Genomic DNA, 72089 nt, shown 5'->3' on the forward strand with positions numbered 1-72089 from the left:
AGTAGAGGAGGAGATCATTTGGGGCAGAAAAGAACGAGATCATTGAGCAAGAGGTGGCAAAACTTCTGAAGGCTGGGTACACTTTCGAAATTCAATATACCGAATGGCTTTCTAATGTTGTACTTGTTCCGAAGGCATCGGGAAAATGGAGAATGTGCATGGATTTTATTGACTTGAACAAAGCATGCCCCAAGGATCCATGCCCCCTGTCCAGAATTGATGTCATGGTCGACTCAACAGCAGGCTTTGAGATGTTTTCTATAATGGATGCCTATCAGGGATACCATCAGATTTATATGGCTAAGGAGGATCGTGAAAGGACATCTTTCATTACGAATGGCAGTATTTAATGTTATAACGTTATGCCTTTTGGTTTAAAGAATGCAGGGTCAACTTATCAACGATTGGTGAATAAGATGTTTCACAAGCTTATTGGTAAGACCATGGAGGTGTACATGGATGATATGCTGGTTAAGAGCAGAAGGTCGCGAGATCACCTTGAACATCTTGAGCAGGCATTTGATATTATGAGGTCGTATGGGATGAAGTTGAACCCAGATAAATGCACGTTTGGAGTAGGAGGCGGCAAATTTTTTGGGATGCATGGTCAGCGAGCGGGGAATTGAAGCTAACCCAGAGAAGATTCAAGCCATTATGAGCCTGCGATCACCGACCTCGATCAAAGAAGTGCAGAAACTGACAGGTAAGATCGCTTCTTTAAACAGATTTATTTCTCGGTCAGTGGATAAAAGTCTTACCTTCTTTAAAGTTTTGCGAAAATCAAAAATTTTGAGTGGAATGAAGAATGTGAAAAAGCCTTGCGAGATCTCAAGGATTCTTTAATGAAACCTCCATTGCTTGCAAATCCTAAAGAAGGCGAGACACTATTTCTGTACTTAGCCGTGTCAGAATACGCGGTGAGTTCTGTGCTAGCGAGGGAAGAAGGAAGAAGTTAGAATCCCATTTACTACGTTAGTAAAATGCTGCAAGGGGCGGAAACAAGATATTCAGAGATGGGGAAACTATCCTTGGCATTAGTTGTTACAGCTCGAAAATTGCGACTGTATTTTTAATTGCATCCGTACTCACCAACCATCCTTTGAAGCATGTAATGTCTCGACCAGAAGCCTCTGGAAGATTAATTAAGGGGACAGTCGAACTAGGGCAGTACGATACTGATTATCAGCCTAGAACGGCACAGAAGGCACAGGTGTTAGCAGATTTCAGAATAGAGTTGTCCAATGATCCTGAAGAACAGGGTTGCAAATGGATGCTACATGTGGATGGGTCATCGATTGCCAATAATGGAGGAGCTGGTATACTGATCTAAGGGCCTAAGGGGGTAGAGATCGAGGCCGCAACACGTCTGTCATTCCCTGTCACAAACAATGAGGCTGAATACGATGTGTTAATTCTGGGGTTAGAGCTTGCAATGAAGCCGGAGCTAGGGGTTTAGAGATTTTTACAGACTCGCAGTTGGTCGTGTTATAGATCAAGGGAACGTATGAAACACGAGAAAAAATGATGACTTCATATAGAGAGATCGTTAAAAGATGGATGGATAAGTTTGATAATTGCTCTATCTTGCAACTACCCAGAGTGGAAAATGATAGGGCAGATCCATTGTCTAAGTTTGGAGCAGCAATGTCAGGGATCAGGGATCGAAAAATAACGGCTCTGGTGCGAGAGAAATCAGCGATCGCAGAGAAGACAGAGGTACAAGTTGTAGCAAGGGCGGAATCTTGGAAAGATGAGATAGTGAGGTATTTGAAAGATGGCACCTTACCTAACGACCCTATTAAAGCAAAGAGAGTGTGATTTCGAGCTGCACGCTTCACCTTATTATCTGGTCAGTTATATTAGCGAACAGTTGATGGGCCTTTATTGAAGTGTCTAGATGAAGAAAGATCTGAATACGTAATGCGCGAGATTCATGAAGGGAGTTGTGGGAACCATTCTGGTACTAGGTCGCTAGAGCAAAAGATTGTACGTCATGGATATTTTTGACCCACAATGGTCAAAGACACGAGAGATCTAGTGAAGAAATGCGAGAGCTGGGAGAGATATGCATCACTGATACATCAACCGGCGACCCCCGTCGAGCCAATCAAGATAGCTTGCCCTTTCGACCAATGGAGAATAGATATTGTGGGACCCTTCCCTCCTGCCCAAGCTTAAAAGAAATTCATCATTGTAGCAGTGGAGTACTTCTCTAACTGGGTTGAAGCGGAGGCCGTAGCCAAGATATCAGAGAGAGAGGTCGTCAATTTCATCTGGAAAAACATCATCTACAGGTTTAGAGTGCCTAGAATCTTAATTTCTAACAACGCACTCAGTTCCAGGGAAGAAAGATTACTGAATGGTGTAAGGAACTCAAGATCGCACAACACTTCATAATGGTCACCAATCCCTGAGCTAACGGGCAAACCGAGGTGACGAACAGAACGATCTTACAGCATTTGAAGACACGAACAAGGGGTCTTGGGTCGAAGACTTTCCAGGAGTTCTATGGGCTTATCGCACTACACCACGAACGGCAACAGGTGAGACCACCTTTTGTTTAGTTTGTGGAACTTAAGCCATAATCCCTGCATAAATAGGAGAAAAATCCCAGTGGGTAGCAGCGTACGACCCAGAATCAAATAAGAGCAAACGAAACTTCGACCAGACGGTGATAAAAGAAAAGAGGGATGCCGCATATACAAGAATTCTACATCACAAGGGCCTGATGATGAAAAACCATGATCGAAGAATACGACCAAGGAAACTACAAGTTGGAGATCTCATACTGAAGAAGGTAGAAGCATCTAAGCATGTGGGTAAGCTGGACCCCTCTTGGGAAGCCCCTTATAAGGTAATAGAAATCAAAAGGAAAGGGACGTAAAATCTGCAAGATATGCAAGGTCAAAACCTCCCTCGACCATGGAATATTCAGAACTTGAAGAAGTTTTATGCGTGAAGGCTTGAACTCTTACTCTAGTGCCTGTGAAAGACCATCAACCTCGCCCATGATGACGGAACTCCTACTCTGGTGCCTGTGAAAGGCCATCAACCACATACAAGACGACGGGTTACTTATCTTGGTGCCTGTGAAAGGCCAATTAGCTCGAAGTGGAAGATCGCATCGAATATCATGTGCCTGTCAAAGGCCATCAACCACATACAAGAAGACAAATTACTTATTTTGGTGCCTGGAAAAGGCCAATTAGCTCGAAGTGGAAGTTCACATCGAATATCATGTGCCTGCAAAAGGTTGATAATTTTCGTTCTGGTGCATGAAAAAGGCCATCAATTTGTAAGGGAGATCAAAAACTCTTTATAGGAGCCTGAAAAAAGCCGTATTCCCATATATAATATATCAATTCGAAAATTGTGTTCAGTTTTACTTTCTGTCACTACTATTATTCAGGTTTACAACTCATAAATACCAACTAAGAAAGAGGCAGCAAATAGTGCGATCTGAAAAAGATGCACTCGTCCCTGCCAACTGAAAAAGAGGCAGCAGATAGTGCAATCTGAAAAAGATGCACTCGTCCCTGTCAACTGAAAAAGAGGCAGCAAATAGTGCGATCTAAATAAGATGCATTCATCCCTGCCCACTGAAAAAGAGGCAGCAAATAGTGGGATCTGAAAAAGATGCACTCGTCCCCGCCAACTGAAAAAGAGGCAGTAAATAGTGCGATTTGAAAAAGATGCACTCATCCTTGCCAACTGAAAAATAGGCAGCAAATAGTGCGATCTGAAAAAGATGCACTTGTCCCTGCCAACTGAAAAAGAGGCAGCAAATAGTGAGATCAAAAAAATATGCACTCATCACCGCCATCTGGGAAAGAGGCAGCAACAAAATATGCGGTCTGAAAAAGATGCGCTCATAATACCAGAGTGGAAAAGAGAAGACATCTAGGTAAGCGAACCAAAAAAGTCGATCTCAAAAGTGTTTTCCACATATTGACAAATTTGAATGGTTACATCCAAAGTCATCTCAATCTCTACGTCAGTAAAACAGTTAAAACGTTCAATCTTTGACCCCACATTACAAAAATTCAAAAATATAAAACAAACAACTAAGCATCTGGCTCGATCTCGTTAAGAAGAACGGAGAACTCATCATCTTCAGGAGCAGGTTCCTCGGGGTATGGCTGCAGCTTCCCGTCCAAGGTAATGTCCATTCGACTTCGATCAAAGGACTCAGCGAAACCACCCAAGGTTTCGAGCTGCATCTCGCAAGTCCTATAGCCTTTATTGAAGACGTCTGCAGATTTGATCTCAACGGCCATTTTGAAGGAACCTGACTTCAGGAATTCGCGAGCAATGGACACGCGCGAGTTAGAGAGGGCATGTTCATGATCTTCGAGGGTAATCCGACCGGCCTTGCCTTCATTAAGTCCTTGCTCATGGCCGGCCCGAAAACCCTCTTTTTGGCCTTCGACGAGTCCGACCTCTCTACCAGCTTCAAACCCCTCTTTCTTCCCTTCGGACAATGCGATCTCTCGGGGCTTGGATGTTTCTTCAGTTGCTGTCGTAAACTGGTTTTTCAAACTCTGTACTTCTTCAATCAGGGATTGCATCTCAGCAACGTGAGTCTGGTCCATCTTCTCCTTCTCCGTCAGCTGAGCCAAGAGATCCTTCACCTTTTTCTCAGCGGATATTTGGTTCCTGCGATAGCTAGCACATTTCATGGATAGACCTCAGAAGAAGGTGGCCATCTGTAGAAGTGAACAGAAAATAGGGGTTAAAACGCAGGCACATGAGTACCGAATCAAATACTCGCAAATTTTATTAGCTGCATCAAGGTGTGAGCTCCATGTTCTTCTATTCGGGTTGGAGCATTCATTAGCACGGAAGCCTGGTCGCGAGGAAGGATGCAGGAGTCGAACAGGTCCCAGGAGTCTTGCCTAGGCTTAGTGAAAAGAACCGTATTATTGGTAGATATGTTCCATTTCGGAATAAGGCAATCTCCCTTCAGTTCGGACACAAGATGCCGTTCTCCTCTTAACTCCTCTGTGGTCTCTTCCCAGCAGGAAGATATTCGCTCCAGTTGGAGATAACGATCACGTTCGTCTTGTTGTTCTACTCTATCAGCAGCTTCTTTAGCCATCCTACTTTGCGACTTCACCCACCGATTTAGACTAGGTTGGGAAGACTTTGAAGACATAGATCCTGAAGGTTCTGCAGGCCCCTTACCCTTGCTCCTATGCTTGTGTTGATTCCGTTTCCTTTTCTTCAAACTTGTATCTTCACCGTCTTGATCACGGTTTTCATCCCTATCGACAGCTTGGCCTTAACTTAGGGTGTCGTCAAGATTTAGCTCCAAGTCTTCTGAGTTATATCTAGTCTGAGGAAGAGGGGGAGTCTCCTCATTATCGATCTGTATGGGGTTGTTCGGAATAAGACTCTTGTCCACACCTGGACTAGCTGGTATTAGCGAGCGAATAGGGGAAGGAGTCGCAGTTGGGTCGTAGAAGTATCAGCAGGAGGAGCGACCAGTTGCTCTCCAGTCTTATTCTGTATAGCCTTTAGTCGTAGGGCAAGGCGTTAATTGATGACTATCTCGTCTGCAAAACAAGAGAGTTGAGTAAGCGATCCAAGCACAGTATTAAAACATATCAACATCAGATTAGAGACATTACCTAAAGTTTCTTGAATGTGGAGGGGTGCTGGAGATAGACGAGCGAGCCGCAATACCTTCTCATTTAAGAGCTTCTTTGGGTCGTACCTATAAGCCGTAAGGGTATTTATTTGGTCGCCTTCCAGCCCCCCTCCACTTGTTTTGGGTATGGGCTTATATTTATTCCATTCCAATCGAAAGGGCCACACAGTACTAGAGGGAGGTCGAATAAAAATATACTTATCACGCCAAGGTCCAACATTAGACTTCAGAGTTTCTAGATTCCTACAGTCGGTCTTGGCGGATAGATAGAAGAAACCCCTATTCCTTGATCGTCGAAGTGGTGAAGGAGTACAAAGACAAAAAATTATGAAAACTGGGTTTCAGACGCAAGTATTTCATTATTATTATGAAAAGAATGATATGGCTAATGGAATTGGGGGACAATTTCATAGGGCTAATCCCTAGTTTATGAAGAATGGCAGCCAAACAGGGCGCTAACGGAAGTCTCAGACCAGCGTCGAAGTGCTTAAGGGAAAATGCACAAAACCCGACGGAGGTCGATGCATACGGTCGAAAGATCTAGGTATCATGATTTCATAGTCGTGAGGTATGTAATAGGGATCCCTAATCTTATGAACAGGCGTTTTGATTGGACTAACCACGGCTTCCCAAGGATTTATAACCATCTTATCTTGAAATTTCTCGAGAGTAGAAGGGCCAGCATGCTCATCTAGAGTTTTCTTGGTTTTCTGGGATTTCATAGAAGCTACAAACTTCTTATTTCCTCTAGGAGATTTGTGAATAGAAGGTGCAGGAGCATCAGTTGAATTTGGTGAGGTCGCGGACGACCCCGAACCAGAATCAGAACCAAAATTAGAATTTAAACTAAAGCTAGAAGACATCATACCTTAAAGCAGGATGGCTGAAGAAGCTGCAGAACGAAATCGAATTCGAATTCTTGGTATGGATCGTAGAAGCTTGAAAGTGGGGCAAGCAAAATGATTTAAATGAGCATGGTATTTATAGGAGTGCTGCTCGGGGAAATGCGCCTCTGACAGAGGAACAGGATGGCGACACGTGGACACACCTTTAGCAGGATCAACGGACGCGACCATTCTACTTCTTCACTGAGTAATTAATTGCACTTTGAATAAGTGAGGGAGTAATGATGGGCATCTAATGAAAAATACTTGAAATACCTACAATACCCTTAATGAAGGGCATTTTAGTCTTTCTACGCACATGATCCGCGTCCTATTGATCGCATGGGTTGGAGCCCTGTTATCCAGAACCGAATACCCATTTAAGACCCAGGCAATGTGCACCGTCCGATATTCGACGTAAGCTTGCTGGATAAGGCTACATGGTCCATTCAACAGTATCTACTTAAACCCTATAAATACCCCAAGATGCCATGATTTGAGGTAACTGATTCCAAGTTCTTTTCGATCTAAATCTATGATCGCAATATTTTACCTCGATCTACCTAACTTGAGCGTCGGAGGATCATTTTTGGGGACATGTTCGACGAGCTCACTGTTCTTGTCTTATTCTCAGAAATCCAAAACTTGATCTTAAAGAAGTTAGTCATCTGTGAGGAGGTCCCTTAATTCGTGCAACATCAATACTTCTGAGTGAATCTGATCTGAACTGCTTTGTGGTTTTTCTAAGTGCTTGAAATATTTCTGCTTTGTTCTTCTTTTCCAAACCCAAGACTAAACCCTTTCTAATCGCACACCTGGCCTAACTCCCATGAGGTTGTCCAATATTTGGTTGAGATTTAGCTAAGGTTTCCTCTCAAATCTGTGAGTTTTTTGTCCTCTTTTGAAATTATCCTATACCTGATATTACTGTGTATCTGATGATATTTATCCTTGTTTATATCTTTTTGTAGTCCAAGAACTTACAAGAACAAAGTCTTTCATGACAAAATAAGTTTGAGAAAGAAGTCATTCATAGACCACCAAGTTCTCCTAAATCCACACCATCACTGGATGCAATACATAGAAGAATTAGATTTAAAGTGTCCAACTCATTTAAGTTGAGACACAAGAACGTCTAGCCAAACATGTTAAAGAAAAGCGCTTCTTGAGAGGCAACCCATGTCCTTTTCTTTTTCTCAATTGTTTCTTCTCTCATCTACTTCTTATGAGTGTTGTGATACTACTAAAATTAATTTTTGCAAGTCAAGGTGAACATGCATCAACCCTACAGTTAGGCGTACCCACACCTAACTCGGCCGACTAATCTGTTAAAAGGTATGAGCATCCACAATGGACTCGCCCTCTCATTCTCGGTCTCACAATTCTAGAGCTCCCACAGTTCCACCACTTACCCCCAGATCACTAAGGGACGTTCTCTTTCTCCTTTTCTTTTATTTTTTCGTTCTAGATATGAATGCTTGCCACATTAGGGACAATGTGGAATTAAGTGGGCGGAGGGTGTTACGATGATTGCTTTGATAGAAAAATAAGTCTTAGTGGATTAATTGTTTTGATTGATGCTTGCTACCCCTTTCATATTTGTTGAGTGATTATGAGAATCCAATTTTTTTTTCATATCCTCATGCTAGCTTTTTTTTTCATATCCTTATTTTCTGAAAAATAAGAAATAATATATATACGATCAATATTTGATCAAAAAAGATCCAACGACCATACAAATCCATAGCCCTGTGTTTGGGTGGTTCTAATAAGGACTTGATGGATAACTCTGACTCTGTTCAGGAAGATAGCCTCATAGCTCAGTTGTTGAGTGGTCTATAGACTTGATGAAGCTATCTGGATGAGTGTGGAGGTGGGCCGCCTTCTATGAAAGAATTCTTTCTAGAGCACTCATTTGAACCCAAGGTATAAGCGCATGGCCATTAATAGCGCTCGGAATTTTATCGCGGAACAACAAACACTAAGGAATTCATACGTGATCGTGGGGGTCTCAATTTGAGCTATCGAAAGTTCAAGAGTCATATCACTCTCGTTAGCCAAATTGATTACCTCACAGCTTTTTTTTTCATATCCTTATTTTCTGAAAAATAAGAAATAATATATATACGATCAATATTTGATCAAAAAAGATCCAACGACCATACAAATCCATAGCCCTGTGTTTGGGTGGTTCTAATAAGGACTTGATGGATAACTCTGACTCTGTTCAGGAAGATAGCCTCATAGCTCAGTTGTTGAGTGGTCTATAGACTTGATGAAGCTATCTGTGTTGAGTGTGGAGGTGGGCCGCCTTCTATGAAAGAATTCTTTCTAGAGCACTCATTTGAACCCAAGGTATAAGCGCATGGCCATTAATAGCGCTCGGAATTTTATCGCGGAACAACAAACACTAAGGAATTCATACGTGATCGTGGGGGTCTCAATTTGAGCTATCGAAAGTTCAAGAGTCATATCACTCTCGTTAGCCAAATTGATTACCTCACTTCACTACGCATTAATTCAATCGAAAGATATTAATGCTTAAGTATATCTATTCCTTCACTCAGAGATCATATTCTTCTTCTATATTAGTCATTTGTGGGGGGTTGTTAGGAATGACTAATAAGAAAGACCAAGTCACTTGCCTTACTTTTAGCTAATTAACCAACAAATCCTCTTTTATTCTATTATACCCGTTGGATTAAGGATTGGATAGAGTCCAATTTATTTCACCTACTTAGTGATGGCTCTATAAATAGACAGGAGTTCTCCTTCATTTTGACACCAAAAACTTGAGAGCTCTCCTCTTCTAGCTCATTTCTCTTCTTTCACTTCTGAATTTTATATTTTGTTCGTTGTTCCAAGCTTTCTTCCACGAGTGTGCGTGTAAGAAAGTAATAGCTGTGTTAACCTTGGGGAGTGATCGGTTTATACTATCTGCACCACGGTAGTACCGAAATTTCGCTTTCAAGGCAGTGGTTTTCCACGGCATAGTCTTTCATTTTTTCCAACATCTCTTTTAATTTGTAGCAATGCCGAAAGATGAGGCGCTTAAGCGAATCAAAGCTGCCGGAAACATACCATTCCTCCGAATCAGTGTCTTCAATCAGAAAATTATGTCATCATCCATCTTCCACACTCGGCCTTGAAAGGCATAGCATTACAGTTTGAGCACTTTAAGATTGCGCAATTCAGCAGTAATAATCATCATTTCCCATGGAAAACTAAGTCCACTCAGAGTTAACTTTTTAAGCCTAGGTGGAAAATCCGAAAAGAGAGTGGGAGGACAAACACCTGCATATTAGGATTCACTATGGCCTATTTGACTGATTCAAGTTTCTGGAGGGAGGCTAGATGGTGGAAGCAACACAAGGGTTCATCAACATCTAGTGCTAATTCCATTTCAACTCCTAATTTGTTTAGATTTGGTATTCTTTCAAGAATTTCTTTGGTACAACTACCAACACTAATACCAGAAAGTGAAGAAAGTGTTAAACGGAGTGGTAAGAGAGCGCCCTCATAACTAGGATTTGGTAGGTCGCTTCCCATGACTTGGAGATGTCGTAATCCTTGCATAACCCGTATCTCCTTGGGCAGATACGGCTCGAGTGCCGCAGAAGATAAGACGCTTAGATATTGCCAGACAATCAAGTACTCAAGATTGCACAGTTTGGATATGGAAGCAGGGAGCTTTCCATTATAAGTGAAGGCGAGGTACCTTAACTGATCTAGTTTTACTACTTCACTTGGAGATCCATAGAAGCTGACTGTATGTACATCCAATACCCTCAGCAAACTAAAATCCAAACTGATCGAGTAAGAATTCTTAGCGATGGATCAGTGGCCGCGATCCCAGCGATTCGTCCTCGATCGCGTACAATCTGAGGATCAAAAAACACGTCAGGCTAGTTGGGTCGGGGCCCGACGTAGACGCTCCAACGCTCAAGTTAGAAAATTAGTTATGAAGATATGATTGCGAATATTAAGGTGGAACTAGAATGTTAAGATTACCTTCCTCCAGTTTGAGTTCCTCATGTTTATGCCACTGGAACTTATCTTAATAAGCTGCCACCTGTCATTAATCGAACCGTCTGACACTGATTAAGCGCTAGGATCGCTCTTGGATTTCTCTCTTGCCACGATCTCCTCTATAAATCACGCTCATGGATTTCTCTCTTGCCACATCTGCTGCTAAGTTGACTTAAGAGGAGTGCAATTCCGCTTTTACCCTTACTGAGGGGTACGTTAGTCATTTGATATTTTCTCCCTCATCATTACTCCCCCAGTTCTGAAGTGTAATTGGTTACAGTGAAGAAGTCGAAAAGTCCTTTCCCACTGTCAGTACAGTCACCTCGGTCTTTGGGATAACACATGTCTACCGATAGTTGGCACATCGATCCGCGAGCTTCCACGCGTTATCCCTGGTGTGGCTATCTTTGTGAACCACCTATGCGCCTCTTATATATATAGTTACCTCATCTAAAAAATCTTGCCAACTTTGTCATTTGCCTGTGATCGTCGCTTCTACTCATTCGACCCAGTTTCTGATCTCTGGTTTCGACTTCATGAAATTTAAGGTATCATGTCTTCTAACTCTGATTCCAATTCTGCTTCTGTTTCTTCTTCCTCTAATATGGATATTCCCTTAGCTCGCCTTGAGGGTCCTACTAGGGTTAGGTTGCACCATGGTCACCCAGTAGAAGAGTCCGATCATGATGAGGCACATACTTATGAAAATTTTTAATCTATGATAGAACATAGTCCTTGGACCGGTATTGTTAGTACGGTCAAGTTGAAGGTTCAAAACATAAAGGATAAATTCTTCATTCCCAATAGCTATGAGGTCATAATACCTAGATCATTCGATCGCATGCATCGTCCTCCTCCTGGTTTTTGTGCCTTTTCCATCCATCACTTTGAGGCTGAATTACGTTTTCCTTTAGCTCCCTATGTAGCCCAATGTGTCCTATGCAGTTGTCACCCAATTCCATTCGTCATATTATTCTTTTCATTATCATCATGAGAGTCCATTTTTTTTAGCCAAATTTTGATCACTTCTGGTCGTTATACTCTTTTACGACCTCTAAAAGATCTCGGGATAGGGGTTTCTTTTACTTGTCTGCTCAGAACGACTTTAGATATCTCGACCCCCTAACATCTAATGTTGGCCCTTGGAAGAAGAAGTATATTTTTGTTCGACCTCCTCCGGGTCGTGAATGGCCCTTTTCGTTAAATTGGAGTGTAGACAAGCCAAAGCCAGTAATTGAGAGAGGGGGGTTGGAAGGAGATCAAATTAGTAGCCTTAGCTCCTACTGGTATGACCCGAAGAGGATTCTGGTAGAGGAGATTCTTTTCCTTGTCCATCTAACTCCAGCACCCCTCCAAGTTGAGGGTTCCTTAGGTGAATTCTTTTTTTTGCTTTTCGTTGTATTTTCTTTCTATCTAAAAAATTCTGACTTGGATTCCTTATGTACACGATATGGTTATTCAGGCTCGAATCCCTCAGCGAATAAGGGCTGCTCAAGCCAGAGATGCAGTTGTAGCCCAAGCAGTTCCCGTCGCTCAACCTCCACCTCAACCTTCGATAGGCTCCATCCACCCTGAACCAGTTACTTCAGCGACTCCTGAGGCATATCCTCTATGGGCTCTTGTGACGATCGAGGTAGGAAGCGAGGATACAAGGTCTCAAAGATTTTTGGGCGCTGAGGGTGAGAGGTCACGAGAACGATGTCCTGTCAACGAGGGAAGTCCTAGTGAAGCATTGAGGAGACGGAGGCAACGGGGCAAGTCTCCTGTGAAGTATGATAGACAGGTTCGGCTGGTCTTGATCAACAGTCTGAAGAGGTCAGGGTCGAAGAGGAGAAGAATATGGAGCTGCTTCGCTGTGTGTCAGAGTGTTGGAGGTCGACTCGCGAAGACCTCCGTAATCCTCATCATCAGGCGCCTCAATTAGAGGTGAAAAGTTGATTCCAGACTGGAAAATATCTCCGAACAACACTGTTTTTATGACTCAGTCTAGTCAAGATTCCTGGGAACTATATGATGCAAGTTCCTGCCCCGCGATCAAGCTACTCTTCTGCAGATGTCTTTTACCCGGATCGAGTAACATTGTGCTCATTCCCTTATACAAGTAATTCTATGGCTTTTTAGCTTATTTCGATCTCTTTCAACTTCTAACTTGGATCCTTTCAAGCGGCCAACTTTGTCCGTGGTCTATCTCTTAAGTGCTCAGGCTTCCGACAGAATCAGATCATGGTGGAGTGTAGGAATCGGGAGCTGAGGAATAGGATTTCAGAATTTTCGGGTCGAGAGGAAGACTAGGAGAGGCAACAATTAACATTGGAGTTTCGCATCCGAGATTTAGAGGAAATGAAGGCCTCTGAGGTGGATAAGGGCACGACAGCTGGAAAGGAGGTTATTTCCAGGCCGGTCATGCCGCAAGAAAGATCGCTGGGGCGATCAAGGGACACGAAGATTTTCTCAATTCCAAAGAGTTTTTGAATCGCATTCGCGAGGTGCATCTCCAAGGTGCTCGTGATTTCTTAAAATCTCCCGCGTTCGAGTCAGCAGTAGAGATGAAGGTGGCGGATTATTTGATGCAAGACTTTGATAGATGCAAAGCTCAGGTCGCTACCCTCAATGGGTTCACGCCTGATTTTGTCGCCTCCCGATTAGACCCTAGCCTTAATGGGATTCTCTGATCTTTCCCCGAGGTAGAAATCCCACCAGAAGTTGAGGATGAGTTCGCTGTACTTTCGGATGACCTCGAAGACCATTGAGTTTGGTCATTTCGTTTGTCTTTCTATTCAGTATGTCTTGAACATTTTGTTGGTCAAATGGTCGATCTTTTTCAGATATTTCTTTGTAGATTTTTATAGATCTAACATTTAGTTGATCGTATGTGAACTGTTAAGATCTCTCAGATCTTTCCCAGATCTAAGATATATTGATCGCGCTTAATATCCCGAGATCTTTCTCAAATTTCGAACATTTAACCTTAAATCTTTCTCAGATCTAAGGTTTAATGATTGTGCATGAAATCTTAGGATCTTTCTCAGATTCCAAGAAGATAAAACAGAATATAACTTGATGAGATGGAATTTTGAACGATCTTTCTCAGACCTTTATTCATGGTCGAAACGAATACATGGGATTTTAGTGGATCTTTCACAGATCGTTTTCTATTCATAGTATAATACCAACGTGGTTCTCTCACGCTTAGCCTTTTTTCAGGTGTCTATTTTAAGCGTAGAATTTTTTGAGGTTCTAGATGTTCCAGGATCGGGGCAGATTTCATCCGTGCATATCTTGAAGCTTGTATGTCCCTTGCCGCACGATCTCAACCACCTTATATGGCCCTTCCCATCCGGGCTCAAGCTTTCCTACATGTTTTGAGACCTGAACTTTTTTCAAGAACAAATCACCTACTTGAAGAGGTCAGGGTTTTAGTCTTTTGTTGTAGTTGCGTAGCAGCATGCCTTTGTGATGTATCATTTTTGCGTAGGCCACATCTCTCCTTTCTTCCACTACTTCGAGGTCGAGGATCCTTTGTTCCACATTGATTGCTAGGTCGTACGCTATAAGACCTCTTGATTCAAGTATGTGCATATTTATAAGTGGTGGAGATTTTGGTGTATAATCAAGCCTATGGTGAAGCATTTTCATATCAAGCATTTGAGCGAAACACTCAATAATCAAAAACACTTGAGTGATTGGGAGATATGAGAGCATAGTCCACTTGTTTTCTATGCTTAGTTTTTCTTAAAAAATTATCTTGTGAAAACTTGTTTGAAACTTGCTGAGTTGTCTTTTATTATATGATGTACCATTCTTTGAACACTTAACTAGATTCTTGCTTGTTACTTTCATCTGCGATTCATAAAGTTTGGAATGAACTTCTTCAACTATTTTATCTCTATTTCTTTGCATCGAGGAGGAGCAAAGAGTTAAGTGGGGGGATATTTGATAGGATCACATTTTGTGCTTATTTCATGTGATATTTTGGCCTATTTTGTGATCAAATGCTCCTAATTAAATATTATTTTGCAGCATTAGGACAAAAAAAAATGGGAAATAAAGAAAAGCACCAAAATGGAAATTCAAACAAAACTCAAACTCAATTTTTGGCAAGAGTTTGGAGCTGCTTGGACTACCTCTGATGATGAAAGAGTTTAACTAGGATTATAATTTTATCTCTATAAGTCTTTTAGTTCAACTGAAATCTATTTCTAATCCTAGTAGCACTAGGTATCTAGCTATTATAAATAGGTGATGTAATTCACTTTAAGAGACAACTTTTGAACTATTCCATTTCTCTATGTTTTTATATATTTTCTTACTTTGCTTTCCATGCATTCTTCCATTAACATGTCTAGCTAGTTCTCTTATTCTGGTTGAAGATTTGGTGATTGCTTAAATCCAACGAGTAGTGAGATCTAATTTATGCTTTCTACTTTTATTCATGTTGGTATTTGTGTTGTTCTCTGTGCTTTTATTACAAATAATCTGATTTAATGTCAAGAATATTTGCCTAGCCAATTGAACTTACAAATCCGTAATTGTTTGTTTAGTTCAATAAGTAGTGGTGACATAGCATAATCTTATGTAGAAGTTTTTGATTATGTTGTGGGGAATTCACAATCTAACTTAAATAAATCCTCGTAGGAATTTATTGGTTAGAATTAGGCCTTTCTAGCTCTCAATGTTGTCGGTAAATTAAATTTTGAGGATGTTCCCAAGGTTGTTTACTGATTAGGGATTTAGTCAACGAACGTTCCTTAACTATCCAAAAGGTAAGAAAATGTGAGGTCGTTAGGTCATACCAATGGCCATAACCAATTTATCAATCATGAATAATTGTTATCTTTGCATCTATGATCGACCGTGGAATTAAGTATGATCCTATCTTTAACTGGAATACTTTTATCATATATTTATCTCTTCTTATTTTAGTTTTTTTATTTTTATTCTTCACAATCATAAATCCCCCCAATTATTTTTATTTTTATTTTTTTAAAGGAATTAATTTAAAACCAATCTCTGTGAATTCGACTCTACTCACAATTCTACAAAAGTGTTCGTAGGAATTATTTTTTGTAGAATCGACACCCATCGAACATTGTTGTCAATCCACTTTTCTCAATTTGGTCTCTTTAATTATCTTTAGGTCCTGGATTTTGACTTTCTGGAGGTAAAATTCGTCAAGTTAGGTTTGTTTTCGCCACTTTAGTCCCTTAAATTTGTAAAATTATCAAATTAGTTCTTTTTAGATAGAAAAAATATTTTTTATAGTTTTTTCATGCTGAACATGATCTAACTATCTTATGTGAATAATAAAAACTTTGAACTTTTTGTGAATATAGTAGTAACATATTGTCTAACTTCAAATAGTAACTTATGTTTCAGATGGCGTAATCTTTTCTGATTTAGATCATGAACATTTCATATTAAAATCAATGATTAGATTTACACAAGTTATATAAATAAGTTTAAAAATTATTAATTATACATACACTGATAAATATACATATATTATTAATTGAAAAGAAATAGTAGAGGCATGGGGAAGGCGACCATCGCTCTAAAAGGGGAGGGAGAGAAGATGAGGTGGCAATGAGGGGGGCGAAGGAGGTGGCACTGAGATGGGAAGGCGGGTGTGCCCTGACAACAATGGGAAACAAGGTGGGCATCGACGACAGGAGATTGGGGAAGGGGGCTAATGATGATAGGAGGATGAGGGAGGGGAAGGGGCGCCTGTGCTGGCAGAGCGGGTGGGGTAGGTAAGGAAAACTTGTACAATATCCCCTATGTTATGTTAAAATTGCACAAAATTTACCTGTGTCAAATAAATAGCTACAAAAGACCTTGTGAATTTTGAAATCCTGCAAAAAAGACCCCCTGTTCAAAACTGATGGAAGGTGCTATACACGCGATGGAAATGAGAGTAGGGACCTTGTTTTTTATCCTATTTTAACTTTTTTGTAGTGCAATGGTCTAAAATACCTTTCTCTTCCACTACATATACAACGTAACATCCTCCCACAAACATACTATATAGAAATAGGTTTTTAAGTGGGCAAATCTCCAATTTGCCCTTTTATTTGAATATAAATAAAAATCACTTATTATATTATATATTATTAATTAAATTAAATTGTTTAAATATATATTTCAATTAAACGTTTAATATGTTTTACTATTTTTAAATTTTGTTAAATTAAATAATTTAATTTGAATATAAATAAAAACCACCTACAATATTATATATTATTAATTAAATTAAATTATTATTTAATTTAAATATATTTTAATATTTATTTATAAAATATACTAAATAAATAGAAAAATACCTAAAAATTATATCAATTTTATAAACTTATACAAAATATTATATTGAAACTATTAATATATATTTAAATTAAACATTTAATATTTTTTTATTATTTTAAATTTTATTAAATTAAATACTTTTACTAAATTGTTATTAAATTTAAATATATTTTAATATTTATTTATAAAACATACTAAATAAATATAAAAGTACCTAAAAATTATATCAATTATTTTAACTTATATAAAATATTATATTTAGATTATTAATATATTTAAATTTAATATTTAACATTGTTTAAAAAAATTATTAACTTAAATAATTTTACTTAATTCATTTTTATCTCTCTTCTTCTCTGTCGCCGGCAGTGAAGAAAATGGACAAGCTTGGTCTTATTGGAATCGTTTGGATGAGAGGATTTGAATGGTGGTAGTTTCAATCCGTGATTCGTCCTAACGATGGCGAATCGACGACAAGAAACTTCACGACAGAAATGAATTTAAAATTTTTGAATTTTAGCAAAAACTTGATGAAAATGAGCAAGGTTTGTCTCATTCGAATCTTCAGGTCGAGGGAGACTAGTGGTGGTGGTCCTCGAGAATTCATCCGGACAGCAACGAATCGAAGCCATGAAGCTTTGATGATTGTGCTCAGAGCCCACTCTCTTCCCGGTTAATGAAAATTTAAATTGATGGTATGGATATGTTCGTCTTAAGAAGAGAATTTGAATGGTATAAGACATGACTGAAAATTTATTCAAACGATATAGAGAAGATTTTTGAGAAATAGTATATTACGTTATATATAATGTATATATAAATATAAAATACATTTAAATTATTAACATCTGGACCATTTATCTTTTACATTCGAAACTCAATAGTTGTTATAAGAAGGGTATAATGGTGAATATAGCAAAAATTTAACGCCCTTAGGGTTTATCGAAATAAAGGGAAGAGTATGCAACATTTTGGAAAACACAGGGGTTTTTCGCCTATTCTTTTAGCACATGAGGTTTTTAACTAACGTTTAAAAATACAGGGGGATTTTATGCAATTTGCCCTTTATATAAATATATTATACATATATCTTATAATTTTTGTATATAAATTATATAAACAATTGAATTTGGAGAAAAAAAGAATCTACTTTAGATTTAAGCAAGATTTAATTTGAATCGTACAATGGATAAGATTAAATAGTTGTAAAATAAAGACAGAAATTAAAAATAAAAAGAATTGATCGTGACGGAGGCATCTTTCTCTTATTTAAAAAATTCAAGGGGATAAATTGAGAAAAAAAAATTCACATCGGGCGTTTTATCATTCTCAACTTACATTAAAGGGGCGTTTTACCATTTTGCACTTCTAATTTGTATTTCTAAGTTATATATATATTCTTAAAACTCAATTGTCCCAAAATTTGACTATTTTTTTATAGAAAAAATTTTAGCTCGGACTCTATTCTTCTTTCTCAAAGTTTATAGTATTGTATTCTATAATATTACTATCCCATCGTGCCCAATTAACCATCCAGTCCAGAGTCCAATGGTTGCATTGTATTGAAAACCAATAATCTTATCACATAAGAGAGTAGATAATTAGGTCATGATATTCGTTACTTAAATACAAACTTTACTTGCAAAGTAACATAGAAACACCATGAAAATGAATAAAAATGACCCAACGGGTCATTGAACCATATAAAGCAAAATGCGACTTTTCTGTAGAGTCATATTTCATTTATACTCCTCCAGTTTCCGCAAACACTAGTATATTTGGTTAGCGGTACTCACTGTAGGGTCCAATTGCTAGTTAGCTCTGATCCAAGATTGCTCTTATGTGAAAATATCATCTGTCCGGACATTATTAAATATTCAAAAAATTAAGTCTTAATTAAAAATAAAATAATTAGATCTAAGTTCTTAATTAAATATTATCATGAAAACCAATTACTTGTATTCTTCTAGCTAGATAATTGCTACTAATTCTGTTAACTTTTAAAGGACTAAACAATTAGACCTTTAAAATCTTAGTATTAATTTCATATTATTCCCTCTACAATTACATAAATATCCGGATAGATTTATTAAGTTATTTAACTAATAGTGATAGTTTTTTTTATTTATTTAGGCAATTCAATAGCACAATTACTGAAATATTGATTATAATTGATTAAAAATTAATATTAAAAGTTACAGTTAATAATATTTCCCTCTATATACATATGTTTATGTGTGGAATAATTACAGTTTTGGTCCTCATATATTGCCATTAATTTGTTTTTAGTTTCTAAACATAATGAAGTTCTATTTTAGTCCTTCAACTTTAAAAAATATTAACAATTTTGGTCATTCTGTCAATTAATGATCATTTTGCACTTTTAATTGTATATTTTAGAGTATGGGTATAATAAAGAATCCTTCAAGGGAATTACAATTTTAATTCTCAAACTATACTATTAATTATTTCATTTTTTATTTTCAAACAATTAATAATAATAATTTAGTCCTCATAAATTGCATTTTTTATGAAATTAGTCCTTTCTGTCATCTGCCATCAAATATAAAAGATCATGGGCCAAACTACAATTTCCCGCTTGAAGAGTGGCTCTCTTCAAGGTTTAGGAAGAGCACTCGTTTTCGCTCATTTTCAAACGTTACAGAGGCAAAAATGGAGAGCATTGACCAATAAAGACCTCAAAATATGAGCTAAAATGAGTTTTGTTTTTTTAAAACTTCAAGTTTTTTTTAGGGAGGAAATGATTGTTTTCTTTTCCCACCCTCAAAGCAGCCTCACGTAATTGGCATCATATGGCAAACACGTGTTTGTCTGTTTTTACACTTTGACATCTAAATTTTTTTTTTGTCAATTTACTATTTCAATTTTGTCGAAAACACATCATATATTGTGCATATGTCAAAAATATCACATTATATAACCCATAAGTATCATATATGTACTGAATGTGATGTGTTTTTGACAAAAAACTTGTGAAAAATAATTATAAACGGCAAAGTGCAAAATTTCGCAAAATTGAAACGGTAAGTAGACACAATATAAAGTTTAGATACCAAAATATAAAAACGATAATAGTCTGAATGGCAAAATGTAATTAATCCAAAACTAAAAATATAATTATCTCTTAATCCTTCAATAAGATGTTTCTTTTATTTATTATCTTATTTTCCCCCTTGTTCACATATTTGGCAAAAAGCCCTTATATAAAATAAAAGCTTCGTTTGAGTCCTTATATTTTTTTTCAATGGTGTAACATAACGTCTTCATGCGATGGGTGGACTACATGCTTAATTTAAGCATCTTTTTTATTTTTTTTATTTTTTTGAGTATCTTTATTTCATAATTATTGGATCGTATTTAAGTCAAATCAACTATTCAAATTTTATAAATAATCTACACTTGGCATATTATCTTTTTTAAATCAATGACTTACATATAAAAATAAATGTATTTATTAAAATTATATTTATCTATCTTTTTATCTTAATAATATATATAATATTGTTAATAAAAGAATAATTGCGGAAATTTTAAAATATAATTATTTTTCAATTCTTTGAAATGTTATTAATTAAAATCGTATTCATAATTGTATATATTACATTGTCTTCATTATCAAATACTTTACAATAAGTTTATATTTGAATAATTACATTAATCAAGATACATGTGTATTCACCATTTCGTACTATATAAAACTAATATAACAACATTGAAAAAATTATTAAAATAAAAAATAACTGGATATAAGTATAGAATAAGGAACAATATCCTTCACATTAATTAATTTATTTGCACGACATCTTATGAAGCGTTAATACATGACACAAAAGTGATGAAACATTTACACCATTACTATAGCACAAATTTTTCATCCCACTTCAGATGTCCCAAATTTAAGCAAACACAAAGCTTGCGTGTCATTGATAAACACACTAAACAGAAAATCATATAAGCACAGCAAGACGACCCTCATACGACTTCTTTATTTTAATCGTATTACAAGCCAATTATATGACAAGTGAAGTAGCGAAGAATCATATCCATCCGCTTAATTTAACCGATCATAAGCATCATTCTAACAATGTTTTTCTCATCCACGACAACGAGTACTCGGTTGCAAATGAAAATAAGAGGGCTATGGGTTTGGGATAGTGGAACAATGACGGTGTTGAATTTCCAGTTCAATAGAACAACAAGAGTGTAAAAAGAATTCAGACATGTATAGCAGCTCTATTGTCGCAGAAAAGCGAGGTAGGCAAATTGACTGTGACTCCAAAATCTGCAAGCAAAAAAGACAGCCAACGTAACTCACACACCGTGGCAGCTAAGCTTCGATATTCAGCCTCGGCGCTTGATCCAGAAACAGTTGACTGCTTCTTGATTTTCCAAAAAACAAGAGCACGCCTAATGAAGACACAAAAACCGGTTAAAGAGCGTCTAGAGTCGGGGCATGATGCCCAATCTGCGTCACAGTAGGCTTGAAGGTCCAAAGTGTTTGCTGCAGGTAGAAAAAGGCCAAGTGAGGGGCAGCCCTTTCAATATCTCACCACATGGAGGGCAGCCTTCCAGTGAGCTTCACACGGGGCATTGACATACTGGATCAATTGCTGCATAGGGTAGGAAATGTCGGGCCTAGTGAAGCTGAGGTAGAGTAGACGACCAATCAACCTTCTGTAGGAATCAGACGAAGGGAGAGGAGAACATGCTTCAGAACCGAGTTTCAGACCAGGGGGTAAAGGTATGGATGCAGCCTTAGCGTTCTGTAAACCAGTGTCTGCAAGAATATCTGATATGTACTTGGTCTGAGCTAGGTAGATGCCATCAGGACTACGAGCAATTTCTAAACTCAAGAAGTAACGAGCTTGTCCAATGTCTTTGATAGTGAATAACCTGTTCATGTAATCCTTTACTTTCTGTAGTTCGTCAATGTCTTCACCTGCAAGAAGTATGTCATCGACATATACCAAAAGAGAGATTAGACCGTGTGCAGAATGTAGTAGGAAAAGACAATGATCATGTGCACACTCTGTGAAACCAAACTCCTGCAACTTCAGCGTCAATTCGACATTCCATTGCCGCGATGCTTGTTTCAAGCCATATAGAGACCTTTCGAGCTTGCAAATAAGTCCAAAATCCACTTTGTAACCGGCTGGGGGCACCATCTATATATCTTCTTCCAAATACTCGTGAAGAAAGGCGTTGTTAACGTCTAATTGATGAACTATCCAACCCTTAGCAGCTGCCAATGTAAAGAAAAGACGGACCGTTACTGCCTTCGCTACCGGCGAAAAACTCTCATTGTAGTCTATGCCTTCATCTTGGTTAAAACCTTTAGCAACAAGGTGAGCCTTGTATCTCTCAATAGTGCCATCAGCTCGTAACTTGATTTTGTATACCCACTTACAACCAATGGCGCGTTTGCCAGCGGGAAGTTGCGTAAGTTTTCAGGTATGATAATTCTCCAAAGCTTTAAGCTCTTCATTCATAGCTTCTTGCCAGTTTGGGCAATTTGCAGCTTCAGCAAAAGTCCGAGGTTTCTGTAGGGAGGTTAAAGAAACCACAAAAGATTTAAAATCAGCAGAAAATGGCTGCAGAAATTGAGTACCATGATGGCATACGAAGTCCTCCAACCAAACTGGTCTGTGAGAGATTCTGGATGATCTTCGTGGGATCATCTGAGAATGTGACTGAGGCAAGGCAGTGACATCATCCTGCAAGTTTTCATCATTCAACATAGAATCTGAATCAAGTGGCACTGAGATCACGTTTGGTGCTGAATCAAGAGAAACAGAGTCCCTATCCTTAGTTCCAGCAGTCACTGTAGGAAGGGGACAGTCTGCACGATCCAAAATCTGTTCCTTAGCAAATGGAAACGTCAATTCGTGAAATATCACATCTCTAGAAGTAAAGAGTGTATGGTCCTCCAAATCATAAACTTTGTATCCCTTTTGTGTCAAAGAGTATCCAAGGAATACACACTTGTGAGCTCTCTTATGAAAGTTCAACTTGTGTGGGTTATTATTCGTTGCAAAATAGAGGCATCCGAACACCTTAAGATGAGTGTATGTAGGAGATCGTCCCAGAAAAAGTTTGAAAGGAGTACACCAATTCAGAGTGTGCGTGGGTGTTCTATTACTAATGTATGTTGCAGCAAGTATGGATTCCCCCCAAAACCGAAGTGGCAGTGAAGCTTGGAAAAGTAGTGCACGAGCCACATTTTTAAAAGTTGCCTATGTTTTCTTTCAATTCTCGCGTTTTGCTAAGGAGTGTACACGCATGATGTTTGATGCAAAATCCCCAATCTTTTACATAAGTTTTGACACTGTATGTTCAAGAATTCAGACCCGTTGTCCGAACGAATAACTTTGATCTTAGTTTCATATTGAGTTTCAACCAATGCTACAAACGTTTGTAGGGTGGATGCCACTTGATCTTTGTGTTTAAGAAGATACGTCCATAACGATCTACTATAATCATCTAGAATCGTTAGGACATAATTGAAACCCGTTAAACTTGGCGTTTTGTATGGACCCCAAACATCTAAATGCACCAAATCAAAAATAGCAGCAGAACGTGAATCACTATTCTTAAACGGAATTCGTGACTGCTTTGCCTGAGGACAAATGTCACATTTTATTTCCTGTGATTCTCTAGAAATGTTACAAGCTGGGATGCATTTAATAACCGCAATAGATGCATGTCCCATTCGAGCATGCCATAGAACATCACTACATTCAACTGCTGCAGTACATATTCCAAGAAGAATCGATGAGGTTGAAGCATTCAGACTTCCACACACATTCGACCTTAAGATGTACAGTCTCTTGTGTAACTTCCCTTTTGCTAGCACATGCTTACTCCCCAGGTCCTGCAGCAGACATCCAAAACGATTGAAAGTACAAGTGTAATTGCCCCTATTACACAACTGACTTATAGAGAGAAGATTGACAGAAAAATCTGAGAGATAAAGTACTGAATCAAGGGTGATTTCATCTGTCAATCTTACAGTACAAATATATGCAACTGATCTTTTTGTTCCATCAGGCAGATTAATAAAATGTGCGTATGTAGGAGTAGAATAAGATTCAAACAAAGACAAATCCGCACACACATGATTTGTGGCGCCGGTGTCTACTATCTAATTATTAATGTTTAATTGACTGAAGATAGAGGCTTTACCTGCGAATTCCTCCTCATTGCGAACATAATTCACGAAGTTAGAAATCGGATCTGAGGATACCTCTTTACTTTCATGATTTTCAAAAATTCCGCCGTCATACTTGCAATATCGGTTTGTGATTCAACCTTCACCAAAGTGGTATCTGACTTATTTAGCCCTTGAGCATCCACATTTCCTGCAAAATTGAAGGTGCCTCGTGACTGTTTCTTCTTTTCATTTAACGCCTTGTACCACTCAGGCGTTCCATGAATTTGGAAGGACGTTTCCTTCAGGTGCCCCTGCTTATGACAATGGGCGCATACTAAATTCCGTTTATCCTTATCAAAGAAAACTCTGCGTTTCTGCATTTGTCTTGGAGGTCCTCTGCCATCTCTCATAGAAACTTGATATGCTGAATTGGTGTTGCTATCTCCTATTTGCGTCTGCAAACTGCGTTGTTGTTGGACTGCAAAGATTATGGAAAATGCCTTCTTCAACTCCGGCAACGGATCCATCATAAATTCCTCTGCCATCTCTCATAAGGAGTTGCTATCTCCTATTTGCGTCTGCACAATGCGTTGTTTTCTTTGTCAAAACTCTCATGGAGTCCCATGAGAAATTGCAAAAATTGAGTAGCAGCATATATTTCTGTAATATTTTTGTTTATTCCACAAGTGCATCCCCCACAAGTGCACTTGGGTGGTGGCGCTAAACAAAAGAGTTCGTTCCACAATTTTTTTTACTTTCGTTAAGTAGCTCGTTAAGGACATATCTCCTTGTGAAATTGAGGAAATCTCCAACTGTATTTGATATATCATTGGACCACTACTTCGTTCGTATCTAGCCTGTATTTCCAACCACAATTCTCGAGAGGAACTTACATACATGAAGGCTTTGACAATGTCTCTAGAAGTTGAGTTCCAAAGCCAGGAAGTGACCATGAGGTCGACCCTTCTCCACTGCTCAAACAGAGCCGATCCAGCTGCAGGCCGTAGAAATGTTCTGTCGATGAAGGCCAACTTCAGTTTACATCCTAGAGCAACGTATACGGCTGTACTCCACGTCAAGTAGTTCAAACCATTCAGAGATTAAGAGGCCAACACAAAGCTGGAATTATCCAAGCGATGAAGGTACAACACTTCTTTCTCATACTGTTCCGCTTCTACTACTGGTAAATCTGCCATGATACAACGTTTATGGCTGTAATGCTCCTCACGAAAAAATTAAACAAAAAACGTATCAAGAGTCCTTCAAGATGAAGGCTCTGATACCATGTTGAATTTCCAGTTCAATTGAACAACAAGAGTGCAAAAGGAATTCAGAGAGAATGCACAATCGGGCTATGGCTTTCATTCTGTTACAGAGTAGAGAAAGAAGACTAATGCTGTTTAAAAATCAAATTCCACCGCCAAACTGCCTAACAAATTAATAACCGCCAATTCAAATTACATGGCCCAATCAGATGCAGAAAAAAAGATGTGTAAGCATGTGTAAGCTGACTGTACAAACTAAATAACGCGTGAGAGCACTTCTACTATAAAACACGACTTTCTCTCTTCTATCCACAGTCCATAAAGTCTGCATCTTCACCAGTTCCAGTAGCAGAGTGTTCTATGCTGGAGTTCGTATTCAAGAACAGAGTTAAGCTTCACAGCAATATAAAGCTGCAGAAAGTTGCAGGGAAGCAGAACGGAGAAAGAAAGAACAAGCGTAAGAAGAAGTGAACTTTACTCATAAAAGCGCATTTTTAAAGGAACGCTTTTTTACTATCCGTTTTTTACTACTTCTTCTTGTTAGTTAGAAAGGTAGTTGTACTCCTTGCTTCTTATAAAAGGGACTGCAGACCCTTATGTTCTGTAGATGAGTTTTCTATATCAATGAAACTGCTGCCATCTTTACTTCTTGATAATCAGTTTCTGCACCCTTCTTGAATACAAAATGAGATACTTCCAGTGTTAGGTTTTAGCATGGTATCAAGAGCATAAAAGATCCATAACCTTCTTTAAACCAAGAAACAAAAGAAAAAGAAACGCAGACCATGACTGACAAAAGACCAGTGGAAGGAAGGAAACAAGATGATACAAAACCTCAATCTATTTCAGAAACTATGAAACTACAGGGAAGTGATAATCCAGGCGTCAGCCTAGTAACAACACCATTTGATGGAACCAATTACTTTACCTGGGTGAGATCCATCAGATTTACACTCGGTGCCAGAGGCAAAGGAGGTTTCATAGACGGGACTTGCCCCAAACTTGAACAAGACCACACTGAGATGGAACAGTGGAGAAAAGCAGACTGTATGGTGGTATCTTGGATACTAAATTCCACTACAAAAGACATAGCAGAAGCGTTTCTTTGCACCTCCTCCACAAGAAATCTTTGGCTTGATTTAGAATCAAGATTCGGCCAAAGTAACGGACCACTCCTATATCAAATACAAAAGGAGATTTGTTCTGTTTCCCAAGGAAACAAAACACTAGCTGCTTACAACATTAAGCTCAAGAAATTATGGGACGAACAATTGAGTCTAGACCCTTTGCCGGTGTGTTCCTGTGGAGCTGCAACAAAATTTGGAGAAAAGGCTAACTTCACCCAATTAATCCAATTCTTGATGGGATTAAACGATGCTTACGATCATGTTCGCAATCAAATTTTATTAATGGATCCATTACCATCGATAGGAAGGGCATTTTCTATGATTTTGGAGGTAGGAAAGCAAAGAGAGGTTAATGCAAGAAGCAGTGAACTTGAGAAGGAAGAAGTCATGGCTGTTCAATCCGTAGATGCAAGAAGACAGGTTGTGACCAAGAATCCTGTCAAGAAAAGAAGTGCCATTGAAAAGAAACAGATGTACTGTACACACTGTAAGAAGACTGGGCATTTACGAGAAAATTGCTTCGAGTTAAACGGCTATCCTGACTGGTATGAGGACTTGATGAAGCAGAGAAAAGGAATGAATAAACCAGTCATAAACAAATCCTTCAATGCCTGTCTTGAAGACAGAAGAAGGGTCATCTAAGGCACTTCCCATAATGAAAGTGACTTATCAGAAATGATTAAGGCTGAGGTTAGAAGAGCACTTCACAATTCAGACATCTCGCAGAGCTATTCAAATAGAATATACACAGACAACTCTATGAACTTTGCAGGTACACTTCTTCATAAAGAATGCTTTGATTTAAATGAGAACTGGATCATGGACAGTGGCGCCTCAGCCCACATGTCCATGAATGCAGATTTATTTCATAACTTGAGGAATCTTGATATCATAAGTTCTGTCAAATTACCAGATGGACATGTTTATAAAGTTAGACAGATAGGAGACATACAGATTTCCAATAAGCTCACCCTTAAAAATGTGCTTTATACCCCTGATCTCAAATATAACCTCTTGTCTATCAATGCATTATGTGAAGCAGGGAATATTAGTGTGCTTTTCACAGACTCTCAGTGCTTTGTGCAGGACCTTGTGACTGAAAAGGTCATTGCGATAGGGTATAAGAGAGGAAGGCTGTATCTACTAAAACATTTCCAATATTGCAAGGAACAAGACCTTTCAAAGCATGTGGCTCACTTTCAAAACTATGCTAAGGATCAGAATTATCTCAAAACCAAACATGCTAGCTTGTGGCATAATAGGCTAGGACACCCTAGCAAAGATGTGATTTCACATTTACCTTTTAAAGTAGATACTGCAGACTCTGTCAAAACCTGTGAAACATGTCCACTTGCTAAGCAAAATAGACTTCCATTTCAGCTCAATGAGAATCATTCTGAAAATGTTTTTGATATCATACACATTGATGTTTGGGGGCCTTACAATCAATATTCCATCGCACATTGCATGTATATGTTGACCATAGTTGATGATTGCAGTAGAGCTACATGGATCTATATGATGATGCATAAATCACAAGTTCAACAAAAATTGGAATGTTTCTTGAATATGGTTGAAACTCAGTTCAATAAAAGGGTTAAAAGGATTAGGAGTGACAATGGTACTAAGTTTACTAATAAACAATGGCAAACTCTTTTTCAAGAAAAAGGAATCATCCATCAAACAACTTGTGTATATAGTCCTCAACAAAATGGCATTGTAGAAAGAAAGCATCAACATTTGTTGCAAGTTGCTAGATCCCTCATGTTCTTTGCTAAAATGCCTCAAAGTTTTTGGGTAGAATCTTTATTAACAGCCACATACTTAATAAATAGGATGCCCACAGCTGTGTTAAAATGGAAAAGTCCTTATGAGGTTTTGCACAACAAAACACCTGAATACACTCACCTTAAAATTTTTGGTTGTTTGTGTTTTGCTACTAATGTCACACCCCACAAGAAGAAGTTTGAACCAAGGGCCATGAAATGTGTCTTCTTAGGTTATGCTCAAGGTAGGAAGGGATATAAAGTTATGGACTTAAGCACTAACTTAATACATATTGCTAGAGATGTGGTCTTTCATGAAGGTACTTTTCCCTTTAAAGATGTTGAACCTATTGACAATTCTTGTCCCCTACCAACCATCAATGAAGAAGATGATAACAAATTCCTTCACGAGGAAGAACAGAATATAGAACCTGAAGAAAATGCCACAGGTCTTAGAAGATCCACTAGAACATCTCATAAACCTGTGTGGATGAAAGATTACTCATGCTGTTCTACTCTGATTGTTCTTCTGATAATTATATTAACCAAGTTCAAGGCTGCTTTGTAAAGAAAACTTGTCCACTGCAGGAGCCTAAATGTTTTTCAGAAGCCCAACAATACTCAGAATGGAAAGAAGCCATGAAGCAAGAAATTGATGCACTAGAGAAAAACAAAACTTGGGAATTATCAGCCTTACCAAAGGGAAAGAAACCAATAGGATGTAAATGGGTATTCAAGACCAAGCTCAAACCATACGGGAGTGTAGAAAGGCACAAAGCAAGACTAGTTGCAAAGGGGTTCAATCAAGTTCAAGGTTAGGACTATAGTGATTGTTTTGCTTCAGTTGCCAAAACAGTGACTGTAAGAACTTTCCTTGGTGCCGCTGCTACAAAGGGATGGCATTTACATCATTTAGATGTGAATTAATGCCTTCCTTCATGGCAACTTAGAAGAGACAATATACATGACACCTCCAGAAGGGTATGAAGTGAAAAAGGGAATGGTATGCAAGCTCAAGAAGTCCTTGTATGGCTTGAAACAAGCCTCAAGGCAATGGAACAATGAGTTCACAGAGAAGATAAAGGAATTGGGATTCACTCAATCAAAATATGATTACTGTTTGTTTACAAAAGGCACTACCAATAATTTCATTGCTTTGCTCATTTATGTTGATGATGTTCTTGTTGCTGCAGCAACAAAGTCTTTGATAGAAGAAGTGAAGAGGTATCTGGACAACCTCTTTACTATAAAGGACCTTGGAGAAGCACAGTACTTCCTTGGACTTGAGCTCTTCAGGTCACAAATGGGATTAATTGTATCACAAAACAAGTACACCCAGGACATTGTGAGAGATGTTGGTCTGAGTGAAGGAAAATCTGTAATGACACCTTTGCCCCCAAGTCTGAAGTTTTCCTCATAACCTACATCGACCTTGAAAGATGTCAGCAGGTACAAGAGGCATATAGGAAGACTGTTGTACCTTGGTTTCACAAGGCCGGACATCTGCTTTGCTACACAGCAGCTGAGCCAGTTTGTACAAGAACCATGTGAAGAACACTGGCATGCTGCTGTTCATTTGTCAGATACCTAAAAGGGAACACTACAACAGGTTTGTTTTCCCCTACTAATAATGAAACTAATCTTATGGCCTTTTCTGATGCAGATTGGGCAACATGTAAGAGAACTATGAGGTCAACTATTGGCTATTGCATTTTTTTGGGAGCATGCCCAATCTCATGGAGATCAAAGAAGCAGACCACCATTTCTAGATCCTCAGCTGAAGCAGAATACAGGAGCATGGCAGCTACTGTATGTGAAATAATCTGGGTGAACAATTTGCTTAAAGACTTACAGATACAAGTTCAAACTCCCATACCCTTTTATTGTGACAACAAAGCTGCGTTGCATATAACAGAGAACCCAGTTTTCCATGAACGCACAAAACATGTAGAGATAGATTGTCATGTTGTGCGGGACAAGTACAAGGAAGGGCTCATTTCACCTACTTATTTGGCTTCAAAAGAACAAATAGCAGACCTGTTTACCAAGGATCTAACAGGGAAGACCTTTTCCCATTTATACTCCAAGCTTGGTTTGATCACTAAGGATGCAATTCCAGCTTGCAAGAGGGCTGCTGGAGTTCGTACTCAAGAACAGAGTTAAGCTTCACAGCAATATAAAGCTGCAGAAAGTTGCAGGGAAGCAGAACAGAGAAAGAACGAATAGGCGTAAGAAGAAGTGAACATTACTCATAAAAGCACATTTTTAAAGGGACGCTTTTTTACTATCCGTTTTTTACTACTTCTTCTTGTTAGTTAGAAAGGTAGTTGTACTCCTTGCTTCTTATAAAAGGGACTGCAGGCCCTTATGTTCTGTAGATGAGTTTTCTATATCAATGAAAGTGTTGTCATCTTTACTTCTTGATAATCAGTTTCTGCACCCTTCTTGAATACAAAATGAGATACTTCCAGTGTTAGGTTTTAGCAATATCTGAGAAGAAACCATGGCAGCAACTAAGGAATTTGAAGCTTCAATTCCAACAGACGGCATTGACGAAGGAGTTCTCCTCCTCGATGGTTTTCGCTGCTACTTCTCCACACGTCCCGACTAGCTCAGGCCATGAGCTCTTACCTACATCTATAAGAACGAAAAGGAGTCAAGGACGAAGCATGTTTGTAATAAAACTTGAGAGATTTCTATGACATATATACAAGTCATGTACATACCTCGGACGCAAGTGACTGGCATACTTAACATTTGCTACTCTTCTTCACTTGTCTGTGATTGATTAAATGTTTGTGTGTTTTCTCTGGAGTCTGGAGAATTGGTATTTATAGCACAATGCTTCTAGTTGAGAAGGTTTTCTTCTTAGATGCACCACAATAAAATATAACATTTACTGACAAAATATCTATGCCGATAATTTTAAAATTGTAATGTAAAAATATACATAGTGTCTAGATTTGTATTTTGAGTATCTTGTTTTGGTGTTTTGGAGATAGAGAAAGAAAAACAGAGATAAATAAGTATATGTTGGAGATAGATGGTATGTTTGGATTTGTATTTTGAGATAATTTAAAATAATTTAAAATTAGTGGTGTAGGTCTGTTGGTGGTATTTGAGAGTCAAAAATCACTGTTCATTATCAAACCATATCTTTTTTATATATCAATATGTAGATATATAAATATTGTATGCTTAATGTAGTATTTTTTTGAGACAAAAATCACTATTTATTGTCAATTTAAATTATATCTCTTTTATATTATATATATGAGTGTAAATTCTTGTCACTAAATTTATGTTAATTAGTGGCAATGTTAAAATCATGACTTCTTAAATCAGTCGCTAAGGGTGTGTTTGGCGAACCATAATAAATTACATTATAAGTGAATTAGTTTAAAACATTTTATCCCCTCATGATAATCAAAATATTTTAATAATAACCTCACGTTATACAATGGTAAAAAAAAAAAAAAAAACCCTGCAGTTTAAAAAACATAGAAATTAACCCCCTTGTGGACAACAGTGAGACATAAGTGCTTGATGCAAGTCTTATTTTTCTTTTTAAATGACAAAATTGCCCCCGTCCTCCACAAATTTAAGGGTGGGGCAACTTTGCCAAAAAGGGGTAAAGAAAATCTCACACCAAGAACATCTATATATCTCATTGCTGTGCACAAGGAGATTAATTGTTATATATATTTTTTAATACCATTTATTTAACACAGGATTTTTTTAAAATATTTTAATTATAAAAGTGACAAAATGCTTTAAACCCTAATTATTGTTTAAGTGAATTACTATAAGTTGTCTTTACAATTATTGTGTGACAAAATGTGTTCGTTATCCCAAACACGGGTTCAAATGAAGTGAGAAAGCATGAATTGTTTCTCCGAATTGTTGTACAATAATATTATTAGCGTTAATTATATTTTTTTATCTAAATTATCACTGTTTTTATACTTTGATATTTGAATTTTTTTTCTACCTCAATTTACTATTTCAAGTTTACGAATTTTTGCATTTACTGTATAATCTACCCATATTATTATTGGTAAAAAGTATTATTTTAGTCTGCTAAGTATGCATAATTTTAATTTTACTCCGATAATTATGTCCATTTTTGTTTAGGTCCAGTAACTTACGAAATTGCTTACTTTTAGGTCTTACGATCTTGCAACACTTGAAGACGCGCCTCGAGAGCAAGGGATCGTAGGTTGACGAACTGCCCGGGGTCTTGTGGGCTTACCGCACAACACCACGAACCGCTACGGGCGAGACCCCTTTCTGCCTAGTATACGGGACCGAAGCCATCATTCCAGCTGAAATCGGGGAGGAATCGCAAAGAGTCATGCAGTACGAACCCGAGACGAACCGAACCGAACGAAGCTTCGACCTCACCGTCATTGAAGAGAAGAGGGAGGCTGCATATGCCCGAATTTTACATCACAAGGGCCTAATGATGAAGAGCCACAATCGCAGAATTCGACCGCGCCAATTGCAGGTGGGAGATCTCGTGCTGAAGAAAGTGGAGGCCTCAAAACACATGGGAAAGCTGGAGCCGCCCTGGGAGGGCCCTTACAAAGTGATCGAAATCAGAAAGAAGGGCACATATAGATTGCAAGACATGCAGGGTCGCGATTTACCACGCCCTTGGAACATACAGAACTTGAAGAAGTTCTATGCTTGAAACAAGGAGCCTGTGAAAGGCCATCAACCGAGGTATCGAACAAGGAGCCTGTGAAAGGCCATCAATCGAGGGATCGAACAAGGAGCCTGTGAAAGGCCATCAACCGAGGGATCGAATAAGGAGCCTGTGAAAGGCCATCAACTGACGGATCGAACAAGGAGCCTGCAAAAGGCCATCAAAGGAACAGGTTGTACGCGAAGACTTCTAGCAGATTACCAATTGTATACTTCCAAGGTTATGAAGATTGCGTCCATGTTAAACATTGCGTTATTAAGCATTTGTACCCACTGCAATTTACTCAACGGGATTTATCAAATTTTATTTGTTTCGTACTTATATTCATGCGTACAACTTCCAACATCTTTACTATTATTCGCTACTTAAACCGTCCAAGAAAAACGCGAACTAAAAAAGACGCGTCCAAAATGTGATCTGAGAAAGACGCACTCAAGTAAAACGCGAACTGAAAAAGACGCGTCCAAAACGCGATCTGAAAAAGACGCGCCCAAGCAAAACGTGAACTGAAAAAGACGCATCCAAAATGCGATCTGGAAAAGACGCACTCAAGCAAAACGCGAACTGAAAAAGACGCGTCCAAAACGCGATCTGAAAAAGACGCGCACAAGCAAAACGCGAACTGAAAAAGACGCGTCCAAAATGCGATCTGGAAAAGACGCACTCAAGCAAAACGCGATCTGAAAAAGACACACCCAAGCAAAATACGAACTGAAAAAGACGCGTCCAAAATGCGATCTGGAAAAGACGCACTCAAGCGAAACGCGAACTGAAAAAGACGCATTAACGTCATACGTGAACTAAAAGAACGGCTGAAATGAGGCAAGCTTCATACGATCAGAAAGACATGCAAGGGGCAAATAAAGAAGCAAAATATGCGAACTGCCAAAAGTTATATTAATAAAGTGTCATATACAGGGGTCGTCAAAAATCCTCACCCCGACGTCCTGTTTACAAAAAATGATGTTTCTAAGAATCTCTAGGATTTACATTTCGATCAGTCAGCTCAAATCCTATTACAAAAATAGATCGGGATAGATCAGGCATCAGCTTCCGCCTCCAGCTCGTCCCTCAGGACCATAAATTCGTCATCTTTCAGCTCAGGATCTGGGGGAAGGGGTTGGAGGTCGCCATCAAGCGAGATGTCTAATTTGCTGCGGTAAAAAGACTCGCTAAATCCGCCAAGCTTTCCGACCTGAGACAAGCAGGTCTCATAGCCTTTGGCGAATGAGTCCGCAGACTTGATCTCGAGTGCGGTCGTGAAAGTATCGGTCTTCAGAAAGTCATGAACCGCGGACATCCTAGAGCCCGCCAAGATGTGTTGATGTTCTTCGATCGGAATGCGGCCGGCTTGGCCCTCCTCCACCCCGCGCTTGCGGCCCTCCTCGAGTCCAGCCTCACGCCCGGCCTTGAATGCCTCTTTCTTGGCCTCCGATAGAGCCACTTCGTGCTCAGAACGGAGGATCTCTTTATCCTTCTTGGAAGCATCGAGCTCGGCTCGCAGCTTTTGGACCTCATCACTCAAAGCCAGAAGATTTACGCTCTTCCTCGTCTCGCTCGGCCAATTGAGCCTTAAGATTCTGCACCTTTTGGTCAGATTGAATGAAACTCCTCCGGTAGTGGGTGCATTTAAGACTCAGGCTCCGGACGAAGGTCATGACCTGCAAGGTCGAAGACAGCGGATAAGAAGATCGAACTGACAGAAAACAGAGATTAATCAACTGAGGTGTACCTGGACCAAGGAGTGAGCCGCGAACTCCTCGAGCCGAATGGGGCTGTTCGTCACCAGCGCCCCTTGATCGCGAACGAAAACAAAGGAGTTATATACAGCAAAAGTATCATTTCCTGCTTCGCCATAAAGGGACGAGCTCGACATGTCATCCCATTCCGGGGGCGGCACGTTACGGCGAAGAGCCGCCCGGCTCTCTTCCCAGCATGAGGCGAGCTGCGCCACTCGCAAAAACTTATCCCGATCTTCTTCAGCTCCCGTCTTGTCTGCGGCTTCCTTAGCCATCCTGCTTAGCACACGCGGGCCTTGCGATTTGGGAGGAGGGGGGTGAGAAGGCTCTGCAGGCTCCTTGCCATTGCCTTTGTCGCTAGGTCCTAACTTGGATTTAGAACCGTGCCCCTTCTTCGGGGAGGATCGTTTCCTCTTCTTGGATCCTTCCTCGGAAGGAGGACCTTGGCTCGCTTGGTCGACCCCCTGGTCACCACTAGCCTCGTCCAAATTCAATTCTAGCTCTGAAGAGTTGTAGCCAAGGTGACCATGGGCTGAAGGCGTCTCCTCGCTGTCGACCGAAATAGGCTGCTGAACAGCCGGGTCCACAACCGCCAAGGCTTTCGAGGGAATTGGGGCAGGCAGGTTAGGATCCGAAGAGCCTGCGACCCCTTTTCCTTTCTTCGTAGCATCTGAAGGGCCTGCGATCTTCCCCCCCTTTCTCGCCTTATTCTGAGATGCGGTCCTCCGCAAAACCATGCGCGAGCTCATGATTATACTATCTGCAAAAAGAGAAGTGAGTACGCGTAAGCTTGACAGCAGCCGTAATAGTAGAACCGAAAGGAGAATCATCTAGAGACTCTTCGATATGAAGGGACGCTGGAGAGAGCCCAGATAATTGTAAAACCTTCTCAGTGAAAAGCTTCTTGGGATCGTACTTATAGAACGTTAAGCTCCTTATCTGATCGCCCTCCAGCCCCCCTCCACTTATTTTTGGGGCAGGTTTATACTTGGTCCACTCATTTCTAAAGGGCCAGACACCTCTAGGAGGTCGAACAAAAATGTAGCGATCTAACCAAGCTCCTACGTTCGACGTCAGGGCGCTCAAATACCCGCAATCGGGCTTGGCCGAGAGATAGAAAAAACCTCGACTACCATACCGCTTCGAAGTTGTGAAAGAATACAAACTCCAAAAATTGTCAAAACTGGGTTCTAAGCTTAGAAATTGCATCATCACCACAAAAAGAACGATGTGAGTGACAGAGTTAGGAGAGAGCTGCATAGGGCATAATCACCACAAAAAGAACGATGTGAGTGACAGAGTTAGGAGAGAGCTGCATAGGGCATAGCCCCAACTTCTTAAAAATTGCGGCTACCGGAGGAGCCAAAGGAAATCGTAACCCGGCATCAAGGTGTTTGATAGAAAAGGTGCTAAAACCTTCGGGAGGGCGATGCATGCGATCGAAAGTAGCAGGGATGACAACGTCAAAATCGGAGGGTATATGGTATTTCTCCCTAATCTTATGGACAGGAGTTTTAACTTTGCTAACTACAGCCTCCCAAGGGTTCTTGGCAAGTCGGTCTTGGAATTTTGCAAGGACAGAAGGGCCAGCCTGTTCGTCATTGAGTTTTTCGGCAGGAAACTTCTTATTTCTTTTGGGGGAGGCAGAATATGACCCGTGAGAAGACCTAGACACCGACCCAGACCCTGACCCCGACGATGAGCTAGACCCAGACCTAGAAGAAGACCCAGACCTAGAGGACTCAGAACCAGACTCGGAGCCGGTCGAAGAGGACTCAGAGCTAGGTCGTGACTTAGAATTCGAGCTAGAGCGAGGAGGCATCGTACCTTTAAGCAGGATGGCTCTGGAAGCAGCAGATCGAATGCGAACTTGAAATCAGGAGTCCTGGTCGTTCGAAGTTTATGCGTGCGGTAGGCCAGGTGTTCAAACGGATGGCGTATTTATAAGCAGACCGCTCTGGGGAAACGCGCTTAAGATGGACCGAGGAGATTCCGCCATGTGTGGGCAATCAACGGACGCGATGGTTCGACTTCCTCAAAGGCAACGAACTTGCACTTTGAAAAAGTGGGGGAGTAATGATGGGTATACATATATCATCCCTACAAAAAGACTGAAACGCCCTTCATTAAGGGCATTATGGTCATTTTCGCGATCAGGATCCGCGTGTTTTGTAGCGGGCGCGTCGAAGAGGACCTGACCCGGATCGCATAGACTAACGAAAGACCCGGACAATGACGACCGTTCGATCAGAATGTGAATCAGCAAGATATTATGGTCATTTCCGCGATCAGGATCCGCGTGTTTTGTAGCGGGCGGGTCGCAGAGGACCCGACCCGGGTCGCATAGACTAACGAAAGACCCGAACAATGACGACCGTTCAATCAGAATGTGAATCAGCAAGATACGGCCACGTGGCCCAGTATTTGCCGTACAACTGTGTACTATAAATAGACCCCGATACGCCATAAATGAGGTAACTGTTATGCATTAATTGAGATCGAACTTTGAGATCGCATACGTTTCACTCGATCAACCTAACTTGAGCGTCGGAGGGTCATTGTCGGGGACGTGCCCGACGAGCTCACAATTCGTGTTTTATTCTCAGGGAATCCAAAATCTGTTTTGGAAGAATTAGTCGACCCACTGTGAGATCGTCTCAAGAGCTCGAATAATTCGACCCGGATCAGTTGGCGCCGTCTGTGGGAAAATCTGAGAATTCTTTATCGCTATGGAAGGTTCATCGAGGAGAAATGCTGCGGAAGAGGAGACGCCCAGGAAGGGAACAGGTGCCACCATTCAAATAACTCCGGACGAGTTGCAAAGAATGATAGAGGAAGCAAGCCGAAAAGCAATTGTGGAATACGAAAGGAGAACAGCGACCCCCCTAGTCAAGGAAACTGCTAGAAGGCAGTTATTCGAAAATGTGGAACCATTGAGAGAATCAAGGGTGCAAGGCGAACAAGAACATCGCACAGTTATTCGAAAATGTGGAACCATTGAGAGAATCAAGGGTGCAAGGCGAACAAGAACATCGCAGCAAGCGACCGGCGTCGTCCGATGCAGGTTCTAGCAGCCACGGACGTGCGAAAAAAAGGGAGCCGGTGATATCCCGGGCCGAAGTAGAAAGTGTGGGCAAACAGATACACAGCTTGAATAAGCAGATCGACGAGTTGAAGAAGCGAGGGGAGATCGTCTCGCAGAACAAAAATTCCCCTTTCAGTAACGACATCCTCATTCAAACAGTCGAGCCAGGGTTCAGGGTCCCCGACCTGAGGAGATATGATGGGATGAGAGACCCGCAGGAGCATGTGGCTGCCTTTGAAATGATAATGAACCTTTACGGACAATCAGCCCCAATAATGGCAAAACTGTTTGCGACCACACTCACGGGGAAAGCTCAAGAGTGGTTCACGAACCTGCCTTGAGGAAGCATTGAATCCTACGAGCAGCTCGTGCAAAAGTTCAACTTCCATTTTGCGAGCAAGAAGAAACAGAAGAGGTCCGCCACACATCTCTTCAACATCCGACAGAGAGAGGATGACACTTTGAAAAATTTCATGGGTCAATTCAACAACGAGACCCTGGAGGTGCAAGAGTTAAGGATTGATATGCTCGTGAGCATCCTCATTCACGGGCTCAGGAAGAGCTCTTTCGCATTCGCCCTCGCACGAGATCCGCCCGTCGATGTCGAGCAATTGATGGCGCTAGCACAGAAATATATCGACGAAGAGGAGATGAACGCAATGAAAGACTCGGAACGAAGGGAGCGAGAGTACGTCCCTAGGCGACCTCAAGAGGGCAGGGGAGGAGGAAATAACAAGCCTAAAACAGAGAAACGGAAGGAACCCAAGTACGTTCCGAAGTACCACAATTACACTCCTTTAGCCATGTCTCGAGAGAAGGCCCTGATGATGGTAGAGAATGCCGATGTGCTGAAATGGCCAAGACACACGAGATACACCCCCTCCAAGAAAACTTCTAATAAATACTGCCGTTTCCACCGGGAGAGGGGACACAATACAGAGGAATGCTATCAGCTGAAGGATGAGATCGAAAGGCTTATTAGGCAGGGGCATTTTCGAGATCGCGTGCCCCCAAATTGTAAAATCGATGGGGAAAGAAGGAGGAGCAGATCGAGAAGCCGTGATCGCGATAGAAACCCGGGCCCATAAAAAACCGACAGGGCCTCGACGGGCGGGAACAACGCTCCCACTTAGGGCGTTATATACACGATTGCGGGAGGACCGACCGCGGGAGACTCGAGCCGAACACAAAAGAGATGCGCTCGAGCGGCCGGCTCGGTTCGAGAAAAGGAATTCGTGCTGAAGGTGGAGGACGAAGAGGCTATCTCATTCAACAGTTCGGACAGATTGGAGGAGGGTGGAGAACAGAACGACCCCATGGTCGTCAAGCTAGATATTGCGAACTTCACCGTTCACAAAGTGTTGATTGATAGTGGGAGCTCAGCGGACATCATCTTCAAAAATGTGGTGGATCGGATGGGGCTGGAGAACGCGAGGCTCGAACCCGTAAAAACCCTGTTAGTCGGCTTCAGGGGAAGTGAAGTGGCCTCACTAGGGACGATTGAGCTGCCATTGTCCATGGGAGAGGAGCCAAAAAGAAAAACTTTGATGGTCAAATTCTTGGTGGTGGATACTCCTTTCACATACAACGTCATATTGGGTCGGCCGGGACTGAACTCATTCCGGGCAGTCATCTCCACGTACCATATGAAGATGAAGTTCCCTACCGAATATGGAATTGGGGAAGTGTCATGCGACCAAAAGGAGGCTCGGAAGTGCTACAACTTGTCAATAAAAGGAGAGCCGAGGTCGAAGAAGCAGAAAGTCAAGGAAGACACGGAGCCCCGACCGTATGAAGCCGAACACTTGAAGCCCAGTGAGGAATACAAGGCTATACGGCTCGCAACAGAGGATCCCAGCAAAACGACCCGGATAGGGTCCAGCATGAACGAGGGAGAGATGTCCATGATTGACTTCCTGCGAAAGAACGCGGACATGTTCGCATGGAGTCCATCGGATTTCACCGGAATTGACCCGGGGGTCATTGTATACCGATTGAATGTGGACCCGATGGCTCGACCTGTGCAACAAAGGAAGAGGACTTTCAGTAGCGACAAGAATGAAGCTATCAGGCAAGAGGTCGAGAAGCTGCTAAAAGCCGGATATGTATTGGAAGTCCAATACACAAATTAGCTTTCCAATGTAGTACTTGTCCCGAAATCTTCAGGAAAATGGCGAATGTGTGTAGATTTCACGGACCTAAACAAGGCCTGCCCGAAAGACCCGTACCCGCTACCTCGGATCGATACCATGGTGGATTCGACTGCGGGATTCGAGCTCTTCTCAATGATGGATGCATATCAAGGATATCACCAGATCCAAATGGCAGAGGAGGATAGAGACAAAACATCTTTCGTCACAGATAAGGGGATTTATTGCTACAACATGATGCCGTTCGGACTGAAGAACGCGGGTGCGACCTACCAACGTTTGGTTAATAAGATGTTCGGTGATTTGCTCGGAAAAACCATGGAGGTGTATGTCGATGACATGCTGGTTAAGAGTAAGAGATCACAGGACCACATCAAAGATCTCTCCCAGGCGTTCAGCATAATGAGGTCGCATGGAATGAAGCTCAATCCGGACAAGTGTACCTTTGGAGTGACAGGGGGAAAGTTTTTGGGGTACATGATCAGCGAACGAGGAATAGAGGCGAACCCAGAAAAAATTCAAGCTATAATGGGTCTGAGATCGTCCAATTCGATCAAGGAGGTGCAGAAGCTTACGGGAAAGATCGCATCCTTAAGCAGATTTATATCTCGATCGGCAGACAGGAGCTTGCCGTTTTTTAAGGTCTTGAGGAAACCTAAAAACTTCACGTGGACACTAGAATGCGATCAGGCTCTGCAGGAGTTGAAGGAATACCTCACAAAGCCTCCATTGCGACTTTATTCTTATACCTAGGGGTGTCCGAAAATGCGGTCAGCTCGGTATTGGTAAGGGAAGAGGCCAGCAATCAAAATCCGGTCTATTATGTCAGCAAAATGCTCCAGGGGGCCGAATCACGATATTCGGAGATGGAAAAACTCGCCCTCGCCTTAGTTGTAACAGCTCGAAAATTGCGACCATACTTCCAATCGCACAAAGTTGTTGTACTGACGAACCACCCTCTCAAACATGTGATGTCACGACCCGAAGCTTCCGGGAGACTAATTAAGTGGGCGGTAGAATTGGGACAGCACGACATTGAGTATCAGCCCAGAACGGCCCAGAAAGCGCAGGTGCTAGCAGATTTCGTGACAGAATTAATCGGCGATCAGAAAAGGCCCGGAACGGTCGAACAGCCTTGTTCGAAATGGATGCTGCATGTCGATGGGTCCTCCAACGCGAATAATGGAGGAGCAGGCATATTGATCCAAGGACCCGAGGGAGTCGAGATAGAAGTGGCTGCTCGCCTATCCTTCCCAGTGACAAACAATGAGGCGGAATACGAGGCATTGGTATTAGGACTGGAGCTCGCATATGAGGCAGGTGCTCGAGATCTGGAGGTTTTTACCGACTCACAGCTGATCGCTATGCAGATCGAAGGAGCATACGAGACGAGAGAGAGAACAATGACACAGTATAAAGAAATCGTGCAGCGATTGATGGGAAAGTTTAGTAGATGTTCCGTTTCGCAAGTTTCCCGAGCAGAAAATGACAAAGCGGATGCTCTGTCAAAATTTGGAGCGGCGATGGATGGAATTCGGGATCGCTAAATCACAACCCTAGTACGCGGGCAGTCGGCCATCGCGAGTAGAACAGAAGTCCAGGTCGTATCAGCGACGGGGTCTTGGATGAACGAAATCGTAGGGTATCTTGAGGACGGTACCTTGCCTAGCGACCCGGTGGCAGCAAAAAGAGTCAAGTTTCGGGCTGCTCGATTCACACTGTTGGAGGGCCAGCTATACAAAAGGACGGTGGACGGCCCTCTCTTGAAATGCTTGGATGAAGAGAGAGCCATGTACGTGATGCGTGAAATACATGAAGGAAGCTGTGGCAATCATTCAGGGGCGAGATCGCTAGCTTAGAAAGTGATGCGACAGGGGTATTTCTGGCCCACCCTAGTCGAAGATTCCAAGAACTTGGTGAGAAAATGTGAAAGCTGCCAGAAGTATGTTTCCTTACTACATCAGCCTGCGACCCCAATGGAACCGATCAAGATAGCGTGTCCGTTCGACCAATGGGGAATTGACATTGTAGGACCCTTTCCACCCGCGCAAGCTCAGAAGAAGTTCATCATTGTGGCGGTCGAATATTTCTCCAAGTGGGTCGAAGCGGAAGCGGTAGCCAAAATATCTGAGAAGGAAGTTATCAACTTCATCTGGAAGAACATCATATGCAGATTTGGTATACCCCGGATACTGATATCTGATAACGGCACGCAGTTCCAGGACAGGAAGATCACGGAATGGTGCAAGGAGCTAAAGATCGCGTAGCACTTCACGGCAGTTGCGAACCCTTAGGCGAACGGATAGACCGAGGTGACGAACCGAACGACCTTGCAACACTTGAAGACGCGCCTCGAGAGCAAGGGATCGTGGGTTGACGAACTGCCTGGGGTCTTGTGGGCTTACCGCACAACACCACGAACCGCTACGGGCGAGACCCCTTTCTGCCTAGTATACGGGACCGAAGCCATCATTCCGGCGGAGATCGGGGAGGAATCGCAGAGAGTCATGCAATATGAACCCGAGACGAATCGAATCGAACGAAATTTCGACCTCACCGTCATCGAAGAGAAGAGGGAGGCTGCACATGCCCGAATTTTACATCACAAGGGCCTAATGATGAAGAGCCACAATCGCAGAATTCGACCGCGCCAATTGCAGGTGGGAGATCTCGTGCTGAAGAAAGTGGAGGCCTCAAAACACGTGGGAAAGCTGGAGCCGCCCTGGGAGGGCCCTTACAAAGTGATCGAGATCAGAAAGAAGGGCACATATAGATTGCAAGACATGCAGGGTCGCGATTTACCACGCCCTTGGAACATACAGAACTTGAAGAAGTTCTATGCTTGAAACAAGGAGCCTGTGAAAGGCCATCAACCGAGGTATCGAACAAGGAGCCTGTGAAAGGCCATCAACCGAGGGATCGAACAAGGAGCCTGTGAAAGGCCATCAACCGAGGGATCGAACAAGGAGCCTGTGAAAGGCCATCAACTGACGGATCGAACAAGGAGCCTGCAACAGGCTATCAAAGGAACAGGTTGTACGCGAAGACTTCTAGCAGATTACCAATTGTATACTTCCAAGGTTAGGAAGATTGCGTCCATGTTAAACATTGCGTTATTAAGCATTTGTACCCACTGCAATTTACTCAACGGGATTTATCAAATTTTATTTGTTTCGTACTTATATTCATGCGTACAACTTCCAACATCTAACCTATTATTCGCTACTTAAACCGTCCAAGAAAAACGCGAACTGAAAAAGACGCGTCCAAAATGCGATCTGAGAAAGACGCACTCAAGTAAAACGCGAACTGAAAAAGACGCGTCCAAAACGCGATCTGAAAAAGACGCGCCCAAGCAAAATGCGAACAAAAGACCCGTCCAAAATGCGATCTGGAAAAGACGCACTCAAGCAAAACGCGAACTGAAAAAGACGCGTCCAAAACGCGATCTGAAAAAGACGCGCCCAAGCAAAACGCGAACTGAAAAAGACGCGTCCAAAATCCGATCTGGAAAAGATGCACTCAAGCAAAACGCGATCTGAAAAAGACGCGCCCAAGCAAAACGCGAACTGAAAATGACGCGTCCAAAATGCAATCTGGAAAAGACGCATTAATGTCATACGTGAACTAAAAGAACGGCTGAAAAGAGGCAAGCTTCATACGATCAGAAAGACATGCAAGGGGCAAATAAAGAAGCAAAATATGCGAACTGCCAAAAGTTATATTAATAAAGTGTCATATACAGGGGTCGTAAAAAATCCTCACCCCGACGTCCTGTTTACAAAAAATGATGTTTCTAAGAATCTCTAGGATTTACATTTCGATCAGTCAGCTCAAATCCTATTACAAAAATAGATCGGGATAGATCAGGCATCAACTTCCGCCTCCAGCTCGTCCCTCAGGACCATAAATTCGTTATCTTTCAGCTCAGGATCCGGGGGAAGGGGTGGGAGGTCGCCATCAAGCGAGATGTCTAATTTGCTGCGGTCAAAAGACTCGCTAAATCTGCCAAGCTTTTCGACCTGAGACAAGCAAGTCTCATAGCCTTTGGAGAACGAGTCCGCAGACTTGATCTCGAGTGCGGTCGTGAAAGTATCGGTCTTCAGAAAGTCACGAACCGCGGACATCCTAGAGTCGGCCAAGATGTTTTGATGTTCTTCGATCGGAATGCGGCCGGCTTGGCCCTCCTCCACCCCGCGCTTGCGGCCCTCCTCGAGTCCAGCCTCACGCCCGGCCTCGAATGCCTCGTTCTTGGCCTCCGATAGAGCCACTTCGTGCTCAGAACGGAGGATCTCTTTATCCTTCTTGGAAGCATCGAGCTCGGCTCGCAGCTTTTGGACCTCGTCCCCCAAGGCCAGCAGGCCTCGTCTCGCTCGGCCAATTGAGCCTTAAGATTCTGCACCTTTTGGTCAGATTGAATGAAACTCCTCCGGTAGTGGGTGCATTTGAGACTCAGGCTCCGGACGAAGGTCATGACCTGCAAGGTCGAAGACAGCGAATAAGAAGAACGAACTGACGGAAAATAGAGATTGATCAGCTGAGGTGTACCTGGACCAGGGAATGAGCCGCGAACTCCTCGAGCCGAATGGGGCTGTTCGTCACCAGCGCCCCTTGATCGCGAACGGAAACAAAGGAGTTATATACAACAAAAGTATCATTTCCTGCTTCGCCATAAAGGGACGAGCTCGACATGTCATCCCATTCCGGGGGCGGCACGTTACCGCGAAGAGCTGCCCGGCTCTCTTCCCAGCATGAGGCGAGCTGCGCCACTCGCAAAAACTTATCCCGATCTTCTTCAGCTCCCGTCTTGTCTGCGGCTTCCTTAGCCATCCTGCTTAGCACACGCGGGCCTTGCGATTTGGGAGGAGGGGGGTGAGAAGGCTCTACAGGCTCCTTGCCCTTGCCTTTGTCGCTAGGTCCTAACTTGGATTTAGAACCGTGCCCCTTCTTCGGGGAGGATCGTTTCCTCTTCTTGGATCCTTCCTCGGAAGGAGGACCTTGGCTCCCCTGGTCGACCCCCTAGTCACCACTAGCCTCGTCCAAATTCAATTCTAGCTCTGAAGAGTTGTAGCCAAGGTGACCATGGGCTGAAGGCGTCTCCTCGCTGTCGACCGAAATAGGCTGCTGAACAGCCGGGTCCACAACCGCCAAGGCTTTCGAGGGAACTGGGGCAGGCAGGTTAGGATCCGAAGAGCCTGCGACCCCTTTTCCTTTCTTCGTAGCATCTGAAGGGCCTGCGATCTTCCCCCCCTTTCTCGCCTTATTCTGAGATGCGGTCCTCCACAAAGCCGTGCGCGAGCTCATGATTATACTATCTGCAAAAAGAGAAGTGAATACGCGCAAGCATGACAACAGCCGCAACAGTAGAACCGAAAGGAGAATAACCTAGAGACTCTTCGATATGAAGGGACGCTGGAGAGAGCCCAGATAATTGCAAAACCTTCTCAGTGAGAAGCTTCTTGGGATCGTACTTATAGAACGTTAAGCTCCTTATCTGATCGCCCTCCAGCCCCCCTCCACTTATTTTTGGGGCAGGTTTATAATTGGTCCACTCATTTCTAAAGGGCCAGACACCTCTAGGAGGTCGAACAAAAATGTAGCGATCTAACCAAGCTCCTACGTTCGACTTCAGGGCGCTCAAATACCCGCAATCGAGCTTGGTCGAGAGATAGAAAAAACCTCGACTACCATACCGCTTCGAAGTGGTGAAAGAATACAAACTCCAAAAATTGTCAAAACTGGGTTCTAAGACTAGAAATTGTATCATCACCACAAAAAGAACGATGTGAGTGACAGAGTTAGGAGAGAGCTGCATAGGGCATAGCCCCAACTTCTTCAAAATTGCGGCTACCGGAGGAGCCAAAGGAAATCGTAACCCGGCATCAAGGTGTTTGATAGAAAAGGCGCTAAAACCTTTGGGAGGGCGATGCATGCGATCGAAAGTAGCAGGGATGACAACGTCAAAATCGGAGGGTATATGGTATTTCTCCCTAATCTTATGGACAGGAGTTCTAACTTTGCTAACTACAGCCTCCCAAGGGTTCTTGGCAAGTCGGTCTTGGAATTTTGCAAGGACAGAAGGGCCAGCCTGTTCGTCATTGAGTTTTTCGGCAGGAAACTTCTTATTTCTTTTGGGGGAGGCAGAATATGACCCGTGAGAAGACCTAGACACCGACCCAGACACCGACCCAGACCCTGACCCCGACGATGAGCCAGACCCAGACCTAGAAGAAGACCCAGACCTAGAGGACTCAGACCTAGACTCGGAGCCGGTCGAAGAGGACTCAGAGCTAGGTCGTGACTTAGAATTCGAGCTAGAGCGAGGAGGCATCGTACCTTTAAGCAGGATGGCTCTGGAAGCAGCAGATCGAATGCGAACTTGAAATCAGGAGTCCTGGTCGTTCGAAGTTTATGCGTGCGGTAGGCCAGGTGTTCAAACGGATGGCGTATTTATAAGCAGACCGCTCTGGGGAAACGCGCCTAAGATGGACCGAGGGGATTCCGCCACGTGTGGGCAATCAACGGACGCGACGGTTCGACTTCCTCAAAGGCAACGAACTTGCACTTTGAAAAAGTGGGGGAGTAATGATGGGTATACATATATCATCCCTACAAAAAGACTAAAACGCCCTTCATTAAGGGCATTATGGTCATTTTCGCGATCAGGATCCGCGTGTTTTGTAGCGGGCGCGTCGAAGAGGACCTGACCCGGATCGCATAGACTAACGAAAGACCCGGACAATGACGACCGTTCGATCAGAATGTGAATCAGCAAGATACGGCCACGTGGCCCAGTATTTGCCGTACAACTGTGTACTATAAATAGACCCCAAATGAGGTAACTGTTATGCATTAATTGAGATGGAACTTTGAGATCGCATACATTTCACTCGATCAACCTAACTTGAGCGTCGGAGGGTCATTGTCGGGGACGTGCCCGACGAGCTCACGGTTCGTGTTTTATTCTCAGGGAATCCAAAATCTGTTTCGGAAGAATTAGTCGACCCGCTGTGAGATCGTCTCAGGAGCTCGAATAATTCGACCCGGATCAGTGAGAAAATATGAATTCTTAGCAGTTAATATATACATATAAATATACATATACACTAATATGACTAAATTATCACTTCATTTTTCTTTTTCTATTTTTTTTATAATGGATATGTTACTTCTTTTTTTTTTTTTTTGAAATATTAAATGTGCAAAATTATGTGTATGGTGGTCTACAATTCTTTAACGCGATATCTGGAAACTCTTAGCTATGTTATACAACTATTGTCTGAGCAATCCTCTTCAGCGTCAAGAGGAATTGGTTGAATTTTACCTATAACAAAAATATGTTTTAGTAATTAAAAAAAAAAAGGAATTGTAGAATGCTCTAAACTTTTAAAGTAGAAAATTCACTAGCTCTCGTACAAGAGGCTCATCGTGTTATTTGTTTAAAGTTTTAGGGAGTGTTTGCGTTGCTTTTTGTATTTTGTTTCTTAATTTGTGTTGGTATTTTGGTCTATGATCTAAAATTAGTAGGCCCAACCCATAGCCCCAACCCCATCGATCCGACCCACTGTCCCAACTCATTTCCCGATCTGGTTTCTACTTAATCTCAAATTATGTTCACCCTATTTTTATCATTCCCTTTCAGCTGCTCTCTTTCTATGTTGTTTTTCCTCCCTCATCTCTCTTTCTTCGGTTTCTCCCTCATTGTTTTCGATGTTTTCGAAATTACTTCTTCCCCACATCTCTCACCATCTTTAATGAAACTCCTCAGTAAAGCCCCCATGGCTTCTGGTTCTCTGATAACCGACTCAAAAGCCTGTCTTTTTCTCTCCTACCTTTGTTTTGCTTATAAGTTGTTCTTTGTGAACTGATATATGTGTGAAAACTTAAGTGGTCCTTTGTAGGTTGGTTCCTTTGTGGTTGTGATTTGGGATCTAAGTGATCCAGTAACAAACCTGTAGGGTTTTGGATTGTGGTCTGTTTTTGGATCCTTTGTGGACGAGTCCCTTCATTGGTTTTGAGCAACTGGTGTGGTTGGTTGCCGGTCTTGGTGGCTGTGCACTTCCGATCGAATTTGGCTCCCTGAATCTTTTTTATTCTGTTCTTGATTTATTGTTATTACTCTATCATCTTTGTATTATTAAATTTAATATTATTATTGTAATATTTTTTATTGTAATATCGACCTGTATTAAGTGTCTTTTTTGGTAAACAAAAAAATGTACAAGAGTAAGTACAATCATGAATCATTATGAAGCTTCGCCCCAGACAGGCCAAGGGATACGCCATAAGCGATATAGACAATATGAGCTAACAGAAAATGGTAGTTCAGCACTAATAATCCACGATCTGACATCATCAAGAATAGTATTAGAAAGAGTACATTTATCGCGGCACACGTTCTCAAACCAACGCCCATTGTGCTTTATCCAAATATGATAGACCAGAGAAGCAAGTAACGCTCTGTAGGCCGCATTAATAATATTTTTCCCTCTCTATTTCTTCGACACCCATGTAACATCTATAGACCAAGACGATTAGGCCAATGAACCCGCATATGATGCCGAATCTCTGTCAAGCAGTACCGAGAATAGCGATATCAGAAGAATAGGTGGTTGTGTGTTTTCAGAGAGTCATCATCATACAAAATACAAGAGGTGCCCAAGTGAGGTAGCCACAACTTGCCCAATGTAGATAGCCTGTTGAGGATAGCCAACCAAAGCACAAAAGTGTATCGTGGAATTCTGAAGGGTCCCAAGAGTAGTGAAAACCATCCTACCATGGACCCTGGTGGGGAGAAAATGCAAACCAATGAAGATACAGTCGGCGGGCCTGCGCCAGCACGCCATAGAATTTGGTCTGAGCCACCATACACGACTGGTAGCTGATATAGAATATCCACACCCCTTCTAAATGTAGTGATGATAGGCTAACACCATTGTCCATCCATGATAACCGAGTTAAAAGTAGCGTTAGGCAGTGTATTAGTAAAGGTAGGCCCCCTCGGGAATAATAGAATAAGTGAGCCCAGGCTATGGCATGGATCACTCAAAAATGACGATCTCTGTATGAATGACACCCGTATCCAATGTTCTATTTTCAACTACCCTAGGCGAGTTAGCGATGCATCGAAGAAGAATTGGTTCAATGGATCATAACGCCACATAATTGAGACGTATATATTGACCAACTGTGAAGTAGTCAGGCCATACTACGAGTAATTGTAAAGATACCATTATAGTGTATTCACATTATTATTTTGGATTTTTTACCTATATATTGATATGTATGTGAACAGATCCTTTCTGAATGAGCTTTACTCGTACCATCATGCGAATGACCCTATTATTGATGGGCTAGTAGCTACTCAATTCAAGAATTAGTTCAAACGTCGTGTAAGTTGTATTTTTAAATTGTGTTACAATTGTAATTTGTCAATATATGGTTTCTCTAATTTTTGTAAAACAGGTTAAATTCGAATTAAATTACATGGACAACGAGCTTTTCAAGTTGCATTATTGGGGTCCTACAGCTGAGGTCACAACGTTCCCGTGCTATTTTTAAATGGTTACATTTTTCATATTAAGCTACACAACGTAGGCAAGTTAACTATAAATTATTCCGTCAGTCGGCATCTCCAAATCCCGACATATGCTCAGATTTATGAACAACTACCCTTTTCCTTCCCTTATTTGAATTTTTGTTGCAATTCTTTATAATTTTGAAAACTTGAAGATGTTGTGAAAACTATGATAACCGTTTTCCTTAAAGCAAAATTTCGCTACCGTTTTACAATAATTTTCGTTGCAAATGAAATAAGATTTTGTAACGAAGTTGTCATAAAAATATTATCACAAATCTTGTTGGAAATATTATAAAGTCCACAGCAAAATTTGCTAAAAGTCAAAGTCAAGCAATTTTCAACAACGAAATTTTTCTTTGCACTTTAACATTAATACTTATAACAACGAAATATTTTTCTTTGCTAAAATTTCGTTGCCAATAAATTTATGAAAAATTTTCTTTTAATTATTATATATTTCTTTTCTACTTTTTACCATTAAAATCTGGGCACGACATCATTAATTCCTACAACATGAGATAGTATTGGTGACAAAATTTGAAATGACAACAAGAGGATGTACATTAATTAATTAATCACAATAATTTTATTTTTATCATAATATATTATTAATAACAAGAATTATGCATAAAATTGTTACCATTTGTCGATAGGGGCGTATCTACGGTAACAACTTTTAACACAAATATAATGTTAATTGTATACATGTACCATTTAATTATTTATTATGATAATTTTATGTTTACATTATTGTTATTAATTATTTCCAGTGACATTTTTTTCTACAAATGTCATCATTTCAACATTGCAAATCATTCTTTCTTTAATTACAATTCGTGTTATGAGAAATATTTTTTCAATTCGTACCACAAAATATTCTACTTTATTAATATATTATAAAAGATGTTAGACATCACCAAAAGTTTATTATTTACGTTACCAAATGTCCTTATATAAATAACTTGAAGGAAATAGCATAATAGTCGTAGTACACAATTTTAACACAACCCGACAAAAGACTCAAATATTTAACAACCAAACAGCCAAAACTCTGGCTTCAGATGACACGGCTGACCCACCTAATAAGGACCACGATACGGGTCGAAGTCCGATGTTGCTAGTCAATGTGCATGGAAGTAATGCATTGGGGTCTTTGCTATATACTTCAACGAATCAAACAAAAAACTTTTGAAGAATTAGCAACTCGGCTCATGCCATTGAGATAATCATGCCTCTTGCTGAACTAGAATATTTAAGTGCTGACACTTCTTAAGATGGACAAGAAAAGGACGAAATATATGTCGCATCACACAGAAAACTTTGGAAGACTCCTTGATAAGAGCCTAAACTGTCAATAACTCTTTGATAAGAGTCTAAACTTTCAATAATGCTCCTAGATATAAGGTTAAACTATCTAAACTCTTAAACCGATTCTCCTTTTTAAGTACTCCTTGATACGAATATAAACTATCTATCAAATTCAAATGCAAGTAAAGACTCCTTGACACGAGTATAAACTATCCCTCAATCTCAAATTCAAATGAAGAGTTGAAAACTCCTTGATATGAGTATAAACTATATACTGAATTCAAATGAAGATTCCCCGATATGAATATAAACTGTCAACAAATTAAATTTAAAAACTCTTTGATATGAGTATAAACTATCTATCAAATTTCAATGAAGATTCCTTGATATATACTATCTGTCAAATTCAAATGAACACTCCCTTACATGAGTATAAACTATCTACAAATTCAAATTGAAGGCTCTTTGATACGAGTATAAACTATCTACCAAATTCAAGTTAAGGCTCCTCGATATGAATATAAATTATTTACAAATTCAAATTGAATGCTTCTTGATATGACTATAAACAATCTATCAAATTCAAATGAAGACTCTCATATATGAGTATAAACTATCTATAAATTCAAATTGAAGGCTCCTTGCTACTACTTTAAACTTTCTACAAATTTTCAAATTTAGAGAACTCTTGATCCTCTTAATAGGGTACGTGAATAACTTACAATTTATTTTTCAAGTTCAGTAAAAAAAAAAGGAAGAGAAAAAAAAAAGTGGAGGAATGCCAAGAAACAAGTTAATGACATGTTTACTCCTCCACTTTGGTGCAACTCGTGAACAAGTATCGAGGGGGCATTTGTAAGCATGCAAAAATTTCTTGCCAATTATATGTTGACATGTTGAGTATACTGTTAAGTTGCAGAACACTAATATTGCAGATGAAACTTGAACAGAAGCAGGACCATTTCAAGCGTGTACCAGAGGAAGAAAAGGCTTGGCCTCAGAATTGCTTTTTCACTTATTAAGTCGTGTTTTTGGACTTACGTTTTTAAGTAACTGTTTGGATAGTCGGTTAGTTGGTTAGAGTTAGTTAGTTATTTTTCCCTCTTCTTGATAAATACGTTTGCTGTATTTTTCTTTCATCATCAAGTTCTTTTCTTTTCTTGAATAGTTTTCTTAAATAGAGTTCTTGCTGTAACTTTCACTGCGCTTCAATGGAATACTGTTATTCATTGCTGCCAATTTACATGGCATCAGAGGAGTAGATCCTGTTCTACTGTCTCTTGCAAGTTCCCATCTCTGTATACTCAAACCATCTTGCCAAGAAAATTACTTACATTATTCTTCTTGACAACAAACAAAATGAGCGACACTAAATATTCAAATCTTTCAGAAAATGTTAAACTACAAGGCAATGACCACCCAGGAATGAGCCTTGTCACAGCACCACTCACAGGAGACAATTATTTTTCATGGGTGAGATCTATTAAATTTGCGCTGGGGGCCAAACAAAAGGTTGGATTTATCGACGGAACATGCCAGAAGCCTACTGATGATGTTAATGCCATAGAACAATGGCAGAAAAGCGACTGTATGGTGATCTCTTGGATCATCAATTCCATGTCGAAAGATATTGCTGAAGCTTCCTCTATGCTGTGTCTGCGAGGGATTTGTGGGTTGAATTAGAATCAAGATTTGGTGAGAGCAACGGACCATTGCTCTACCAAATCCAAAGGGAGATAGCATCCATACAACAAGGTAATGTGTCTATTGCTGTGTATTATACTAGATTGAAGAAATTATTGGATGAATTGAACAGCCTAGATCCATTACCCTCGTGCACCTGTGGAACTAGTAACAAAATGGCTGATAGAATTGCATCCTATCAACTAATACAATTTTTGACGGGTCTTAATGACGTGTACGACCATGTAAGAAACTAAGTTCTTTTGATGGATCCATTTCCCATGTTGGGAAGGCGTATTCAATGGTTCAAAGAGTTGAAAAACAAAGACAAATTCACTCTGGAATTACAGCTATTGACAAAGAAGGAATAATGAATGTTCAGACTAGAGAAATCATAACAAATTCGATTGGCAGAGGCCTTCCAAGGAAAGGAGGAACCATGGAGATTCTTACACTGTGAGCACTGCAAGTAGAACGGACATACAAGGGAAACTTGTTTTGAGCTGAATGGATTCCTAGAATGGTTTAAAAACCTTACTGAACAAAAAAGAAGAAGTAACAGAACCCCTGACTTTAGGCCTTGAGTGCTGAAGTTGAAAGAGGTGACAGTTCACTCAACACTCTTTTAGGTCATAATAAGAACAGAAATTCGGAAAGCACTCCAGAAACCAGATATTGATCTGGAATACTCCAACTTTGTGGACATCGAGGATTTTGCAGGTATGGCCCTATCCTCTACATCTGAATTAGATAAATACACTGACCTTTAGATAATTGATTCTGAAGCTTCTGCTCACATATGCACTAAAGATGTTTTTTTTTTTATTCTTTGAAACCTCTTGATAATGACATATTGATAAGATTTCCAAATGGCTCATTGGAAAAGGCTAGACAAGCTGGTAATGTTCGTATATTTGAAAACATTACCTTAAAAGGAGTACTATATGTACCATCCTTCAAGTATAATCTCTTATCTGTTTACCAACTCTATAAAGATAATTGTGTTAATGTGTTCTTCACGTACAAAAGTTGCATTGTGCAGCACCATCAGACTGACAAAGTCATTGCTAGGGTAAACAACAAGGGAAACTATATGTGGTTGGTGGAGACATACTTCAGAACAAGAATCAAGATTCAAACTTAGCCAACACTGCAGGAGAGAACCTTGACTCTGAAAAGGGCTTTGTGTGCAAGGATAAAAAAAATAGAAAATAGCAATTTGTGGTACTGCAGGCTAGGACATGCTAGAATAGATGTGATGAAACGTCTACATCTTTGTAATAATGAACATATTGATCAATTGATATGTGAAATATGTCCCTTGCCCAAACAACATAAACTCCCTTTTCCTCATAGTGATTCCAAAACCAAGTCTCCTTTTGAACTAATTCATGTGGATGTTTGGGGACCATATAGAGAATATTCTATATCTCATTGTACGTTTATACTTACCATTGTAGATGATTTGACTAGAGCTATTTGGTCCTACATGATGATGCACAAAACACAAGCACAGCAAAAACTAGAAGTTTTCTACAACATGGTCTTCAGTTTAATAAGAAGATTAAACAGATTAGAACGGATATTGGAACAGAATTTGTTAATGAACAATGTCAAAGTTTCTTTCATAATAAAGGAATAAAACATCAAAGAACTTGTAGTTATACTCCACAACAAAACGACAAAGTTGAAAGAAAACACCAACATTTGCTTCAAGTTGCTAGCTTAATGTTTCAAGCAAGCATGCCTTTAAAATTTTGGACGGAAGCTTTATTGGCTGCCACCTATATCATTAACAGGTTACCTACACAAACTTTGAATTGGAAAACCCCCTATGAGCTTTTATACAAAAAGGTCCCTAATTACAACAATATCAAAGTTTTTGGATGCATGTGTTTTGCTAGTAATGTGACTCCCTTTAAAGGGAAGTTTGAACCAAGAGCCACAAAGTGTGTATTCTTAGGATACACACAAGGCCAAAAGGGCTACAAAGTCATGGATTTAGAGAATGAGAAGGTATATGTAACTAGAGATGTCATTTTTCATGAAAATTCTTTTCCCTTGGCTAATGGAACAAAATGAACCTAATGATGAACTGGCTAATGAGGATATAAATACAGAAACTTAGACACAACCTAGGAGAACAAGCAGAGTTCACACTAAACCTGCCTGGATGAAGGATTATGTGTGCAATAATTTTGAAAGTACTGAGGTTCCCACTAACATTTGCATGAATCATGAATATAGATGCTTTATAGAAGTTTGTCTTACTTGCAGGAACCCAAAAATTACCTGGAAGCTCAAAAGAAACCAGAATGGAGACATGCAATGGAACAAGAAATCAGTGCACTGGAAAAGAATAGAACCTGGACCATCACTACTCTACCTCATGGAAAGAACACAGTTGGTTGCAGTTGGATATACAAGACTAAACTCAAGCCTGATGGAACATTAGAGAGGTGTAAAGCAAAACTCATTGCCAAAGGCTATAGCCTGATAGAGGGGGAAGATTACAGTTATTGCTTTGCTCCTGTGGCAAAGGCAGTCACTGTAAGAGCATTCTTAGCAATAGCTGCTGGTAAGGGTTGGTCTTTACACCACTTTAACGTGAATAACGCCTTTTTACATGGGAGATTAGAGGAAGACATCTATATGGAGGCACCAGAAGGTTACCAAATCCCAGAAGGAAAGTATTAAACTGAACAAATCATTGTATGGGCTGAAACAGGCCTTCAGACAATGGAATGAGGAATTCTCTCACAAAATGACCAAATATGGTTTTAAGCAATCTTCCCATGACTATTGTCTTTTTACAAAAGGTGAAGGTTCACAATTCATAGCCTTGTTAGTGTATGTAGATGACATTCTTGTCACTGCAGCTAATGATAAATTGATCACTGAAGTTAAAAAGTACTTAAATGACTTGTTGACTATAAAGGATTTAGGTGCAGCAAGATATTTTTTGGGGCTTGAAATAGCTCGTTCAGACCAAGGAATTATAGTCAATCAGAATAAGTACACTCTCGACATTGTAAAAGATGTGGGACTGGAGAACAGAAAGCCCACCACTTCACCATTACCTGCAGGATGCAAATTTACATCAGAAGCAGGAGCTGCATTGGATAATCCTTCAAGGTTTAGAAGGTTAATTGGTAGGCTGCTATATCTAAGCTTCACAAGACCTGAAATTTGTCATGCCACACAGCAACTTAGCCAATTTGTACAGCATCCTTGCCTGCAACATTGGGATGCTGCAGTGCACTTAGTGAGATACTTGAATGGAACTCCTTCAACAGGTTTGTCCTTCCCCTCTAACACTGTTTTTCAACTAAAAGTCTTTTGTGATGCAGATTGGGGGACATGTCAAACTACTCGGAAGTCGTTGACGGGCTAGTGTATTTCTGGGGACTGCCCTAATATCATGGAAGACTAAAAGAACATACTACAGTTGCTAGATCATCTGCAGAGGCTGAGTATAGAAGCATGGCAGCTGCATTCTGTGAATTAACATAGATTATGTACCTATTGAATGACTTTGGAGTTTCAGCGAACGCACCTGTGTTGTTCTTTTGTGATAACAAAGCAGCATTACACATAACGGCCAATCCTCTGTTCCACGAGAGAACTAAACACCTGGAGATCGACTGCCACATTGTGAGGAACAAATACAAAAAAGGAACCATTCAACCTAATTATATGATGTCTAAGCAGCAAATTGCAAGGGGGGTGTTAAGTTGGGCTTGGTTTCCTTGCCACCAAGTCCAGCTTGCAAGGGGGGTGTTAAGTTGCAGAACACTAATATTGCAGATGAAACTTGAACAGAAGCAGGACCATTTCAGGCGTGTACCAGAGGAAGAAAAGGCTTGGCTTCATAATTGCTTTGTCACTTATTAAGTCGTGTTTTTGGACTTACGTTTTTAAGTAACTGTTTGGATAGTCGGTTAGTTGGTTAGAGTTAGTTAGTTAGTTATTTTTTCCTCTTCTTGATAAATACGTTTGTTGTATTTTTCTTTCATCATCAAGTTCTTTTCTTTTCTTGAACAGTTTTCTTAAACAGAGTTCTTGCTGTAACTTTCACTGCGCTTCAATGGAATATTGTTATTCATTGCTGCCAATTTACATATAGTTTTCTATCAATTTTATAGTTTTTATAAAATAAAATATTGATTAATAGATAAAAATATTGTCATGTATGGAATTGAAGTATCATCAAAGCAATTTAAATATTTTCTTGCCAACAAATGAAACAAATATCAATGATTTGGTAATTTTATATCACATCTTGTGATTAATAAAATAAATCATGAAGCATATCACGGCATGTTATTGAGTAAATATGGCAAATTCTTCCATCCTAGACTTATAAATAGGGGTGCTTCACCACTTAACAGACACAACTCAAGACGTGACACAAAACACAAGTTATGACTAGCCAAGAGGTCACTGAAGACAGAATTGAAGAGACAATCGAAGAAAGGAGCAAGAAAGCATTCAAACAGTCTCAAAATCCTTTCAAGCGCAATTCAAGGAATATCCACGGTGTTCAAAGAAAAAAATCAAGGCGTTCGCTGCAGACACCGTCCAAGCTCAACATTTGATTCTTGAAGAAGTCAAAAGACCCCCGAATTAATATTGTCAAGACACAAGTCTATCTTGGAGGAAGAACAAAGAGTCAAATCCACCAAGAGATGTTGAAGTTCAAGTCAAGTTCTCCAAGTCTATAGCATTTAATTTGAAAATAAGTCAAAAGACCTGTGAATTAATATGATTAGAGACCTAAATCAACATTGAGGCAACCAAAGCATGAAGCTCCACCTTGAAAGTTGCCAAAATCAAAGAGTGCATTTGTGAAGTGAAGAATCAGAGGTTCCAAGTAGAGATTTTGTATTCACAAAAAGTACAATCAAAATAAAAAATTATTTTGTAATATTTTTCTTGTTTCAATAAATTCACAAAACAAAATTTGTGTTACAACCTCCTATTTAAACCGTTGATAAGGGGTAGTTTGCTTCAGTTTTCGAAACACAAGAAAATAATTTATTAATTCTTTTTTTATTAGATTTTTTTTTGCTCATTTTACATATCATGAGGATAAATTGTATTTAATCCATAATCATGTATAGTGCACTAGGGGAAAATTATTATTATTATTATTATTTTGGCTAAATTACATAAAACCTACCATGTTTTAAAAACTCAGGTCAATCCCCATCTCTGTTCAATATGATTAATAGCGTAAACTTTTTGATAAAATGACCGTTATTCCATTACTTAATATACATTATTTTTTATTTTATTGACCGTTGAATTTATATTGATTATATTAGAGCCGCCAAATCTAATTAATTAATCTATGCCCTTGGATCTTAAATTGATAAAAGAAAATTAATGATTTATGTTTTATTAATTAATAATATTAAAAAATTATTTATAAAAAATTATACCATATGACATCTAAACCTTTTCTTTGTGTCAACTTACTATTTTAATTTTGTAAAATTTACACTTTAATACATATGACCCTTTTCTTACTTTTTTTTTGCTGAAAACACATCATATGTTGTGCATATGTCAAAAATATCACATCATATAACCCATAAGTATTATGTTTGTAAGGCATGTGATGTTTTTTTTAACAAAAAGCTTGTGAAAAATAATTATAAATGGCAAAGTGCAAACTTTCGTAAAGTTGAGACGGTAAGTAGACATCATATAAAGTTTAGATGCCAAAATATAAAAATAGTAATAGTTCGGATGGTAAAATATAATTAACCCAAAACCAAAAATATAATTATCTAGTAATCCTTCAATAATATGCTTCTTGGCGTGTCGTATTTTTTATGCTTTGGACTGAAAAAGATGGCATGCAGGACATTAAATGTGCGAACAATGTTTTTCCTTATTATTTGGAAAGTTCATCCACGCAATGTTGTGGGGATTAGGGACCAGCTCTGAGATTGTATTCCATATATTATATCCTTCCAAAAGTCGAATATTCATCTACTACGACAAATAACACATGATTCAGCTCGTTTGTGTTTTACCTTTTTATCATTTCGAAGTCAGAAATTAAAAAATACTTTTTAAAAGTGCCCGCAAACACTCCCTTAATATGGAAATACCATATCTAAGTGCTATATGAGCTCTTATGTATCTTGCAAATTGTAGAAGACCTGATATGTCTTTTGCAGTTAATTCACTAGCAAGGTATAGTTCCAATCCTACTCGGAGATATGTGATCTACTTGGAGAATTAATATGTGATCGCTCTACCCATATGAGTCAAATTCTCAATTTATAGGATATGCAGATGCAGGATATCTCACTAATCCACATAAAGATCACAAGCTGTTTATCTGTTTACATATGGAGATACTGCAATCTCATGGAGATCTGTTAAACAGACAATGATGGTTACATTTAAGCAAATCATACATAGCATGAAGAATGTGTTGCCCCTAGGGGGTGTCGATATAGAGTTGTTTCTTGTATCCATTATCATATTTTCCCACTTGTTCACATATTTGGCAAAAAGCCCTTATATAAAATAAAAGCTTCGTTTGACTCCTTATATATTTTTTTTTAATGGTGTAACAGAACACATTCACTCGATGGGTGGACTATATGTTTAATTTTAGCATTTCTTTTATTTTTTTATTTTTTTTGTGTATCTTTATTTCATAATCATTGGATCGTATTTAAGTCAAATTAATTATTCAAACAATTTATTAATAATCCACATTTGGCATATTATCTTTTTTAAATCAATGACTTATATATAAAAATAAATATATCTATTAAAAATATATTTATCTGTCTTTTTATCTTAATAATATATACAATGTTGTTAATAGAAAATAATTGCAAAAAATAAAAAATATAATTATTTTTCGATTCTTTAAAATGTTATGAATTAAAGTCGTATTCGTAACTGTATATATTACATTGTCTTCATTATCAAATACTTTAAAATAAGTTTATATTTGAATAATTACATTAATCAAGATACATGAGTTTACCATTTCCTACTATATAAAACTAACATAACAACATTGGAAAAAATTATTAAAATAAAAAATAACTGGATATAAGTATAGAATAATTAGGAATATTATCCTTCACATTAATTACTTTATTTGCATGACACCTTATGAACGTTCAATACATGACACGAAATTGACGAAATATTTACACTATTACTATAGAACAAATTTTCCAGCCCACTTCCGATGTCCCAAATTTAAGCAAACACAAAGCTCGCGTTGACAAAAACATTAAACAGTAAATCAAATTAGAACAACAAGACGACCCTCGAACGACTTATTTATTTTAATCATATTACAAGACAAGTAAACTAATGAAGAATCGTCTCCATCTGCTTAGTTTATCCGACCCTAGGTACGTAGGTAACAATGCCTTTCTCATCGACAATAATAAATACTCGGGCGCAAGTGAAAGGACCAAGGACTACGGGTTGGCCTAGTGGAACAATGATGACAGTGACTAAGGAGTTCTCCTCCTCGATGGTCTTCACTGCAATTTCTCCCGACACCCCGACTAGCTCAGGCCATGACTGCTTACCTACATATACAAGCACGAAAAGGGAGTCAAGAACCAAGCATTTTTTTAATAGAACTCAGAGAGACTTCAATGATGTATTAAGTCATGTAAATAATTTTGTTTAGATATTTACGTTATCTTTGCAAATATTAAGTGACATCCTTAACTTTTGCTCCTTAATTCTCTTCACTTGGCATTGAGTGTTTTCTGTGGAGTCTAAACAATTGGTATTTATAGTATAATGCTTCTAGTACTGTTGTTTTTCGTCCTAGACGCACCACAACAACATATAGTATTATTGACAAAATTGTCTATTGATAATTTTAAAATTATCACATAAAAATATATATTAAATGACAATAATTTTATTTTGTCACTACATAATTATTAGAGATAAAATTATACACAAAGTTATCATTATAAATAACTAGAGACATATATATATATATATATCATAGTGACAATAGTAACAATACAATACATATAGTCACAACAATTATTTGTTGATGCTATATATATTTTCCTAATTGTCATTAGTGACAACATTAAATTTGACTCTTTTTAACTAATTCGCTAATAACAACTTTTATAAAATATATAATAGTCACATTAAAATTTTACCGTGGAAAAATTCTTATCAATAAATATATCTTATTAGTGGCAATGTTAGGCTTCTTTTCAACCTGTTTATCTAAAATTCTATTAATTCCCTTTATTGGAGTCCATTTTATGCCCTAAGATAGGAAACGAAATAGGGTTGTGCTGTTTTGTTACTAAAGGAGCCAAGTTTCTGCGGACCATCTGCTGTGGTAGTGTGGTTGGAAGAAGTCTGTAAAATCGAGGACTTGGAATACCCAAAAATAGAGCTGTCAAAGCAAGGTATGAATTTATGGGGTTTTAATTTATTCCGAAAGCATATTGGGCCGTTTTAAGAGCATGAAAATGAATTATCTAGTTATTTCCTTTGAAAGGGTAAAATGATCATAAAATAGGCTGATGAACAGATTTACGCAAATTTAAAAGATAGTGTACTAAAATTGATATTGCGAAAGTTAGTGTACGAAAATTGAACGAAGACAAAGTTAATGTACTAAATTTTTCCTTTTCCCCAACTTATTTTTGCCTCTTAAATGATAAAATTGCCCCCATCCTCCACAAATATAAGGCCGCAGTCTGAAACGATCCTCAATTTGGCTTCTCTCACATCCATTTTTGCCTTTTAGCTTTTGCCTGATATTTTGCCGAAGTTGTTTATTCTGGTCTTTCACTACCTAAATGAGGATTTTACATTGTCTAATATGTTTCTGACATCTTTCAAAATTGAGATACGTGTAACAAATATTATATTAAAATTTTTAGTATAAATAAAGCATGCTTAAGTTTATCGACTGATAGACAAAACATGTTCAACGTTAAACCAATGTTAACTGGGTAAAAGTTAGAGTTGTTTTGAACCCTCTCAGTTGGGGTTAAAAGAAACTAAAAAATCCCACTCTGCTACATATTTTATTCAACTATTCCCGTTGGTTATGAATGTCGAACCCATGTGTTGGTAAATGATGGTTGTGTACTATTAACGGATTATGCTCGTGTAGTCTAAGAGGCAGAAACTATTTACTGGACGATTAGTCACTCAAGCCACTTACTATATCTTGCAGATGAGGTGTATGAGGAGGGTGAGGAAGAGCTATATTGGGGTTTGTAGCTAATCAAAGGATGCAAGTGGCGTCGAATAATTAATTCTATAGACAATTTATTTATTGAAAATTACTTCTACTTCCATTTGGTTGTTAGGACTTGGTGCTAGAGTTATGATTTTAATATTTATGTTTTTGCTGTGCAAATCTGTACTGAATTTTTATTTTTAATTATTATTATTGAGTTCGGAAATGTGGTTCAATAGTAACGACTTCATGCTACTAAGGCTATAGACACTTTAAAATTGTAATTTTATTTATAGGTCTACTCCCCAATAAAGAGCAAAATTTGATATGTACTCCCGGAGAAATTCTATCTATGCAGTCAATAAAGTTTAGGGAAAAGTATTATTTTAGTCCGCTAAGTATGCCTAATTTAATTTTAGTCCGATAACTATGTCCATTTTTATTTAAGTCCAGTAACTTACGAAATTGTTTACTTTTGTTAAGTTGTGAAGATTGATTTGAAGAAGAAAAAGATAACCTGATTCAACTTAGAAATCCCAAGTTGAGTTGGAGAAGGATAACTCGATTCAAAGTTGAGTTGGAGAAGGATAACCCGATTCAACTTAGAAATCCCAAGTTGAGTTGGAAAAAGGATAAGTCATGGTTATATATATACTACTCTTATTAGCATTGTTTTACACAACAGAGTAGAATAGAATAGAGTAGAGAAAAAAAGAAAGAGTTGAGACGAGGGTGAGTGTTGTCTTTCACGTGTGGTGAAGACTTGCATACAAGTGTGTATGTGTTGTACTCCTCAATTTTCCCCCTCTTTGAGTATTTTCTCCTGGCTTGGTATCGCCCCCAAACGTAGGATTTATATCCAAACTGGGTTAACAAATTCGTGTGTCTTTTATCGCCTTCATATTTCGCCTGTTATCCATCTTAACCCGATCCATTTCCTAACAACTGGTATCAGAGCCTGGTTCAAGGAGTTAAGATGGAGGGAAAGTTTCCAGTTGAACGGTTCAATGGTTCCGACTTTGGGTTTTGGCGTATGCAGATGGAGGCCTACCTGTACGGGAAGGACCTATACGAACCACTTGCAGAGAAGTCCGAGAAGACGAAGAATGGAAGGTGATCGATCGAAAGGCGATGAGCGCAATAATCCTGTCGCTCTCTCGGAATGTCGCCTATCATGTGAAGGGAGCGAAGAGCACGAAGGAAGTCCTACAGACTCTTGCCGATATGTACGAGAAACCCTCAGCAATGAACAAGGTCATGCTGATGAAAAAACTATTCAGGTTGCAGATGGAGGAGAGGAAGTCGGTGGCCGATCACCTCAATGACTTCAACCAACTCACGACACAGCTGGCATCTGTGGATATCGTGTTTGACTGTGAGGTAAAAGCATTAAGTTTGCTCTCATCTTTACCTGACAGTTGGGATGTGGTTGTTACTTCGGTAAGCACTTCGTCTGGGAAGGAGAAGATGAAGTTCGACAACATCAGGGACATGATGTTGAACGAGGATACCCGTAGAAAGCAAACAGGTGGATCATCTGCTCTGCACTACATACAGAGTCCAGAGGGAGACCTGACACACGGGGTAAATACCGTGGAAGGTCAAGGTCCAGGGGGAAGAACAAGGGCAAGAAGGAGATGGTGTGCTGGAACTGCGAGAAGCCCGGACACATGAAAAGCGAATGTCGGGCGCCAAAGAAGGAAAAGGAGGGCCGAACAGCGAATGCCGCGACGGAGGAGATCACGGATGCACTCTTGTTGAGTGTGAGCAGTTCTTCCGATGATTGGGTTGTGTGGATTCAGGCCTCATTCCACTCATGCAGCAACAAAGACATCATGGAGCCATACACCTCAGGTGATTTTGGCTTAGTTTATCTTGCAGATAACAAACCCCTCAAGATTGTAGGAAAGGGAGATGTGCGGATCAAATCAACGAATGGGTCATGCTGGACCCTACATGATATGAGACAGTCGGACACGAATGGGTCAGTCGGACAGCTGGATAGTGATGGATTCCACACGACGTTTGGAGACGCGAAGTAGAAGATCAGTCGGGGAGCAATGACTTTGGCACGAGGACTAAAGTCGGGAACGCTCTACATGGCGGGAGGATCCAGTTCAAACATCTCCTTTGCAGGAACTGTATCGCAGGCTAACCTGTGGCACAATCGCTTGGGCCACATGAGCGAGAAAGGAATGAACGTGCTGAAGTCGAAAGGACGGTTGCCCGAGTTAAAATCGGTGGAGGTGGGTCATTGTGAACACTGTGTGTTCGAAAAGCAGAAGCGGGTGAGCTTCTTGACCACAGGAAGAACTCCGAGGAAAGAAAAGTTGGAGCTTGTTCACACCGATTTGTGGGGGCCAGCACCAGTGTCATCTCTTGGTGGATCAACGTACTACATGACATTCGTCGATGACTCCACTAGAAAGGTATGGGTGTATTTCTTAAAAAGAAAATCTGATGCCTTTGATGCATTCAGGAGATGGAGGGCACTAGCGGAAAATGAGGCAGGTCTACAAGTGAAATGTCTCAGATCGAATAACGGTGGCGAGTACAGCAGTGAAGGTATCAAGAATTACTGCGCCGACCATGGAATTCGAATGCAAAAAACAATCCCGGGGACACCTCAGCAAAATGGCATTGCTGAGAGGATGAACAGAACACTGAATGAGCGTGCGAGATGCATGCGATTGAAGAGCGGACTGCCAAAGATGTTTTGGGCAGATGCAGTCAACACGGCTGCTTTCTTGATCAATCGAGGGCCTTCTGTCCCGTTGAACAACAGGATACCAGAAGAGGTATGGAGTGGTAAGAAAGTGGATCTTTCTTTCTTATGTACGTTTGGTTGTTCAGCCTATATTTTGAACGATGATCGTACTAAGCTGGATGCTAAGTCGATTAAATGTACATTTGGGTATGGGACTGACGAATTTGGGTATAGATTCTGGGATGATCAAAACCGAAAAATAATTCGTAGCAAGAATGTTATATTCAATGAGGATGTAATGTACAACGACAGGAAGGTAAGCCCGGACGATGACAAGAAGGAAAGGGAATTTGTTGATCTCGACATTTCAAATTCCGGGATCATGAGACCAGCAGATACGGATTCAGTGGGAGTTCAGACGGACGAAACCGAATGGACGGAGACAGAGCCAGAACCAGTATCGGAGGAACCGATTACTGAAAGCAGCACACCCTTGGCACTAGGTCGAGAACCGAGGCTGAGAAGGGCCCCAGATAGGTACTCCCCCTCTCTTTATTACTTGCTTTTGTCTGATTGTGGAGAACCCGAATGTTACGCAGAGGCAGTCAATGATGTCCACAAGAGCAAGTGGGAGCTTGCGATAAACGACGAGATGAACTCGTTGAAGAAAAACGACACACGAGAATTGTGTCAGCTCCCAAAAGGAAAGAAGGCCCTACAGAACAGATGGGTCTATCGGATTAAGGAAGAATCAACAGATGGGTCTATCGGATTAAGGAAGAATCAGACGGGAAGAAGCGGTACAAGGCAAGACTCGTAGTAAACGGATTCCAACAAAGATACGGTATTGACTTTACTAAAGTTTTTACACCTATTGTCAAGTTAACTACTATTCGTCTTGTATTGAGCATGGTAGCGGCAGAGAACTTGGAGTTACAGCAGATGGATGTGAAGACAGCCTTCCTACACGAAGATCTTGAGGAGGAGATATACATGGTACAGCCAGAGGGGTATAATGGAGATGATCAGCAGGTGTGTCGCCTGAAGAAAAGCCTGTATGGATTGAAACAGGCTCCGCGGCAGTGGTACAGAAAGTTTGACAACTTCATGCTAGAGATAGGTTTCTCTAGATGCAACGCTGATCATTGCTGCTACGTGAAGAGATTCGATGAGTTTTTTATCATTCTACTCTTGTATGTTGATGACATGTTGATAGCATGATCAAATGTCAAGGAGATCAATAGGCTCAAGGATCAGTTGTCGAGGAAGTTTGACATGAAAGATCTTGGCGAAGCAAGGCAGATATTGGGCATGAAAATCACAAGGGACAAAGGTACTGGTAAATTATGGTTATCTCAATCTGATTATATTGAGAAGGTATTATGCAGATTCAAGATGGAAAATGCGAAACCGGTTAGAATGCCATTGGAAAATCAGTTCAAACTATCCAACAGTGATTCGGCCCAAAACTGACTCCGAACGTGCAAAGATGAGAGTCACACCGTATGCCTCAGCAATTGGGAGCCTGATGTATGCTATGATCTGTACTCGACCGGATATAGCACATGCAGTGGGAGTAGTTAGCCGTTTTATGAGCAATCCAGGAGTGATGCACTGGGAAGCTGTGAAATGGATTCTTAGGTACCTAAGGGGTACTAAGGACCGAGCATTGGTGTTTGGTGAGGGCAAGCTTACCTTGTTTGGGTTTGTTGACGCTGATTTTGCTGGGAGTGACTGTGACAAAAGGAGGAGCACTACAGGGTACGTGTTCACATATGGCGGTACAGCCGTATCCTGGGTCTCAAAGCTGCAGAAGGTTGTCACACTGTCCACGACGGAAGCTGAGTACGTGGCAGTTACTGAGGCGGCTAAGGAGCTCATTTGGCTGCAACACTTCTTGGGTGAATTAGGGAAACCTCAGGTAGATGTGATTCTTCATAGCGATAGCCAGAGTGCGATCCATCTGGCAAAGAATCCCGCGTTCCATTCGCGGACAAAGCACATCGAGATCAAGTACCATTTCATCCGACAACTTCTAGAGAAGAAGGCACTGCAGCTGGAGAAGATCCAAGGAGAAAAGAATCCTACGGACATGCTGACCAAGGCGGTTGCGATGGAGAAATTGAAGCTGTGTACGGCTTCGACTGACCTTGATGACTAGAGTGGACAAACCCGGCGGTACCAAGAAAGAAGTGGAGAAAAGCTAATCAATCTTCAAGTGGGAGATTGTTAAGTTGTGAAGACTGATTTGAAGAAGAAAAGGATAACCTGATTCAACTTAGAAATCCCAAGTTGAGTTGGACAAGGATAACCCGATTCAAAGTTAAGTTGGAGAAGGATAACCCGATTCAACTTAGAAATCCCAAGTTGAGTTGGAAAAAGGATAAGTCATGGCTATATATACTACTCTTATTAGCATTGTTTTACACAGTAGAGTAGAATAGAATAGAGTAGAGAAAAAAAGAAAGAGTTGAGACGAGGGTGAGTGTTGTCTTTCACGTGTGGTGAAGACTTGCATACAAGTGTGTATGTGTTGTACTCCTCAATTTTCCCCCTCTTTGAGTGTTTTCTCCTGGCTTGGTATCGCCCCCAGACGTAGGATTTATATCCAAACTGTGTTAACAAATTCATGTGTCTTTTATCGCCTTCATATTCCGCCTGTTATCCATCTTAACCCGATCCATTTCCTAACAACTTTTAGTCCTCTGACAGATTTTAGGACAATTTTGCCCCTATGAGTGCATATGGACTAAAACTGTCTTTCAAAAGTTGTATAGGGGTAAAATTATCCGAAAATCTGCCAAAGGACTAAAACTAAGCAATTTCATAAGTTACTGGACCTAAATAAAAATGGACATAATTATCGTACTAAAATTAAAATTAGGCATACTTAACGGATTAAAATAATACTTTTCGCTAAAATTTACCCAAACAAATTAAGCTGCATGAAGTAAAGATTGAAACATGTTCACAATTAACTCAAAAACATTGTCAGTTCAGTACCTTCACAAAAGAATTCCATCCTTAGCTTTTGCTCCTTTGCTCTTGTAGTAATCTTTGATTGAGTAAATGTCTGTGTGGTTTCTCAGAGTTCTGCAGAATGGGGTATTTATAGGAGAATTCTTGTAGTTGTGTTTGTGTTTTTCATTCTTGGGGGTAATGAGATTTGTGTGATTTTTCTTTTTTTTGACACATTAAATGTGCGAGAATATTTACGTTGGTCAGAAAATGAATTGCTTTGTCCTATTTTTAGATTCTATTTCATTTGTTCTATCAATTAATTTATCATTCGCCCAACTTTAGCTTTCAATTTATTGTCGTAAATATAATTTCGAATTTATAATGTTGAGATAGCAACCAATGAGCGTCATATTTTGAACTCCCAAATATAAAATAAAGTTTAATTTACAGTCACATCTTTTAAAGTTTGATATAGTTATAAATATCTTTTCGTTGTTTAAAAAATTATAAATATCATTCTTATTTTAACGTCCGTCTAGCAACAAGCCCATTTCATTGGGCTTCCATGTATGATCATATTTTATAGAAGTGAGTAGTAAATAAGAGAAATTAATTAATCAGCGTAGATAAATGGTCAAATAAAATTTAGATGACACGAATTTGATCAGTCTGTAACCATCACTAAGACAAAAATTAATATTATTTAAAATATTAAATGAAAATTTTAGAATTAATACGAAGATATATAATTAAATGAACATAATTTTAATCTCATTACAATTTAATTATTATCAATTAGAATTATATAAGAAAGAATGTCATCATGTATTGTGGTGAGAAATCCTTTTTAGTGAGGTGAGAAAAATGTGTTTGTATTTTTCCCAAAATGTCCAAAACTTGAATGATAGCTTTAAAGGACCACTTCCATGTAAAACGTGCATTTGAATTGATTGTAGCAAAGTATTTTATAAATTAATAAGTATTATTTCAAAATTTAATAACTCGTACTTTATATATGAAAAGCTTTTATTCATTAATTTTAATGAATTTAATGTTTTAAAAATTATTGTAAAAACTTTCTATTCAATGAAAATACAAAAGGTATATAAGAATACGATTAAATAAGTAGAATTCTCTTATTGTTTCATGAAATTTTTGAATTTTATCGATAAAATTATTAATTATTTCCTATTTACTCGACATCTATCATATTTCTTATTAATAGTTTAATATTTGACTACAAACAAAATGCTATAGCAACAGATTTTTTGTAACAAAAATTAATTTGTCGCGGACTATTCCACGACTTTGCAACGGAATTCCAAAATTTAGATTTTCATGGCAAATTTTGTGGCAAAAGAATAATGAATGTTACAATAGACTTTCCTTTGCAAAATCCACTGGAAAAATCGATCAACTTTTGAGTGACCCAATTTCGTTACAAATCTTTGCAAAAGTAACGGCAAAATTGTCATGGAACACATCAGTTGCAAATTTGCAACGATTTATGCAACAATTAATGTCCGTGATACAATTTGCAATAGATTTTAAAATTTTATCCGTTGCTAATAATTTTCAACGAGTGTTGCATTGTATTTTATAAATTTTGTTTTTATTTTTCTTTCCCTTTTCCCCCTTCTTTTGCAGCAATATCTCTCATTTCTCTCTTATTTTTCTCTTCATCTTCTCTCATTTCTCTATCCCTCTCTTATAATTTAAACAAACCTTTTAAGTTTATAATTAACTTACTTCCTCTCTTATTCTTTTTATATTTTTCTAAGCTATATCTTGTTTTCTATTGTGTAGATGGGTTATTAAGATCCCGTTGTTTGTGTTTTCATTTTCATTTTCAGTTTTCAACAATCGAAAATGTGTAGAAATACTTTATTGGTTTTTGTGTGAAAATTGAGAATATGTTTGGATTAGTTGTTTTTCAAATATAGGTATATAGGTGTGAGAATGTTGAATATAGGTATATGTATTTTTGATGTGACAGATGACCAAATTGATTGAATATGTGAAATTATAAAATAATCAAAATGAGTCTTGCCATTTGAAACAATTTTAATTAATTTGAAACAAGAAAAGACATTCTGACAAGATAAGACAAGTATGACAAATCCATGTGACCTATAATTTCAAGAAATTGAGAATTAAAATAGGAATGCATTCTTGATGAAAATGGCTTGACCAAACAAAATCCCAACTACCCAAATAGTGAAAAGTAGAAAAAATTTCATTGAAAACACAACCAAACGGGCTCTAATATTTTTGTTTCTTTCTTTAACAAATTTGAGCGAGAAATATAGTTTTTAGGTATTGATGTTAAAAAATAATAATATATTTTATATTGTGTTGGTGTAGATGTTAAAGATAATTTATTTTGGTGGTGTATATAATGGTGTGTGTAATGATATTAAAAAGTTCTTTTTTGTTTTTTTTTTGTTTTTTGAAATTTCATATTTAGACAATGGTGTTAAAAGTTTCTATTTTGATTTATGTAATGGTGTGTATATTATTGTCTATATTGTTTGGTATATATCATAATGGTGAGAATATATTGTTATGTGATGGTTTATGAATATATTGTCTATATTGTAATGGTGGATGGATATATTGTTTAGTATATTGAGGTGAACCGGATGTGATAAATATATTGTTCGGTTTATTGTTTGATATATTGAGTTAAATGAGATGTTGCCTTATATATTATTTGGAAAAAATTATTTGTTGAGTACTTTATGTTTGCATGCTATTGATTTTAATTCTTGAAATTTATCGTTTTTAGTTTTAGTACGGTAACTTTCAAAACTGCTTGATTTTAGTCATGTGACTCAATTACGAACAATTTTAACTCTATACAGCTTTTCAAGAGCAATTTTAGTCCATATACGTCGATTTATTTTGTATCTGCTAATGCTCGCCTAAAATGGTATAATTTTTTTTGCTATTATTTGATAAAATCTTTAGCTTCTATAACGGGATGATTGTGTGATGAGATGAATGGGATGATTGTTTTCTTGAGGTGAATGACTGTTGTCGTTCATGATTGTAGATTAGTTAACTCAAATTTAAAAGTTTCAAGTAAATTAATTTAACTAAGTAAATTATAAACTTAAAAGGTTTCTTTAAATTAATTTAACCAAGTTAACCATGAACTTAAAAACTTAAACTAAACTATTTCAACTTAATTTACTCAAACTTAAAAATTTCAACTTGATGGGTCCAAGAACGAGCGAGAAGGCTTATGACGCACTTCCATAAATACAACAACTCAGGTGGAGGAGGCCATCTTAGCATTGCCCAATATAATGGCCCAAACACTAAATAATCGGCCCAACTCCCGGGTCGATGTCCTTCTGCAGAGCACACATGGCCTGTACCTAGTCACTCAGCGTGTCACTTTTGTCCAACGTGGACGATGCGTATTGGGGGAGGTTCCCTCAAGAGCTCGGACTCTTGAGTCAGCTAAACTCTCTGCAGACCAGGAGTCCTCCTCAGCCAAGTTCTCTCTCCATCTTTTGAATGATGATCCTAATTGCAAGATTACTAAAAGATAGGGACAGATCATGGCTCATCTCAAGCAACTCTATCCATTTACCCCAGAAAAAGGAAGCACGTTGGGTTCTTCGACGAAGAGGGACACTCCGCTATGAATAAATGCTCTATCTCCAGGTGGGGGGATACCCTTAATGCCTAAATTCTAGCTACTGCTCTGCTGCATTCATTCTGCACTATCAAACACGAGTTTTACTTCTATTTTGCATCATTACACTTCATTATGTCCTTCAATATTTCGAATTATTATTTTTGAAATCCAATACTAGCTCGGGCATCAAAGTGATAACGTTTTGTTTTGCAGGTCCTTTTCTTCGAATCCTTTGTTGCTCGGTCTAGGCTCATCGCTTGAAGTCCAAATCTATTGGATCCGTGCTAAATCGCACGCATCACAAAAAGATTTACTTAACTAAGTTAACAATGAACTTAAAAACTTCAACTAAACTACTTCAACTTAGTTAACTATGGACTTAAAAGTTTCTTCTAAAATAATTTAAATAAGATAACTATGAATGTAAAAACTTGAACTAAACTATTTCAACTTAGTTAGCTCAAATTTAAAAGTTTCAACTAAACTAATTTAACTAAGTTAATTATGAACTTAAAAAACTTCAACTAAACTTTTTCAACTTAGTTGATTCAAAGCTAAAAGTTTCAACTAAACTAATTTAACTATGGCCTTAAAAAGTTCTAATGGACTAATTTAACTATGAAGTTAAAAGTTTCAACTAAACTAATTTAATTAAGTTAACTATTAACTTAAAAACTTCAATTAATTTATTTTAATTTAGTTAACTCAAACTTAACAGCTTCAAGTATACCAATTTAACTATGAAGTTATAGTTTTCTACTAAACAATTTAACCAAGTTAATTGTGAACTTAACAACTTAAACTAAACCTTTTCAACTTAGGTAACTCAAACTAAACAAAAGAGTGACAATGATACGTCATGCCGTCATGCCGATCTGGCCAACTACGTGTAGATGATTGTGAAAATGTATTGCATATTTGAAGTTTTAAATTTTTATTTTGTGGACATGTATTGAATTATCTTTCTATATTTTATTTTTGAATAAATTTTGCTATCTTTGAATTTTATAAATTTTTAGTTATAGCTTCAATGTCACTTTAATTTAAAAAGTAATATATCCAAATTCGTAACAAAATTATTATAAAACAAAAATTATAAATTCG

The 72089-nt window shown here is 39.3% G+C and overlaps 2 protein-coding genes across 2 annotated transcripts; one reads left to right on the top strand and one right to left on the bottom strand.

Moving 5' to 3' along the window:
* LOC105162774 lies at positions 22332 to 24579 on the bottom strand. Its single transcript, XM_011080895.1, has 3 exons — positions 24136 to 24579; positions 23232 to 23755; positions 22332 to 22785 (listed from the first exon to the last, which is right to left on the bottom strand). The coding sequence occupies exons 1-3, from the start codon at positions 24577 to 24579 to the stop codon at positions 22332 to 22334; spliced, it is 1422 nt and encodes a 473-aa protein (XP_011079197.1).
* On the top strand, positions 26085 to 27068 carry LOC105162775. The gene has a single exon (XM_011080896.1). The coding sequence runs from the start codon at positions 26085 to 26087 to the stop codon at positions 27066 to 27068; it is 984 nt and encodes a 327-aa protein (XP_011079198.1).

Source organism: Sesamum indicum, linkage group LG5 (assembly GCF_000512975.1).
Source record: "Sesamum indicum cultivar Zhongzhi No. 13 linkage group LG5, S_indicum_v1.0, whole genome shotgun sequence".
Lineage (NCBI taxonomy): Eukaryota > Viridiplantae > Streptophyta > Magnoliopsida > Lamiales > Pedaliaceae > Sesamum > Sesamum indicum.

What these genes read in the sequence shown, in the direction of transcription:
- LOC105162775 (XM_011080896.1), top strand. Translation starts at nt 26,085, where the DNA reads ATGACTGACAAAAGACCAGTGGAAGGAAGGAAACAAGATGATACAAAA.
- LOC105162774 (XM_011080895.1), bottom strand. Translation starts at nt 24,579, where the DNA reads ATGGCAGAGGAATTTATGATGGATCCGTTGCCGGAGTTGAAGAAGGCA. An exon ending in AATTTTTGAAAATCATGAAA is followed by an intron (nt 23,756 to 24,135) that starts GTAAAGAGGTAT and finishes TGTCTGCTGCAG; the next exon opens with GACCTGGGGAGTAAGCATGT. An exon ending in GTTATTCGTTCGGACAACGG is followed by an intron (nt 22,786 to 23,231) that starts GTCTGAATTCTT and finishes CTTTACTTCTAG; the next exon opens with AGATGTGATATTTCACGAAT.